The 60,948-nt window shown below is 43.3% G+C and overlaps 1 long non-coding RNA gene across 1 annotated transcript; it reads right to left on the reverse strand.

The window, feature by feature from the left end:
• Window positions 1-15,096: 15,096 nt before the first annotated feature.
• LOC135983788 (uncharacterized) lies at window positions 15,097-57,394 on the reverse strand. The gene is made up of 2 exons (XR_010601598.1): window positions 57,095-57,394; window positions 15,097-15,722 (listed from the first exon to the last, which is right to left on the reverse strand). It is a non-coding gene; the product is annotated as an uncharacterized LOC135983788 (long non-coding RNA).
• Window positions 57,395-60,948: the final 3,554 nt, after the last annotated feature.

Here is a 60,948-nt window from a genome sequence, read left to right on the forward strand (position 1 = left end):
AGTTTAGTCATGATTTAGGACTATAACACTTCAGAGTAGAATGTTTTACTCTATTCACAACATCTACTGTGTAGCTCATTAGTGTGGCCTTTAAATGGGAGAAATCATTGCCATGTCCAAGAGTAACTAAAATAAAATAAAATAAAAATAAAAAGCAGCGCTCACTGACTTGACCAATAATAAGGAATGCAGTATTTCATCAAATCACACCTTTTATAGGACATTCTCTGGGAATATGCCTAAGTAAAAAACAGAGGGCTGATTCTCCCACCCTTACTCATGTTCAGTAGTGCCTTACTTTGTGAATAATCTGATTTAAATCAAACAGTCCCACTGAAATTTAGTTTAAAATCTGTTTTACTGGAAACCCCATAGAGCTAATCCAGTGCTCACTGAAATCAGTGGCAAAGCTCCCATTGGCTTTAATGGTGCAGGATCAGGCCCATAAGAACTAGCTGTAAGCCAGGCTAGACACGTGTTCAATGCCAGAGACCTACTTCCCTCCCTGATACCACAGAAGTTAGTCTGGATCACGCTTCCATGCTGAATGTGACATAGAAGATGTAATATATTACATAACCCTTGACATAAAATATAGTCTTCTCAAAACAGACATCTCATAAGATTACAAAAAAGGCAAATTTTGCTAAATTGTTCTAGTTCTAAGCAAGCTGATACTATTACATTAGTCATGTGACATCAAGTACAAATCCTCTGCACCAGACATTAAGTATAGAGTTCTCTGCATATGCCACCAAAAAATGGCTTACAATGCTATGCTGAAATCCAAGGCTCATCTTCTCAGGTATGCATGAGCTCCACTTAGTGCAACTGAAATTATAGGGGGCTAAGTGGGGGGAACACAGCCAAGATAGCTTTCACACCTAGGGCTGCCAGAACCACTTGGCCCGGGGCCTAAGTTAGACCTGACTCAGGAGTGCTAGCTTGTAAAGGCCCCCTCGGGTATGGTTCATTGGTGAGGATTGCTGGAGCTCAGTATAGTCTAGCCACAACTCTAGCCTCCCTGACTTGGCTAGGGGAGGCAAAAGGGCTGAAGGGGGGAAGTCAGTGACACAAAGATTCCATAGCATGGGCCAGGGACTGGCCCAAGTTTGTTGTCATTTTGCAGCATTATATTTGGATTTCCAGGAATACAAACCTTTTGCAATTAATCACACAGGGTATGGCTACATTGCAGCTGGGAGCATGCCTCCCAAACTGGGTAGACAGACAGATGCTTTCTCCACTTAGGCTATTGCACTAAAAATAGCAGCATGGATGTTGTGTCATGGACTAGCCACCTGACCATGGACCTATGGGGGTGGACAGGCTTATACTCGGGTGACTAACCTGTGCTGCAATATCCACAGTAGGAAATGTAGCACACTCGCTTGAATGGAGCTATCACATGTCTGGGAGGCATACTCCCATCTGCAGTGTAGATATAGTCAAAGAGCTAAAATACCATGGTCCTTCCTCAGGATCTAATGTGCAGACTAGCTAAAAAATCTTATACTAGTAGTTTTCTTTATAACTGGATATCAGTGAATTAGCTATCAGAATATGAAGAGTCTGAAATTATGTCTACACTTATGGTGGCACGTACGGTACAGGCTGAAGTGACAGCAGGCTGAGTTCACACTTGTCATTGTGGTGTGTAGCTACTCTGGCAGCAAGGATACAGCAGGGAAAGGCTCTGGCAGCAAAGAAAGGCTCCCACAGCAAAAAGCTGCAGCAGTTTTTCCCCACTGCCAGAGCTTTTTCCTGCTTTTTCCAGCCTTTTGCTGTGGTGAGGCAAGGCAGTGGGATGCTTCACTGCTAAAAAATAGATGTGTAGATGTGGGAATGTAATGGGGCAGCTGCCCCACTCCGATAGGCAGGGGTTAAAAGCAGCCAAGCTAAGCTGATTGGGGAAGCAGCCACAGCTGTGACCAGCTCAATTAGGGCCCAGCTGGCCCTGATAAGAGGGCTGTGGGCCAGAAGCTGGGAGAGTCTTTCTCTTTGGTGACAGAAGGACCTAGCTGCCTGAAGGAGCAAGGGTACCTGAGTAGAGCAGGGCTGGGGAAAGGCAAGAGGAGCTGGGGAGCTCCAGCCTGGCAAATCCCCAGGCTATGGGCCTTGCTAAAGGCCAAAGCCAGTATAGGGGTTGAGGAGGTGCGTGCAGCCCAGGCTAAGACAGAGGCCGCTGGTCCGACCCCCTTGCCAGTGATGAGTGGCCTTTACAGACTGCAGTTTGCCCCGGTGAGAGGGGGCTAGATGATGACTGGTAGTAGCCACTGAGGCAAGGTGGGTTTAGAGGGTTGGGGGTTCCCCTGGGAGGGGAGACCCAGTGTGTGGGGATACTGCAGTGGGCAGAACCCCAGGGCAAGGGGCACTGGGGTCTGGGAGGGACAGGGGGGCCATAAGGCAGGCGAGACACTGGCCTGCAGAGGGTGCTCCAAGCTGGAATCAAGCTAATTCCCAGAATAACCAGCAGAAGACACCTCGCTACAGGGAGGCACTGCTTGAGAGTGTAGAGAACCATGTAGGGTATATACCCTGGGGTTCAGGCAAGGCACTCTACTCAACTAAGCTGCATCTCACCATCTACTCAATGTCTTACCGTCTACTGCTATTTATACTTGTGCCAGCTGGGCATGCAATGTCTGAACTCTGGATGCTGCCTGAAGTGCAGAATCGATTGAAGATCTGTCAGTACTTAAAATGCTACAGTGGCCACTGTCAGAAGACAGGATACTGGGCTAGATGGACCTTTGGTCTGACCCAGTATGGCCATTCTTATGTTCTTATGCTGCACAAACCACTAGCAATATACCTATGAAGGTTGGAATTCTACTTTCAAGGGCATCTACTGATACTAGGAGAACTCCCCTGGTTTTTTGTTCCTTTGAAAGAAAATAAATTCAACTATTTATTTGGATATTATTTTGTGTTTTCCTTTTATACTATGTCATAAATATGGAAAAGAATTAAGACAGACCACCACACCCCCTCCCTCCAAATTCCAAAAAATGCTTTTTCTTATACAAGAATTCCTGATGGGAAATCTTTTATTTTGTTTCACATTAGATAATAAAATATTTTAAAAGTTTTTTTTAAAGTTCCATCAAAAGCAATCATTTCCCCTGACAACAGTAACACTAGACAATCCATAGTATAAAATATCTCCCAACTCCTGTCAGCAGAACAAACCCCAAAGGCCCCATGATGAACAAGTTATGAAAACCTTTTACACTTGCTTTTATATATTATTAGATGCAGAATGGAATCTGAAGTAATTTGCTTGGTGGCCTTTTCTTATACCTACTGTCAGTCATCGATAAGAGACATAAAAAATTAGATGATGTCGACAGTCTGAGTTCACCTACAGATAGCCTATTCTGAACTATCTGAAAAAGGCTCTTTCATTGTTTCTTGTTTTTCATTTTTCTTAGTGTATTTTGCTGTTGTGGAATAAAATATCTGCTTGGTAGAGGCACAAATGTGAGGCCAGATGGTTGTCCTTTGGGTGTGTCTAGCTTCAGTCTGTTATTAAATCTTTTAATAATTAAATACAAAAGGCAATAATGAAATAATATTTAGGGTATGGCTTAACCTGACAAAAGAGAAGTGCAGAAATAAAGATTCCCACTCAGTCCTTAACTCACTTAATTTTCATAGAATCGTAGGACTGGAAGGGACCTCAAGAGGTCATCTAGTCCAGTCCCCTGCACTCCTGGCAGGACTAAGTATTATCTAGACCAATTATCCAATGATGGAGATTCCGCAACCTCTTCCACTGCTTAATCACCCTGGTGGTTTACTTTTTCCTAACATCCAATTTCCTTCTGTTTGTCCATGTAGATCAGACCTTAAAGGTCAGATTTTGGGCGTGGGGGGAAGATGTAAATATAAAGCTACTTCTATACTTTTGAGTTTACACAGTTACTTGTCTCTGTACTACTAAAAAAAGTACTTAGTACTCACACCATGTCCATATATGGCTCTGGCCTCTGCAAGGGGCGGAGCTGCGATTTAAAAGGGCCTGGGGTGGGGTACCAGGGCCAGTGTGGTGTGGTGCCAGGGCTGGCTTCAGACATATATTAACAGAGCAAGAGGGAATATTTCTAGGGAGTGTGAGGGTGTATTGTACTTAACCAGCCTTGGATTCCGGTTCCTGCTGCTGGTCAGGGTGCTCCTCAGCAGGGTTCCTCAGCCATGTGTGCTCGGTAAAGGTACAGAATAACGTGCTCCTCTTCCTTCAATTCACCCAGGTTGTCCTCTGGGACTTCCTCAGAGGTCCCTGCTGCCTTTTCACTCTGCCCCTCATCAGTGTCCCACCGTATGATGAGACTGGCAGGGTCACGGAGGGGGTGTGACTGAATTCAGGTTCAGCCCTGGTGAGCACTTGGTTCAGCTTCTCGTAGCAGAGGCATGTGCTAGGTTCCCTTCCAGAGCAACTGAGCTCTTCAGCCTTTGGTGGTAGAGCCTGAGGTGCTTCATGTACTCTCAGCACTGGGATGGAATCCAGTGACTGCCCACCTCCTCCAGCCTCCGTGAAATCTTCTGGTGCAGGTATGTTCCTGATGGTGCACACAAAGTCATGGAGGATGGCGTACTCTGGCCACACATTCATTAGCACCAGGTGTGCTCCAGAGACCAGGTGGCAGCTCTTGGCACATGCTTCATGATCGCTGTTGCTGATCAATACAGTTCATAGGAGAATTGAAAGTGCTCAGCGCAGGTTACTAGAATCATTTGCAGTGGAGGGTCAGGGACCTTCATACCTTTGGATAGGGGCACAGGCATCAAAGGGAGAAATGCATTGTGGAAATGACCTGGAGGACTGTCAATACCCCTGACCTGATACATGTCTTCTGCCCCATCCCACACTGCACTGAAGAATAGGTACGGAGCTATGCCACAGCAGCAGCACGTCCAGACCCTATCACTCATATGTCCTAGTTTTCATGCACTAGACTGTCCTTCAGGACTGTGCTTCCAAAGTTGATGGTGGTGGGGGTTGTGGCACAACAACATACCTGTAACCATGAACACTTGCAAGTCTAAACACACATTGATTTCACCCACAAAGCATACCCACAAACATGCAAACTGGTAGCTGTGGATGCAAGTACACCTTTGTGCACAGAAAATGGATAAATGCCTGTTCAGGTATCCATTTGCCCCTGCAGTGATGTCTGTTACATGCACAATTATCTATTGTATTTTCACATGGATAATGAACTGATGCAACTTAGGTGTCTGTTTTAATTATATTGTTTGCTTATATTGTTTAGATTACATCAGGAGTCTAAATATCACTCTTCCACCCATATCAGGTAAAGTTGAAGTGTCCCTTAGGCCCTACAAAATAAGAATGGAAACATTCAAAAGTGTTGACAAGTTTCATGGAAAATGTCAGTGAACAAGGCAGGATTCCTGTGTAAATAAAAGCTTAGTCCTACCACGAGTACAGGGGACTGGACTAGATGACCCCTCGAGGTCCCTTCCAGTCCTATGATTCTATGTAATCAAAGACTATCGAAATGCATGTGCACAAGGAGGTAGAGTGAGGGTTTCAAAACATTACCTTTCCTGGCTTTTGAATGCCAATGTTCTCTCAACTTGTATCGAATTTCCTTGCTTTGACAGCACGGTGGAGTTGTACCACCCGAGGGTTGGCCATTGTGCTCAAAGAGTCATGAGCTGCCCAATGTGCCTAGGGAGTGTGCAGGCTGCAGCCTGATTTACAATGGTGCAGCCTGAGATTTCCACATTGCCCTGGGCCATGTTGGCTGGCACAGAACAGCATGGGAGGGAATAGGACAAGGGCTCTGCCTCCCCACATCCCTTCTGGGGCATTGGGAAACATGGCAGTGGCAATCTTTGTGATCTCCAGAGACTATATGAATAATGGACACACAATATTTCACATTAGGCCAGAGTACTGATGTGTAGAACTGCTTGACTGGTAACTGGGAAATAGACCTGTCCTCTAGCTTGCTGGCTATACAGTAATTTGTTACCAAATGCAATTTTTTCTCAGGAAAAAAAAAGTGATACAATTTGGATCTTGACACCTTATGAGGGCTTACAGGAATTATATATCTGATCAGGAGAGCTAACATGTTCTGACATGTTGACACAAGTGTCCAACAAAGCATATTTCTTGCAGAATTTAGAAGCTAGTCACATACTTGGTATTTTTTCTTGAACTATCCGTGAAGAGCTGATAAATATATAAGTCTTTCTGCACACCTCTCCTTGAGAGTTTCCCTGACATACATCCCTCCATGGGCTGAGCTTCTAATCCAGATCACTGACTCAGAGCTGCTATAAAATAATTACAATTTTGTGCAATTGTGCAGGCTGCAGTCGTATTTAAGAATTGCTTAGTTTAGGTTCTAGATATTTACTAGCATTTCTCAGATATTCAGGACAGCAGAATGCTACAAGTAACTTAACGCTTTTTAACATTGACTTTTCTTTCAATGCCAGTTGTCCTGAACTTTGTAATAACACACTTTTTTCTCCAGCAAGTTCAGATTATTACAACAGGTTTCGATGCTTTCAAAAACTATTCTGCCACTTGTAATTTCATCATCTGGAATGTGAAGGGTCATCCAAATGAGAAAGCAAAATGATGTATCATTAAAATCAAATACCTGGCTTTTTGTTTTCTGATAAACCTTAGCTAAGGTTTCCAGCCATCACAAAATGTTTATATCCTCAGATCAAATATAAGCACCTAGCATCTTTCATTGACAGCAATATCAAGTAACACTTCACTTTCTAGATAATTAGGGGTAATTAAAGAAAGACATTGGATTATTCCAAAGGCCATTCCCTCAGTGTGCTGTATAACTCTCAGTGCCATTTAACACAACTGGTAATGTAACTGAGGGTTTGTCTACACTTGAAACACTATAGCTGCACAGCTGCAGTGCTACCGTGTAGACACTATCTACCCCAACAGGAGGGGGTTCTCCAGTCATTGCAGGTAATCCGATTTCCCCAAGAGGTGATAGCTAGGTCAATGGAAGAATTCTTTCATCAACCCAGTGCTGTCTATACAGGGGTTAAGTCAGCTTAACTACATCGCTCAGGGGTGTGGATTTTTCACAACCATGAGTGATATAGCTGGGCCAACCTAACTTTTTAGAGTAGACCAGGCCTAAGATATTTCCCTAAGTAATAAGAGAAATCTGAAATCTAGCCAGTAGAAATGAAAGTTTTCAAAGCATTATTAAATATCTGAAATGCTATCCTAGGCAATGTTTTTAGGAGCTACAGGCTCTTCAGAATTTTTCTACAGAAAGACCAGGAAATGAAAGGAGAAAAATCCAAAGAGATTCCTTGATTCCTCAGCTTTGTTAAAATAACTGTCTAATAAGAACAGCAATCGACTAACCAGAAAAGCTTCAGAGGTTCAGTTTGGTTCACACATGCACCCAGAAGTTTGGATGCAATAGCTGAACTGTATCCAAATCATCTGGAAATTAGGGCTGAAAAACTGGGATGGAAAACATGAGAGAAAATTTTTTCTCATGAGATTCCAGAACTTCCTGCTTTTGCTCTCTCACAGGATTTTGGCATTTCTATCCCTTGGCCCAAATGGACATGGAAGTGCAGAGACACACAAAGTTGAAATTAAGTAGTAAATAAAAGTGATTGAATATTCTGGAACCTCATGAAGGTTTGGATTCAGTTCAAGTTTTGAGGGAAGATTTGGATCGGTTCATCTTCTAGCTGAGGTGATTTTTTCATCCCTGTCCTAAAAACGTGTGTAGTCTCAGGAGAACCATATAGAGATATTCTATCATCTCCCAGATGTATGATGCAATACTCAAATTGATTTTGTTGTCATCAAATTATATTGCTAGTACAGATGCAAAGTCTTATTCAATATCAGGTCTTTCTTGGCATTAGAGCCTTCCAAGTATCTCCCTCCCATTGAATATCTGTGTTTCAGATTAATTTTCCCCTGGATGTATTAGCTTGCAATTTTTCCAAGTCGAATCACTTTTTATTACTTCATATTAGCCCATATTGCTAACCTTGCTCGGTCCCATTGTATCAGACCAAGAAGATGTCAGTAAATTGGAGTGGATTCAGAAAAAAATCCACATATATTAAAGCAGTGGAGGGAGTGATTGTCAGGGGGTTGGTTGAGTGCGCTGGGATAACAGTGCTACCTAATGGTGACTCTCCAGGATATAATGCCTAATGGTTAGAGTCCAAAGGCTGCTTTACCTAGGGGCTGGTCTACACTGGAGGGGGGGGGATCAATCTAAGATACGCAACTTCAGCTACGTGAATAGCGTAGCTGAAGTCGAAGTATCTTAGATCGATTTACCTGGGTCCACACAGCGTGGGATCGACAGCCACGGCTCCCCCATCAACTCCGCTACCGCCGCTTGCTCCGGTGGAGTTCTGGAATTGACGGGGAGCGCGTTCGGGGATCAATATATTGATCCCCGATAAATCAATCGCCATATTGGCGGGTAGTCTGGACATACCCCTAGTCGCAATTTCCCAGGGTAGTGTTGTCCCCTGGTGAGAGTCCAAAGGCCGCTCTGCCTAGCGCCTACAGTTCAGGAGTAGCGTTGCCTGGTAGAAACAGTCCCAAGGCTGCTTCATCTAGTGGCTACAGTTCAGAGATAGTGTCACTTAGTGGCAAGAGTCCCAAAGCCACTCTTTCTAGTGCCTACAGTGTGGGGGTAGTGTCACTTTCGGGTGAGAGTGGGGAGGGGAGGGGAACTCAGGCCCACCGTACTCCACTGGGTTCCAATCCAGGGCCCTTCAATGGACTCTGACAGAGTTCAGGTCCCAATACCCCCAAGCGAGTTCTATGGGCCACTTCCTACCCTTGCTCCAGTCCCTCCAGCATCATCTCCACAGTTGGACGCGGGGGTCCCTCTCTGCTTCATCTCCAGAGGCTCCAGCTGGCATCAGTTAGTGGTCCCCTTCAGTTCCTGTGGTTGATTGGCTTCCTGCATTGTGGCAAGGAGGCTCGTCCCCAGCAACTTGGAGTCCCAGCAGCTTCCTGATAGGAGCATGCTGCAGCCAACTGCTCCATGGTGAGCATACCCAGCAGGGGTGAGAGGATGTGGCCTCTTGGGCACAGAGCAGTTTGTTAACCCTTGCCTCTCCAGTGCCGGCTTGGTACACCCTGTCCCGGTGATCTTTTAGGAAAAAGTATAAATATGTCTAGCTCATGTAAAAAACTAAGGGGTATAAGAATTACCTATATATTTTGCCATGATGTAAACATCAAGAAAGGAGAATTGTTCAGAGTGGTCCAAAGAGGTGTATATGTCCTCACCAGGGATAATGAGATAATATTGAGAAAAAGGAAATTTGAGATGAGTATCAGGAAGAATTTCCTATCAGTAACATCTATTCTGCAGTAGAATTAACAAGCTGACCTTGTCCACTTTTATTTTATTTGAATCTGTCTCACTATATAATCTAGCTATCCATTCTCCATACACCTCAGTATCACTAATATGCCAAAACTGTAGAGGGTTTTCTATTGTTGAGCATAGAGTTAAAAATGTATAGATTTACATTCCTTAAGGGGAAAAAAAAAAAAGCCTGTTCACAATTTTTTTCCAAAATGGCAATCATTCTAAACAAGATGGCTGGCCAGAAAATGACTATCAGTTCTGTTTGATTTTAAGTGCCCAACTGATGCACTATTGGCAAGTAGAATTAATGGTTAAATTTTGACTTGGCTGCCATCTTACATAAGGGCAGTGCATAGTTGTCCTGCTCCCAGAGCAAACCAGAAATGAAACCGTAACTGATTAACACAGTCTGCTTCCTGGTTCCCCTTTGTTTGGGTTCCAAAAGTGGAGAGAGGATAGAACCAGGGGATGTCTGCAGTCTGTGATATCTGCTCCCCCCAACTCAGCAGTGGTTCTCAGCAGAAGTTAGAGCTCACTGCATCAATACTAATCTCAATGTAAGTTTTGCAGAGCCATGAGTGCAATGACAACCTAAGGAGCCTCTGAGACCTGGATGCTGTTTGGAAACATCACATCTACTCACATGGATGGCCCAGGTGTACATACATTTCCCAGGATCTACAGGGTGTTGCACCTCCTGCCAGTTCCACATAGGGAAGGTTGGAGTGAGGGGATTTGACGTGGGAATAAATGGAAAATCCATGAGCCAAAGCTCAGAGTCTCCTGTTCCCTGTACTGCTTTAGTCCATGCAGCAGATGATTTGACCGAATAGGCTGATGTGTTCATCTGGTACCGACAGCAACAAAAGATCAGAAATAAATATATATATATTTGTAATTTCAAATAATTACTAAGGAAAAGGCATAGCTTTTAAAAGGAGATCATTAAAATGAAAAATAAAAACAATATGATGCTTACAGCATTTGAGAGAAGATGGAGTACTTATTTAATAAGCCTGAAAACACAATAGCCTATATAAAATGCATAAAAATGTAAATCAAGTGGGTACATTAATCACAGACAACACAATAAATGGACCCAAAAACTGAACATTTATTTAAATGACCTAAAGTAAAGAACACTGTGAAAAGTTTTGGTTGGGTTTTTTTTTTTCTTTCTTTAGCCAGTAGCACAAAGGGTGGACAGATATTAGAGAATAACAGCACTTACTTGGCCCTTTATTTTTATTTTTTTTACTGTGATGGAGAAGTCGGGGGGTCTGATAGCAGGATGCTTATCTTCTTAAAAGGGTAATTGTAAATCCATTTTATTTGAGATGGCTAATCTGTTTTCATTGTGTCAGTATTGGCAAGTCAGATAACTACCAGGCTCTTGTTCCTCAGCCATCAGATGGTAAATTAGGAGCTGGAACATAGCCAGACTTTGCGGAGTAGAGGAGACAAGTGTAAAGAAGTCCTGTAACAAAATGTACACTTTCTAGGACATACCTTAGACCCTGATTAGTGTTATCAGAAATGGCTCAGGTAAGACCATGTGATGAACATAGATCTATAAAACTAAACAGGAAATGAATGAAATGAAGAACAAATTTCATATATAATGGCATAATACCCCAATGTTATGGGCAGAGCCATTCAGAAGATTGAAATTCTGTTTCATGAAGGATTTCAAGATTTCACAATTTGGCTTTCTTTAGAAATGGAATGAAACCTGAAAATTTCAAAATTCCCTAAGTAGGAACAATTTTAAAAAATGTTTTGGATTGATCAAAATGTTTCATTTCAGTTTGAACTTTTTACAAATTTACTATTATAACATGTAATATAAAACAACACACATTTTAAAATGAAAAGTCATTTTAAAAAATGAAAAATCAAAATGTGTCATTCCAAATATGTCAAAGTGGGACACTTCAACACTGTTGGAGCTTTTTAAATAGCTTTTCTACTAAACAAAACTTCAGCAAAATTGACACCCTTTAACGAAGTTTTTTTTATTTTGATGGAAATACATTTTCTAAAAGAAAATGGTTGTCAACTTTTTTCCCCCAATGAGGGGTAGTTATGGCTAGGTTGTGACAGAATGGCACTGGCCTCCATTAAGGACACTGTGGAACGGCACTCCCCCACCCACCCATTAGGATTATGTCTGAGGATCCAGGTTATGGCCCCTTTTCAGTCCTCTGTTCACAGATGTAAAAGTGTCATCCAAAGTGAAATTGGCAGAGGGAGTTGAGGAGCAGGAAAACGGAAGAGAATAGTGAAGAAGCCAGGACAATGAAGATCAGGGCACAAAACAACAGTATAAATCAAAGAGAGAGACCATCTGACCAGGCTAAACTATACATAAAATAAAATGTACTATGTAAGAAATGGTAGGTTTAAAATAAGATCTGAAAAATGAATTTTAAAATAATTTGTAACCTCTTTGCTTCTAAATAATTAGAGTTTTTGAACAAAAAGTGTGGGGAAATAAATCTGGATCACAGTATTCATTATGCAGCAGCCTTTGAAAAATTTAAGACACTTTACAGTTGACCTTCCAGACTGCGCCTCAGATAATTCTTGCTCTAGTGTTAGGCTCAGTGTTTAGTGTCCTGGTAAAATGTTAATTGTTTTGTATTTATTTATCATTCAGAAAGTTAAGATTATTTTTTAAAATATGTACACAAAGTAATTGATTGAGGACAAGATTTTCAAAAATTGGAGCCTAGAATTAGGTCCTACATCCATATTTAGGTATCTAACTAAGTGGCCTGATTTTCTAAAGTGAAACCTCCTAGTAATGCCTACAAATATTTAGTAGGAAACTGTTGGGTATTCAGCACTTTTGAAAAATCAGGCCATTTATTTAGACACCTGAAAATGGCTTGAGGAGCCTTACTCTAGCTGCTGCTGCTTTTTTTTTTTTTTTTTTTTTTTTAAATCTTGGCATTAACCTTCCCCCCCTCCCTTGCTCAATGGCAACCAGGTAGTATGGAGATGACAGTCTCATAAGATAGATCGATCTAATCTGGCAAGTACTCTCTAGGAACAACATTCATGCAAGGCCTGGAGACTTGGGCTTAGAATCTTGGCAAAGCTTCATTTTTGGCTTTAAAGCTAAATGCCAGAAATACCTGTTGAAACCAGAAGCTTTAACTTTGAAACATGCAGAATTGCACTTATAGCAACACAAATAGCTCTTTTGAACAACTTTTCCAGATCTACTAAAAATATGAGAACCATGTGGGAAGGATTTTGTACTTCAGAAGGATAGATTGGTAGCTGAAGCTAAATCTGTAAACTCCAAGTTCAGATTTTCTCCTTCGACCCATTTTGATAGGTCAGATTCCCATATTTGGTACCTTTTTTATTTGAAAGATTAATACTGTTTCAAAACTAGGAACCCAATTCCTCTACTTTGTATTGAGTCATCCTCATTCAGTATGGGGTTCTGTTGGAATTAGTGGAGGCATTTGAGGAGTTTGTTACTACTAATCAGTGTCACAGAATTGAGCCCTAACATAGCAGTCATAGAATGTCACCCTCTGCCTGGAGAACTGTTTCAATCTTCAGAACCAGTTCAGCAGCAGTGTGAACAAACAGTGCTGTAAGTTACATGTTGTTGGTAGTAGTATAGTGTTAAGTGAGCATATAAAATAAGTGTGTGTTCTACATGTTGAGGGAACAAAAGCGAGGGGTAAGGACAAAAAACAACCACCACTCTTACAGGAGAGTGTAAGATAAAAGACTCAGGATCTGCTGTCAGAAGCATCTGGAGGCCGGAGAAGTGGATTAGCCAAGTCCACTTCTGCTCCATCATAGAACCAAAACTCTGGGAGGACAAAACCCCAACGGTCCTTTCAGGTCATTGCTACCTTCAGAAAGGTGAGAAATTTAGGCCATGTCTACACTACAAAGTTTTGTTGATGCAAGTTACTAACCGTCGGATTGTATGCGGATGTATATCACTTGTGCATGTGCATGCTTGGCTCCCTGCATCAGTGCTGAGCGTACTCACTAGAAGTGCTTGTATCAATGCACAGTGAGGTGCATCATAGCTGGTATCCTAGTGTGCAACCTGCTACTATTCAGTGCACTGTCCTTTGGGTAGTTTTTGCAATGCTTGATGGGCAGAAATGACTTGAGCAGTAGTGACTGATGCAAGGGGGTAAACGTTCCATAATGCAATGTTCTCCATCACATAATATAACCCCGTAATTTTTGTACCCATTTTCAATTTCCCACAAACTGGCATGGGACTTGTCGCTGTCCGCCTTCTCTGATAGAAGCGTGGAGCCATTACAGTTATGCACTATTGTCATGAGGATTGCAAGCACAGGAAGCACTATCCTCTATTTGCAAAGCCGCAAGAACAACCATGGGGAACATGATGGTTTCATGGTAGTCAGTTTGCTGTGGGATGTAGTGAGAACAAATCAAGGTTATTGGTGGCTTTCACAGAGCAGCTGCAGATGGTGGAATGCCACTTCTGCACCCGAGAAATGAGCATTGACTGGTGGGATCACATTGTAATGCAGCTTTGCGATGATGTGCAGCTGAAAGTTCTGCAGCCACTGCTCAAGGCCAAATACCTGTATCTGTGTACCTAGCTTGCCCCAGTCCTCCAACAAGGGGACCCTAAATTGAGAGCTTCACTGACGGTGAAGAAGTGAGTGGCCATTGCACTTCTGGAAACATGCAATGCTGGATTGCTACTGATCAGTAGGAGTCATTTTGGAGTGGAAAAAATCCACTGTGGGGGCCATTGTCATGTGCAGGGTCATTAATCATCTCCTGCTACACAGGACTGTGACTCTCAGCAATGGGAAGGACATCATGGATGAATTTCCAGCAATGGTGATCCCAAACTGTGGTGGAGCAATAGCCACTTGGCCCCAGAGCACCTTGCCCCAGAGTACATCAAAGGAAAGGGCTATTTTTCTATTGTTATGCAAGCGCTGGTGGATCACTGATATCAATGTTAGCTGGTCAGGAAAGGTGCATAACGCTTGCATCTTTAAGAACACAGGACTGTTAAAAGAAGGCTACAAGCAGGGACCTTCTTCCCAACCAGCAGATTACCACTGGCAATGTTGAAATGCTAATAGTGAGTCTGAGAGATGACCTTACTCCCCTGGCTCATGAAACTGTATGCTGGCCACCTTGACAGCAGCAAGGAAAGATTCAGCTACAGAAAAGTTGAATGTGCTTTTGATAGATTGAAAGGGAGCTGGCGCTGTTTACTCACCAGATTGGATCGCAGTGCAAAAAATAACCCAACGGCTATGGCTGCCTGTTGGATGCTGCATAATATTTGTGCCAAGGGGGCAAAGTTGCCACAGGGGTGGAGGTAGAGCGGCTGTCTGCTGAGTGTGAACAGCCACATACAAGCACTATCAGAGAAGCTCAAGGAGCAGCGAGGCTTAGAAAGAGCACTTTAACAGCAAGCCACAGTAATGTGTTGTGGTGTACTGTGCTCAACCTGGGGTGGCAGTTTGAGGGCCTGTTAGAAACTGCGTGGTGCTTGCTGCACATCTGTGCGTATATCAATGACAGCATACCTATGGGTTTGCTGTACATTTATGACTATTACAGTGTTTGGCATTGAGCCAATGAGTTATGAGTGTACAAGACCACTACTTTCACTGCCAGCAGGCATTATATACCATGTGTTGTAAACTAATAAAGATGAATAACTTTAGAAACAAAAGAGTTTTATTCACTTATGAAAACAGCTGCAAAAAATAATCTGAAGACCTTAAAAATACATTTCAACATTAAAAACATTTAGGAACCTTAATAAATAAATCAGAGGAAGGAAGATTGATGTTCATTGTAGCTACAGATACATCAACCATAGCTCTCACAGGTCAGTGTAGCTGAAGCTGTAGTTGTCCATGCTTTCCCCTGGTGTGGAGCAGTAAAGTAGGCATGCTGGCCTGGTGGCCATGAGGAATGCTGAGGGGGATTTAGAGAAGGACTATGCTGCAGTTCTCCACAGACTGCAATGGGAGTCAAGCCCAGGACTGTTGAAACTGGAGATCCACAAGAGTCTGCAGCATCTGCATTTGCTGTTGGAGAAGCCCCCTTATGTCCCGGTGGATTCCCCTCTGCCTCTCCTTAGTTTTCCTCCTGTCCTCTCTTTCCTTCTTTATACAGATTGCAGTATCCACCCTCCAGGCCTTCTGTTCAAGGTCGGATGCAGTACTGGCTTGCAGGATCTCAAAGAGCATGTCCTCCTGCATCTTCTTCTTTCACCTCCTTATCTGGGTCAGTCATTTGGGTATGTTGAGGGAGTCCCCCTCAAGGCCACAATGGCCTCAGCTACAGATAAAACACAAAAAGATAAAGCACGTTGTCAGCATAGTAGGAATGGAAAGCAAAACTTAAGGTTCAGAACCTCCCTTCTCTTGCTCCTCTGAAGTGTATAACAAGACATGCTTATTGACACTTTGCTTGTGCCCAGTGCCACTCTTAGCTCAAGCCCTGGTAGGTATGACCCTTCCCAGGGGTGAGTGAAACAAAGAGGAGAATTGCTCAGTTGCAGGACACCATGAGTACAGGGCACTATCACTGAATACTGGCACCATTTTCCACAGCTGGTGGTGGTTTTAGCTGATATCTCCCTCCTGAGATAACAAAAGCAGAGTGGGCACAGCTGTTGTTGGTCTCCTGAAGCCACTCAGGCCCATATGTTGCTAATTTGTTTACTGTAATTGTGCCTGCAGAAGTTATCACTGCCTGGTGTGGGAAAGCATCCTGTCGCAGAGGAATAAATAAGGCTGCCATCCCTAAAAAAATCTTCGGGACAGGATTGCGATGTACCTGCATGAAGTTTCATTGAGAACCTCTCGGGAGGATTCAAAGGATAGCCCTTTGTATACCAACAAACTTCTTCACATGCCCCCACCCCACCTAACTCTAGAGAGGAATGAAAACAGATAGCAACTCTACATCTCTTGGCTGTACCACTTCTTCTAGCATGAGTAAATTAATGAAAAGTCAAAAGCTGTGTCCTGCTAATTTTGGGGGTCCATCCCTATGTAACCCTTCTTCCAGTCAGAGTTAGCAGTGCTTTTAAAAGGGGGGAGGGCAGATTTCAGTCTAGGTGACCCCTGGGCAGTGGAGTTCACAACTGTGACCAGACCAGTCAGTGTTGAGCATTGTGGGACAGGTGCTGGAGGACTGTGCGGGTTAATACAGGTAATGCAGTGTGTACACTCATACTGCATCAATCTTCATACATTGAACTTGGCTCAATGCTGCTTGGGGAGGTGGTGTTACTTTGATGGCCTAATGGGGCACTTACATCTGTGGGAGACAAATTTAAGTGTAGACACATTCACAACTAGGTCAACCCAGGGTGGTTTACATGGACCAAATTTGTAGTGTAGACCAGGCCTGATTACTAGCACCAGCAGCTTCCAGGGACAACAGGGAAAACAACTGTGTCAGGAATCAATAATGGAAATGGAATTTGTGTACTGTTCGTTAGGAGACTGACTTGAAAGAGTGGTGTGAGACCTAGGGGACAAACTAGAAAAGGTTATGACATTACAGCAATAATAACTATTGTTAAGTTTACCTATTAGACACTAGGAAACTAATGTCATATCCTCCCCAGGAGTAACTCTACTGACTTCAATTTGTGTCAGAGAGGCAGCATGGTCTAGTGGTTAGGGTTCTAGCCTGGTTCTTGGGTTATCCAGCCTCATTTTCATGCTCCACTAAAGATGCCCAGTGTACCATGGGAAAAATAGTTCCCTACTTCACGGGGGTGTTGCAAGGATAAATACATTAAAGATTGTGACATGCTCAGACAGGCCAAGATTTAGGGGTAGGTGACCTAGACAATCATTGGGGGTACAAGGATCGGGAGGAACCAGGTTTGGGGTGCTGCTGTAAGGTATTCAAAAATTTAACAAATGGCGGGGGGGGAGGGGTGCGCCAGACGCTCCTCACATGATGTACCATTTGGTCTAGGGCCAGCCCTCTGCTCAGATACTACAGTATGGGGGTGGAGGGAGGGAAGGGAGGGATATAAGTACCTAAGAGAGAGAAATTTCATTTGAGTTCCACCAAGGGATGAATTTTGTCCCTAACATTTCTTGCAAATTCAAGTTGCAAATCCTATTCTATTTGCTCAAAGTACAGGCACTAAGCAGACTAAAAAGTAGTGGGCACTGAACAGATGGATTGAATTAAGAGCAGGTTCAAAGCCAAGTTCAGTCATGTCTGTGAATTGTGAAAAGAAGTATTCATCTCAAATGGCTTTCCTATTTCTTTTTTCCACTCTCTTTCTCTCGTCCCTATTTTCTTTCTTGTTTTACAATAAAAATCAATATTTTTACTTAGCTACAAGACACTCTGTCTTGTTCTTAGGAAAGTAAAAACAAGAAGCTAATAATAACTGCATTTATTCAGAGAAAAATAGTGGTTTGGAAAGTCTGCAAGAAAAAATACAAGTAACGTTTATTTCCAAGCATGCTATAAATCGGTAAAAAGCCTGTATGTATATTCTGTATATACTAACCCAAAATAGCACCATCATCTTAAACCTTTGTCACTTGGCTAATCCACAGTTGTGGGATGCTATGGGAACAAGCTACTTCTCAACAGGTTGGGTGTCAATTGTGTTATATATGCCTGGAGCCCAAGACACTGTCATCTCCAGTTCTGTTCTTCTGACTGGACATCTCTCATTCATTAATGCATCTCATGAACTAAAAACCAGCAAGAGAAGTTGGGTCACTTCATGGTCTCTGGTGAAGGGCCGGGAGGGAGTAGGAAAGAGGTGGGTGGTGGTTGGGGAGGAAGTGTCAATTGGCCCTTGTGAGGTAGGGTTTTTTCCCCTTGGGAAGGGGAAAGAGCATTCAGGGTGTGAGAGGATTAGAAGGGTGAGGTATTCATTTTGTTGAGAGGAGACAGAAAGATCTGCACAGAGGAAAGGACAAAGCATCAGTTGGGCATGTGAGGGAGGGAGAAGCAGCTAAGGAAAGCTATCTTGAGTTTTTGGGTGTTCTAAGGGTTAACAATTAAGGTGACACCTTCAAATCTAACAGCCTGATAACATGTTTCAAGCATGTGTATCATGTACACTTGAAAAAATATGTTCATAAAAATTTCTGTTAGTTCTTTGAAAAAGAGCTCTCCCCATTCTTAGTGAATCAGAGAGAAATTCAGTGATGGACACTCACTGCAGGACAAGTGTCTCTTCTTCATTCTTTTTCAGACTGAAGGAATAATTAAATTTTATCCCTTTCCTTTCAAATGAAAAAGCTCTTAAACGGAATCCAAATGGGCAAAAAAAGTTTGACACACTGGTATTATGACATACTAATGTGGTTTCACATAGTATTGGGTAGTCATGGATTATGGGTGTCTGTAAGTTGTCATGTTACTCTCCTTGTATTATTTGAAAATCTTCACCAGCTTCTAAATCGTGTGTATACTGCTGTTGGTTGCCTACAACTATAACACAAACATCAAATTGTTCTTGTTTCTTTTAGACCTGAAATACTAGGGAGAAGGGAAAATTTCCAGTGAAAATAGACTGCTTGTGCATTGGAACACTGGTCACCCTCATTAATCTAGCTATTGCTATATGCAAGGATTTTGAATTCATGCCATGCTGGAAATGTCAGGCTTGAAATCATTTCCTTTGGTGCCCTGATGTACCTACAGTGCCAGCTGTAGTTTTTGCCTTTTACTTTGAGACTATGGTTGCAAACCATGTTACAAGGAATAAGGTCAGAAACTATGAAACCGTGTTATGTGTTGGCAGACACAGGCTCCAACAGGAATACCTTATAATAACTCTGATGCTAGGCCGTAGTGATAACAAGCCAGATGGGGGTTTTATAATTAGGCTAGATTCAACTAGGTAGATATAGGAATTTTCATCAAACTAGCCTGCACTGTAGAATTAATGTGACTCCTCCTGCCTCTGACATTTTCTTAACAGTGAGCAATGGTTCCAGGGTTATGAAGTAACTGCAAGATCTTAGAAGCCCACAAAGGTATTATTTATGTAAACAGTGCTGTATTTTTAGTTATTATGGCTCACAGTTCCATAGTTAAAATCCAGTTTTGCACTTAAAGCAGGGATTTAGCCACTTTATGTTGAAGAATACAGAGTATCCTTCCCAAAATTATAGCATTTACTCTTTGGGCCCAGGATTAAATTTGATTATTAGTTTATGAGTTAAAATTAATTAAAACATTGGTCTTGTCAGACCGTTTCTTTCTCCTGCATGAACAATATACACACTTCAAACTTTCCTTACACTTAAAACTCACTGAAATCTTAAGCATATATTTGTTTAGTGTTAATGTTCATTTCTCCTCTCCCTCACCCTCCTCCCCAGTTATTCTTCATAATTGAAACAGTCTTCATCCAGAATTGATTAATAACTTTTGCAAGATGGCCAATCCCAAGAGTTCAAAAAAATTATGATATTAACTTAAAATAATTAGATTTTTAAAAATAATAAAGTTGGGTTCTCTTTATTTGCCTTCTGGCTTTGGAACATTTAGGATTCACGTTTTCAAGTTTTTCTCTACAATCATGAAGGCTTACAGATGAAAGCTTTGCTTCTCAAGTACTCACCTTAAAAACATCTAATATCACATATGAGACTCACAATACAAATCACAAAAGTTGCTGCAGAACAGCCTTCTCTCAAAATGGCAGCCGTTTTCATTGTTTTCAATGGGACTGAGTTCATAAATTGCACCCAGTTAGGGGATCTTCTCAAAATGACCACTTATCTCCCATTATTTTCAAGAGGGCCTAAAACGATGCCTGCTGCCTTCCCTCTCATTAGAGACGATGGGAAGCAGTGGTTATTTTGAAAGAGGCCATCTTAACTGAGGGCAGGTCTCGTCTCAGTCTCATTGAGAACAATAGGAGATGGCTGTCATTTGAAAGAGGGCCAGTGTGTTTCTTTGAAGCAGGTACTTACGAACAAGCTTCTGCTGAGAAATAAACTTTCAGTTATGAAAATAATGGCAGAAATTCCTATGATTTCTAAATATTTCTTTTTAGAAGCTGTTCTTTGCACCAGATCTACTCAACAGGGAAGGCAGGAGGGGGGAAAGTAGGTGGGCGGATTGTGTGTAAGGTAATCTGGGGTGCAGGAGGAAGGGAGTATTTGGAGGGCAAGTGATGCGGGGTAGATAAAATATGTCCCCGTTGCTTTGTGCTAATGTGGTGATTCATTTTGATGGTCCAATATACTTTTGGCCAGTTGCTTTGTGCTGGTTCAGAGTGGCATAAAGCAGCCATAACATATCAATGAATCTGGCATAAAAGATACATTCTTTCAAAAAATGCTTTAAAGTTGATACTTCATATCTTTAAGTCATTAGAAATATTACATGGTAACATTCTTTTGGGGGTTCTTGTTTGCTTCATGTATGCAAGTTATACCTTACAAATAAGCACAAGGAAATTTTCAGACAAACTATATTAGGATGGAGTTAAAATTGAGCATATGTATTTGTAATTTAGGGTGAAGTACATTACAAGGATGTTGCAATTATCCCTAAATCAAGTGTTACAAACTCAGGAAATTCAGAGTTGAACAAATTCAAAATTACATGGTTAAAGTAAACACATGGTGCCTCTACAGGGCAGCCACTGATCACAGAATCATAAAAATGTAGGACTGGAAGGGACCTAGATGAGTCATCTAGTCCAGTCCCTTGCACTGAGGCAGATCTAAATATTATCTAGACCATTCCTGACTGGTGTTTGTCGTTGGAGGTTTTTAAGAATGGTTTATACAGAGATTCCATAACCTCACTAGGAGATTTGTTCCAGTGCTTAACAACCCTTAGAGTTAGGATGTTTTACCTAATGTCTAACATAAATCTCCCTTGCTGCAATTTGAGCCAATTACCTCTTGTCCCATCCTCAGTGGTTAAGGAGAACAATTTATCACCCTTCTCTTTATAACAACCTTTTACATACTTGAAGACTGTTATGTCCCCCCTAGTCTTCTCTTCCCCAGATTAAACAAACCCACTTTTTAAAATCTTTCCTCATAGGTCATGTTTTCTAGACTCAGTCATTGCTGTTGCTCTCCTGTGCACTTTCTCCAATTTGTCTACCTCTTTCCCACAGTATGGTGCCCAGAACTGGACACAATACTTCAGTTGAGCCCTTACCAGCACTGAGTAGAGTGGAAGAATTACTTCTTGCTTATAACACTCATCATAATACATCCCACAATGATATTCGTTGTTTTGGTTTTTTTGTAACAGTATTATATTGTTGACTCATATTTAGTTTGGGATCCATTATATCCCCAGATCCTTTTCTATAATACTCCATCCTAGGCAGTCATTTCCAATTTTTTATTTGTGCAATTGATTATTCCTTCCTAAATGTACTACTTTGCATTTGTCCTTATTGAACTGCATTCTATTTATTTCAGGTCATTTCTACAATTTATCATCAAGATCACTTTGAATTTTAATCCTGTTCTCCAAAGCGCTTGCAACCCCTCCCAGTTTGGTATTATCCACAAACTTTATAAATGTACTCTCTATGCCATTATCCACATCATTTATGAAGCTGTTGGATAGAACTGTACCAAGGACAGACTCCTGTATGACCCAACTCGATATGCTCTTTAAGCTTGATTATGAACCATTGATAACTACTCTTTGAGTGTGCTTTTCCAACCATCAGAGGGGTAGCCGTGTTAGTCTGGATCTGTAAAAGCAGCAAAGAGTCCTGTGGCACCTTATAGACTAATAGACATATTCGTGCAAAAGCTCATGCTCCAATACGTCTGTTAGTCTTCAAGGTGCCACAGGACTCTTTGCTGCTTTTACTTTTCCAACCAACTTGTTCATCCACCTTTTAGTAGGTTCATCTAGGCTATATTTCTCTAGTTTGTTTAAAAGAAGGTCACGTGAGACAGTTTAAAAAATCGTACTAAAGTCAAGATATATCACATCTCCTGCTTCCCCCATATCACAAGACTTGTTGCCCTGTCAAAGAAGGATATTACGTTGGTTTGATATAATTTGTTCTTGACAAATCCATGTTGACTGTTACTTATTGTCTTCTAGGTGCTTACCCTATCCTTGGTCTTCCTCTTGCTTCTCATGTAATTAAATATATAATTTAATACTATTTCTACATTTGTTATAAGATTTGACCAAACATTCCTAATGTTAGTACATTTCCAAATGATGCATGTGAAATTGCCACACTATTTCCATATAGCCAATATACCTCATTGTGCAACAGACTACATTGAATAAGACTGCAGGAATCCAGTACGTTATTTTTGTATTGTTTTTCCTTAGATTATACAAACAAAGCTACACTATCTATTTCAAACACATCATACTGTTGGCCATACTTTCAAGCCCACTGTTGGCTGATAATGGCAAAAAATAAATTAACAGAAATATGTAGACAGGATATACCAGTAATTACTATTAAAAACATAAAAAATGTTATTAAATAAACCACAGCGATGGAGCAAAAGTAGTTTCCCCAATAGATTTGTAGATTTAAAAAAACAAACAAACAAAAAAAAACAACCAAAGACCCTACCAAAAATGCAACAGGACACCTCACACATAATCTCCCCCCTCCCCCCCCCGCCAACCCACCCCGGGAAAGGGTGAGAAAAGGAATGAACCACACATGTGACTATCCACACATTAGTCACATAGCTTAATGCACTACTGAAGGTGCTCAGATACTACGGTAATGAGATGATATAAGAACCTATTTAGAATACAATAAAACCAAGCTTCCATTTTCAGGTCCTATTTTAGCCTCCTATAACTTTAGCTGGGAAATTTAGCTTGGCATCACTCATTTAACTGAATAATCTGATAACCCCATCTGATTCCATTTACTTACAAAATGGTATCTGTTTACTTGAATAAAAGAGGACACAGAGTTCTCTTGCCTTCTTATTTAACTTTAGGTGGAAGAGCGACCTTCCCCTGCAAAGATAGAACCTGTACATCACAATTACACTACTCACTGCTTCATCCCTAGAAATATTTTTAATGGGGGAGTGGAGGGAATTGGTTTGACAATATGAATTTTCCCTATTGGTGGGAAGCAACCACACTACAGGATCAGCACAGAGCAAATAGATTTCTTTCCCCTCATCAAAAAGTACTTATTTTATATTATACACACACCCACCCACACACACACACACCCACACACACTACTCTATTGAGTGGATTTTCCAACACAGTCTTATACTATCCTTAGGAAGTAAAGAGCAATCATTTTACAGTGCAATTATTACTGTTAATAAAAACACAGTGAGAAAGTACAATGTGATAAATATTTTAAACTCACTGTATTTCCTGCAGGGTATTGAGCATTACATTATTTATAGGATATATGTTCTAGAAAAAACAAACATCTAAATTACGGCTGGGAAAATCCCAAAGTCATTTAGTGTGCTGAGAGGTTTTCTTTTTACTGTATTGCTTGAAAATGTACTAGAGTTCCTTTCTCGAAACTCTTGTAATGAACACCTGCTTCCAAGATTCCACAAGATATATTTTAACTTTGCAGCTGCCAGACAACCTGAATAGGTGACTATCAACATGTGGGTAAAATTCTACCTTACCCTGTTTGAGAGCAGCAATACAGCTGAGTCAGGATGCTTGACTACATTGGGGAGAATTCTCCAGTAATTCTAACCAGCTTTAAAACTACAAGTTCATCCACTACTAAATCAGTCTTAAAATCAGGGAACCAAAGTCTAGATCAGGATTAGTGTAGGGACCAGGCCATGGGCCATCTGGCCTAGTGCTCAGAAGCCAGGAACCAAAGCCAGAGATGGAGTGAATCAGCATTGTGCCACTAGGGCTGGAGTCGGGGTACTATTGGTTCGAGACTGGAGTCAGAGTCAGACAGCTCTGCCAATGGTCAAGCTGGAGTCAGGAATCAGGGAACAGTGCCAGGGATCAAGCTGCAGTCAGAGTCAGATAGCAGTATCAAGGGTCAAGCAGGAGTCAGGGAACAATGCCAGGGTCAAGCCAGCATCAGGAATCAAGGTCCAGTAGAGCAGCAGCTCAGAAGTTCACTCAGTTGCTCAGACAATTCCTGTGCCTCCTTCTGGCTTAAATAGTTTATCTGGGCCTACCAATGGGGCTTTGCGGGCAGAATCTCTTGTGGACCAGAGTTGCACCAGTCCCTTTGCCTGCTGGTTCCAGAGGACTGTTGAGTGGTGGTTGTAGTTTGGGTAATGCCTGGGGAGTTATGATCCCTCCCAATTAGGCAGCCAGAACTGTTCCTACAGAACCAGTTACAAAAACAGACAGCAGAATCTAAGCCATTGGGCAACTTACATGGCTCAGTCAACATTACAGGTCCTTTTCCCCTCACACTTTGCTTGATTAAAAAAAGAGGCCTGTGTCAGCAATGTTCCCTCATTGAGGACCATTAAAACTAATTGTCTAACCAAAGGAACTACACTAAACTTTGAGCTCAATTTAACCCAAGAATTAGAATAAAGGAAAACTCCTGGCTTCCAAAGAAATATATTACAAGGCACCTTCCTATTTTTAAGAAAGGAAAAAAAGTGATCCAGGGAACTACAGGCCTATTAGTTTAACATATGCAAGGTCTTGGAAAAAATTTTGAATGAGAAAGTAGTTAAGGACATTGAGGTAATTGGGACAAAATACAACACGGTTTTACAAAAAGTAGATCATGCCAAACCAACCTGATCTTCTCTGAGAAGGTAACAGATTTTTTAGACAAAAAAAATTAGTGGATCTAATTTACCTCGATTTCAGTAAGGCATTTGATACGGTTCCTCTGGGGAATTATTAGCTAAATTGGAAAAGATGGGAATCAGTATGAAAATGGAAAGGTGAATAAGGAACTGGTTAAAAGGGAGATGATAATGGGTCGTATTGAAAGGTGAACTGTCAGGCTGGAGGAAGGTTACTAGTGGAGTTCCTCAGGGATCGGTTTTGGAACCAATCTTATTTAATCTTTTTATTACTGACTGGCACAAAAACTGAGAATGTGCTAATAAAGTTTGTGGATGACACAAAGCTGGGAGGTATTACCAATACAGGGAAGGAAAGGGATATCATACAGGAAGATCTAGATGACCTTGTAAACTGGAGTAATAGTACTAGGATGAAATTTAATAGTGAAAAATGCAAGGTCATGCATTTAGGGATTAACAACAAGATTTTTTGTTATAAACTGGGGACGCACCAGTTGGAAGTAACAGAGGAGGAGAAGGACCTCAGAGTATTGGTTGATCACAGGATGACTATGAGCTGCCAATGTGATATGGCTGTGAAAAAAGCTAATGCAGTCTTGGGATGCATCAGGCAAGGTATTTCCAGTAGAGATAAGGAGGTGTTAGTACCATTATACAAGGCACTGGTGAGACCTCATTTGGAATACTGTGTGCATTTCTGGTCTCCCATGTTTAAGAAGGATGAATTCAAACTGGAACAGGTACAGAGAAGGGCTACTGGGATGATCCAAGGAATGGAAAACCTATCTTATGAAAGAAGACTCAAAGAGCTTGGCTTGTTTAGCCTAACCAAAAGAAGGCTGAGGGGAGATACGATTGCTCTCTATAAATATATCGGAGGGATAAATACCAGGGAGGGAGAGGAATTATTTAAGCTCAGTACCAATGTGGACACAAGAACAAATGAATATAAACTGGCCACCAGGAAGTTTAGACTTGAAATTAGATGAAGGTTTCTAACAATCAGAGGAGTGAAGTTTTGGAACAGCCTTCCAAGGGGAGCAGTGGGGGCAAAAGACATATCTGGCTTCACGACTAAGCTTGATAAGTTTATGGAGGGGATGGTATGATGGGATAGCCTAATTTTGGCAATTAATTGATCTTTGACTATTAGTGGTAAATATGCCCAATGGCCTGTGATGGGATGTTAGATGGGGTGGGATCTGAGTTACTACAGAGAATTCTTTCCTGGGTGTCTGGCTGGTGAGTCTTGCCCATATGCTCAGGGTTTAGCTGATCGCCATATTTGGGGTCTGGAAGGAACTTTCCTCCAGGGCAGATTGGCAGACGCCTTGGAGGTTTTTCGCCTTCCTCTGCAGTGTGGGGCACAGGTCACTTGCTGGAGGATTCTCTGCACCTTGAAGTCTTTAAACCACGATTTGAGGACTTCAGTGGCTCAGACATAGGTTAGGTGTTTGATACAGGAGTGGGTGGGTGAGATTCTGTGGCCTGCGTTGTGCAGGAGGTCAGACTAGACTATCATAATGGTCCCTTCCGACCTTAAAATCTATGATTCGTAATAATTAAGATAACACTCCCTTCCTAAATTAAACAATAAACCAGTAATAGTAAACAATCCAGGCTGAAAACCAAAACACAGTTTAGTGCTGCTCAGTACAATTAACAATCTCTGCTCAAGAGATGGGGAAATGCAAAAGTGCTACAGGAACAGCTTTCACTTGATTTCATTTATTTGTTTATTTATTTATGATTATTTTACAGAATCCTAAAGCATGGTAGTTGCTTTGCAGTATAAACAGGTCATGGTCTTGCAGTCTTAATCTAGTAACAAAATCACCCTCCACAATTTATTTCATTCCGTGTAAAACTATTACGTCAGTGGAATCATGGCCTCTGCATTAGCTTGTGTGGTAGATACTTTTTGTTGTGTAGGCAAGTGCCATGAAATGAAATGGAAACCTTCTATTCAGGAGCACCAGACACATTTCAAATTGTAATAGATCAGTTGTTATTTTCTTTTGGATATACAAAAAAAAAAAATCAGTATTACTATTATTTGTATTACAATAGAGCTGGCCTTAGAGACCAAGAGATCAGACCTCTGTTGCACTAGGCACGCTACCTATATTGTAAGAGACAGGCCCCGACACAAAGAGTTTATAATCTAAACAGATAAGTCAGACAAAGGGTTGGAGAGATGAAGTATCATTATCCACATCTTGCAAATGAAGAAACAAACAAGTTAAGGGACTTGCCCAACAAGTTCACACAGCAAGTCACAGCCACAGCTGTGGTCCTAGCCACTGACAGGTAGTGCATTCTCATCTGAATGCAAGCTCCTTGGGGCCAAGGCTGTGAGCCAGGTTCTGCAGCTGCGTTTTGGAGCCCACTGCATTGCATATGTGGCATAAAGGGGCTGTAATGTATCTGCATTGCTCAGATAGCAGAAAGAACTGTAATCCATCTGCTTAGATAATTATGAGGCCCTCGTTACTGTAGTAGCTGAGCAACTGAATCATTAACGGATATTATTCTTACTTTGAACACCAGGAATCTGTCACTCATCTGGAAATGAGTCCCAGTCTATTACCCTAGCCCCTACAACTTTCCCACCCCTCTAATCCAACTGTAAATGCCTACAAGAAAACAGGGGAACTCCCTGCTGGTGTATCTGCATCACAGCTGTGCCATGTCTCCATCTTCTACTCTCTCAACACAGTAGGATTGTTGTAGAGGGGAAGGGGGCACGTCAGAGTGCTACTTCACTAGGGTAATCCTTCAGTAGAGTAGGATTCATTAAAGACTTTGTTAGTGGCACTAGTTAGAGCTGTCGACAAGCAGCTCTCTGTCAAAGAAGCAGAGGGCTGGCCCCATCAGGAAACCAGAACCAGCTCCCTGATTGCTCCTCCCCCAACCCCACCACTGCCCTGAGCAGATCTTTGGTGAAGAGGAGAATCACTGTGTGTTCTGTTCGGTTCTGAGCATGTTACTGGGGCCTAATAAACCACTGACGAGCTGGGCTCAAATGTAAATGAATGTGTCAGTCTCATTTATGCACATCAGAGAATGTCCATATAGCTCAGTACAATTCGCTACCTATGCTAAAAAAAAAAAAAAAAAAAAAAAAAAAAAAAAAAATTGCCCAGGATCTACAAGGTGACCTGCAATAGAGAAATTTGTACAAAACCTGCCTACATGGTACCTAGTATTAGCCAATGCCATATTTCTGTGTACTAAGGGCTAAATCCTCTTGCAACTGAAGTCAACGGGAGTTTTGCTACTGACTTCAGAAGGAACAGTATGTCCCAATAGGCATTTACAGATATGGAACAATAAAATAAAAGAACAAAACCACTAGCCCACTAAGGACTAATAAGTAAGTGCCAAGCATCCAAAATAATTTTAAAAGAAGCCATTTTAGTTAAGCATGAAAAAACGTTTGAAAGTATGACAATATTATTTTTGATAGCTCTAGAAATAGAAGCAGCATAGCCAATTGAACTCCTTTGTTATTCAGACAAAAAGTTCATCTGGACTACCAAACTACAGAAGAGGTTTCAGTGACATGGCCATAAAATTTAATCTCCCTAAGACCTCCTGAATCTGAGTTGTTTTTCCTTGGCATTTGTATTTAAACTCTTTCCAGTATGGGCATGAAATAAGCAGATGCAAGTTCATCCACTACTATAATTTCTGATTCTACCATTAATAAGGTATTTAAGCTGCTCCCTGTAGCGCAATAGCTTTGAATAATCTGAGTTTTTAAGAAAAATAAAACCTACTACTATGCAGTATCCATGCAAAATGTTTGCCAAGACATAGGAATCATTTCAAAGTTCTTAAATTAACCACCTTTTACTTTGTTATAATCACTCTATGTGTATTGTATCTGCTATGTACCCATTTTCAAGGAGTTTTTATAGTGAATGGAGCAAAGTTATTCTTCCTATCACTGTGATGTCTGTAGGATGGCTGTCCTTGGTAAGCTCTCTAATGGGACAAAACAACAACAAAAAAAGGCCATCTGCCTTCGACAGCCCTTCTGATGACAGTTCTGGTAAAGTATGTTGTTACCATTAGCAGCCAGCTGGCCACTTGCATCATTATGTGTTACAAATGCTTCACAGCAAGACAATGTAACATAAAATGACATAAAAAAAAAATCACAGGATGCTCATACTCTCAAAAGCACCAATATAGAATATTGTTGGCTGTGGTTCTCAAGCCAGTTTGTCCAGGTTCGTATTTGCTCATGAGTCTTCATAATCCTAAATTTGGAGAGATTTCTTCTTTTCCAAAATGTAATGGTTCATTTCATGTATAGAAGGACTGTGATGAAGAAAAGAATGGTCTAGCAGGACTTTACATTTTGGCTTTAAATACAAATCAAAAGGACTAGTACTCTTAAATCCTGGCTCTCTGTTTCAGAGTTTCCTGTTTCTTTGTGCATCTTAGCTCCCTCTGTTTCCATGTCGCTGTTATAAAAAGAGGCAATATTGAATTAATAGATGTTATGAACCTGTGCATAGCAAAGGAGAAGAGACCCTTAAAAACTAACGGCTAAGGGACACTGTCTTAGACCTCCTAGTTATTACAAACATAAAGCAAAGAAAAGGAAATATTGTATATGTGTATTTAGTTTTCCTAGTCATCTCCTTGGGACACCACCAGACAAAACTAATAGAAATAGCAAAGAAATCCATGCCAAATTGTGATTTTTACATTAGTCTGAACATTATCAGCTAAGCAGGAAACAGTGAAGACCTGGGAATTTCCATAGGAAAATTTCAGGTATAGAAGGAAACCAAAGGAAAGTGTAAGCAAGAAAATAGGGTAGAGGGTGTTGATTTGGAAGAAAAAAATTCAGTAAATCTTTTGTTAACTTTGTTACCTTGCTAACATTTCATCTTACATTCTAGGTTAGACAAGGCCTTGACTGCTAATGGTGCTTGCCATAGTTCAAATCCTTTGATAAGGGGAACATATCATCCACATTAAAACAGGCAATTGTGCATCTTGCACTAACGAAACTATTATCAATCCTAGAGAAACGTCCCTTCCCTAAGCAAACGTATCAAGAATACAGCAAAATCCAGCTTCCAAAACCTCCTGTAAATTGCAATTGGAAGTGAATATTTTTGTCCCAAGAGCTATCTGAACAACCAATAGCACTGAAGACTGTGGTCCAATTTAACAATCTGAGGACAAACATCTGAGGAAAAACTCCCATTGACTTCAGCAGGACCAGGATTTGGCTTGAGCAAAATTCCCTTTGAAAACAACTGACTCACAACTGCAGCAACGAACTTTAAGAAAATGAAGCTCAGTAAAAACAGCCCCTCAAAAGTAGATTTTTTTCCCCAAGGAAGTTGTGGTGGAGCACAGGGAATTAACAGGTATGTCTGCATTCTGATCACTCCAACACCAATTAACTTGCCTCTCCCCTACCTGGAGAAAGCTGATTGGGGTAATCAGGCAGGTGGGCTGGGTAAGCTAACCAGCCAATTAGCCCATCAGCTTAAGACTGATAAAGAGGCACAGGAAAGAAGTGCAATGGACAGGAGAATAGGGCTGGCTGAGCAAGCGGCGGGGATAATGTAAATAGTACAGTTGCATGCAGGGCCAGCTCCAGGCACCAGCGCAGCAAGCTGGTGCTTGGAGCGGCCAATGGAAAGGGGCGGCACATCTGGCTCTTCGGCGGCAATTCAGCGGCGGGTCCTTCCGTCCCTCTCGGAGGGAAGGACCTGCCGCCGAATTGCCGCCAAAGGATGAAGTGGTGGCAATAGAGCGCCTGCCTAAGTGCCGCTGATCACGGCTTTTTTTTTTTTTTTCCCGCCGCTTGGGGCGGCAAAAACGCTGGAGCCGGCCCTGGTTGCATGGGACTGTAAAAAAGTGTTGGTGGAGGGATCCCAAATAACTAGCATGGTGAATACTCTACTAGCAGAGTCTGAAATAGTTTCTGTGGTGCAAAGGAGGCAGGAGCGGAGTGCATCCTGCTACAGAGAGCTAAGTGAGAAATGGTTTAAAATTCTTTTGGAAAAGGATGAAAGTGAAGTTTGGAAACAGATATTCCCTTAGAGCTATGAATCTGCTACACAAAGGGGAAAGGAAAAGGATGTTCAAGGATCTAAAGAGGATAATGCAACTATTACTATCAAAACTATTAGGAAGAGTAATGAGAGTCCGTTTTGTTCCAGAAATAAGAAGCTGTGAAGGGGAAGCAAAGAGAGATTTTTCTTAATAATCCAAAGGATTTTTCTGAATTAAAAGGACATTTAAATAGAACTGAAATGGGAGATGTCCCCAGTAGTCTGGCCTAGCTGCAGTCCTGTTTTGAATATGTGGCTAACCATCAGTTTCTGAGCAGTACCACTTTTGAACAGAGGTGACTGACTACCCAACCAGTCAAACTACCCCATGAGTGTCCGATGAATACCTGATTCATTAGTAAATACATTGATGTTGATATACCCACCACATTGCTGTTCTTTCCGAACAGAAGCTATGTACCTTGAGGAGCAATATCACTTCATTAGTTATTACTATTATAATTATTATTTCAACATTAATCTCATTCAATCAGCAGAGTAGCAGCACATCGCCATGGAGTAATCAATTTTACAAGTCATCATCATTTTTTTCTTTTCAGAAGCATCCCTCAGTGGGGTAGGTGCTTTTCAAACATAAAAGTAGCACATTCCCTGTTCTTTTACATTCAAACAATATCTATGGCTATCTCTGCGAGTAATGGCAGATGTAATGATGCTGGCTACTCACTGAAAAAATAGCTTGGCTAGGCAGAGATCTACTTTTATTGTTATTTTTGTTATGTTGTTTATCCCGTGCTGTCATTGCTAGTGGACATAGGAAGAAAAAAGTAAGAGATCAGAAACCGCCGATAATAAAGAAAATAAGAACACAACATGTCAAGGAAATATCTGAAGATCCAGACTCCTCTTGGAAAATATCCAAAAATATATTTAAAGGGGCACAGAAAAATACTCTAAGTGGGAGTCACAAAAGCCTTTCAAATAAAAGAATTTTAGAAATACTATGATATTATGGCAGACTGTTTTACATTTTTATTACTAGTATAATTTGTAAGGAATGCTCTCCCCGGGATGCCCCCAAACAGCAAATTCCCCTGAGAAACATTCAGCATGAGATATTGGACATTACCAGATCACAAACCTGGACTCTCCACCATGTATTCACTGAGGCTCCATTGTAACTTTCTGAATGACCTTTTCAATTGAAAGTTCACCAGGCATCTATGCTGGAAGCTGGCCTTTCGGGATTCCCTTTGCATGAAGCAGAAAGCAAATGTATGGTTGGCTTGCAATGCAGATGGAAGGTGGAACTGTTCTGGTTCCATGGAAGTGCTGGAACTACAATCATCTCTGGCCCTTGCCTGGGCTGCACAGGGTAGTGACAGGTAGCACAGTAGGCTCCTTGTGCTAGGGTCAGGGACAGTTTGGCCCATACTCACTATCTGACAAAATCTGTATTATGTTCACAACTATAAATAACCATTTATTGTTTGTATTACAGTATTAGTGCCAAGAGGCCGCAACTGAAATAGAGGCCCCATTGTGCTAGATGTATACACATACATACACACAGTAAGAAACAGTCCCTGCCCCAAGGAGCTTATAATCATAACACAGGCAGTTTAAGAATTTACAGCCAGTTTAGACACAATCTGAATAGTCATACTTCTTGTCTATGGCTGAACCAGAGCCATAACTAGGCATTTTAGCACCCAGGGCAAGCAAGCATATTTGCATCCCCTACCAGAGGCATGGGGAGGCATGTGGGGTCACATCCCCGCTCCCCAGATTTTTTGGTTGTGCCCCCACAACCCAGATAGGCCAGGTGGCCCACTGAGGTGAATCAGGGGATGGAGGTGGTGCTCCCTCCCCAAACCCCACTGTGCAGGGCTAGTCCCACCAAGCCCCACTGCCCGGCATCATCAGCCTGAGCCACCCACATGGCTTTGCCCCCTGGGCAACTGCCCTGCTCACCCTACCCTGGGAATGGCCCTGGCTTGAACCAAAGAACCCAGATCTCTGTCCTGAGGTTCAGTGCAGCCTGTTAACTACAAGAATGTTATCCTTCTCCATTTATCTCCATCACCTCTTATTTCTATTTTTGCATTTCTGATATTCCTCCTAAATACACATCTTAACTGACACGAAAATAGGTTTTGCTCATCTGATAGGTTTTCCCCAAAATCTCATGACTATGGGATGGCAGAACAAGTTCCTGACTCCCATTCAGCTTTCTCATTACACTTCCTAGATTTTTTAAGTTTCATAGGAAATCAAAGGCTGTGAACACATGAGTTGCAAGCAGGGCTGTGTTTTTTATTCACAGGGTTTATTATCATTATCATCACTATAGCACATCTTTCAGAAAGATATCACATTCTGATTTGAAGATGTCAAATGATAGAGAACCCACCCCAATCTTTAGGTGAGTTGTTCCAATGGTTAATTATCCTCATTGTTAAACATTTGTAGTCTGAATTTATCTAGTTTCTGCTTCCACCACTGGACTTCATTATGGCTTCTGTCTCCTGGATTAAAGAGACCACTACTATCAGAAATCTTTTCCCCATGTATGTACATATATTTCAAGACCAACTCACCCTCTTTTGGATAATCTAAATAGATTGTCCTTCTTGAGTCTCACACTGTAGTAAGGAAGATTTTCTAAACCTTGAGTCATTCTCATGGCTTTTTCCCCCCAAACCCTTTTCAATTAGTCAGCAAGCTTTTTGAAAAGTGGACACTAAAACTGGGACACAGTATTCCAGTATTGGTCTTACTAATACCATATACAGAGGTAATACCACCTCCCCACTTCTATTTGATATTTCCCTATTTATTCATCCAGCACCACACTAAGAATTCATGTTCACATGGTTATCCACCAGGGTCACTAAGGCTAGGTCTACACTACCCGCCTGACTCAGCGGGTAGAAATCGATCTCTCAGGGATCGAATTATCGCGTCTTGTCGGGACGCGACAATCGATCCCCGAGTCGACGCACTTACTCCACCAGCGGAGGTAGGAGTAAGCGCCGTCGACGGGGAGCCACGGAGGTCGATTTTGCCGCCGTCCTCACAGCGGGGTAAGTCGGCTCCGATACGTTGAATTCAGCTATGCTATTCGCGTATCTTAAATCGATCCCCGCCCCTCTGTAGTGAAGACCTGCCCTAAGTCTTTAAGAGTCTTTGGTTTCTAGAATACAGTCCCCTATTCTGCCAGTCTGACCTAAATTGTTTGTTCCTTGTTGTATGACCTTGAATTTAACTGTACTAAAATGCATGTTGTTCACATGAGGTCAGATAACCAAGTGATCCAGATGGCTGTAAAATTGACTTGTCCTTACCATTATTTACCACCCCACAATTTTAGTGACATCTGCAAATTGTAGTAGCAATAATGTTATATTTTCTTACAGATTGTTGATACAGATATTGAATAGCAGGCACTAAGAACATTTCCGAGTGGGTCCACATAATAAGTAAGACCACTATTGGATAATAATTCCTCATTTTACACTTACTTTTCTGAGATCTATCAGTTAGCCACTAGGCATCGATCCATCACAATCCTGGCACATCTATAATTAGTACAGCTTTCAAGAGAAGAAATAGATCACTTCACTATTAGGGCCACATACATTAAGGCAGAGTCACTGAAATGGATGCATTGTGTCAAAAGAATGCCCTTAGCTGGATATGTGCACTTTATGACAGGATAAAAATAGAGTTAAGATTTTATTCTAATTGTGCTGAGTTTCTACATAGATGGAACAATTATTTCTGAAAGACAAACAAACTCTGCAAAGCATACCATAGGGTAAATACCACTACTGATAGAACGCATTTCATATTCCCATTGGGAGAGGATGATTTTTCCTACCAATAGGGAGGCAAATGTGATTCCAAATCACTCAAACGCCTTTTTCAGAATTAACTGAAATCAGGTTAATCCTTCCAACTAGATTAGCTGAAGGTGAGAGAATATGGCCCGGGAGGAGAAAAGGAGAGAAGGGCAAGATAGGGGAAATCAGCCAAATGGAGGGGTGGAAAAAATAATAGAGGTGGAGAATCAGCCATGAAAGAAAGTATGCTGAAGGAGAATAAATGGTGGGAGAACAATGAGCCATGGGATCTTAGTGGGAACCATATGGGGGCTAGGAGGAGTGATAGAGACAGAAGGAAGCAATATTTTTACAAGCATGGTTTTCCAAAAATAGCAGGGCATTTGGGAGCTGCCGGATCGTTTCCTGTGTATTCCGCACATTTTAAGTTATTTTTCTCTGTCTTTGTCTCTCACTTTCAAAGAAAATATTACCTACAATTCACCAGAATGAAAACATCCCCATCCTCTAGCCTTTGGAAAGCTCTCCCTGTCAAATTTCTTCATACGTTGACAATGATGAATCCATTCCAAGCCATACCTTATTCTATTCAGATTCCTACACCGCCTGTGTTGCCATGACATTTCAGCACCTCCCGTTCCCAGAAGCCATGTCAAGGAATTGTTAATGGCAAATACCGCTTTTATGTGACCACTTATGGTAAATAGGTACAAATCCAGCTGGATGATCAGTGAGCACAGGAACTACCCTGGACAGGTTGACAACATTGGCATTGCTGACAAAAAAGTATCTAGCTATTATATATTTACATGTGTGTTTATTTTGATTTAACTATGAACTAAACATGATGTCTATCCCAGCCTCTAACACATCATTAACATCACAATTAAATCTCAGCAGTACAAAAATAAATTATTTCAACGGGAATTCGGCCAGCCACCTGCAGGATACCCTCAGCTCTCTCAAACTGGTGTCTTTTGCAGGCTGCCTGAAAGGTCACCAGATTCAGGCTACTTCGAGGCCAAGGTGAGGAGCAAGTTCCAGAGTCTCAGAGCTCTCACAAAGAATGCCCTGTGAGACACTTCCACTCTTTTATAATGAGGGGTAATCAGCTTCAACACTCTTGGGGTCTATCTACACTGCAATGTAAGCTTGGGCTCAGACTCAGGCTTGAGTCCCAACCCCTGTCTGTTTACCCCCAAATCTCTCATACTCGGCCCTGGATCCAGGGTCCTAGGACCCCACAGGAGTGGAGGGTTCAAGCCTGAGTCAAGCTGGGATCCAGGGTTCAAGCCCTATTGCTTTGCAGCGTGGATGTAGCCTCTCTGAGTTGGGTCCTGGGAGTCCACCAATGGTATCCCACAATCACATGGGCCAACTTCCTTTGTCCTCTCTAGCCCAAGAATCGCCAATCAACTCCAGGAAAGTTGATTGGAAGCAAACCCCCTTGTTGTAGTGCAACAGGTCAGCAGTTCAGCATTTAACGCTTCCATTGTTTTCTGACTGCCGAGCTGCAAACACACCATCAGAGAGCTTTCTGCATTTGTAGCGGAGACTGACTGGAAGAAGTCCTTTGCAAAGTGTGCTGCTTCAATGCCACAGGAGCAGAGCGAGGTTTTGATTAATCTCTGGTACAAGCCCAGCAAAACTGTGGACTTCAGTAATACTAATAGGAATGACCATGCATACCAGCAAATAGCAGAGAAGGTGGCAGCATTGGAAATCTGTCAGACTAGTGCAGGGAGCAGATTAAGTGGCTCAGACTAAGAGCAAGTACTGGAAAACCAGAGACCAGAACCAAATCTCGGGCAACTCATCAACATCAGACCTATTTTATGAGGAGTGTGACCCAGTGTTTGGTACTGTGCTAAGTACAAAGCCAACGGTAGTGCACAATGACCTGGTCAGCAAATGTTCTGGACCCACTGCTGGTCATCCAGGTCTGCATGATGAGGTAGTCCCACCAGTCTGTGCTTGTGGCTTTGCACCAGAAGCGCTGGTCTACTAGTAGGAGTGAGCAGCTGTACCGAGTGTCATAAGCTGTATCAGCCAATTCGAGTCTGTCATGTCTGTGTCCTCCTGTTCCCATGCTATCTCCTGCTCCATCATAAGTTCTGTCTGGTGCCTTTGGTGGTTCATAAAATGTCACCAAAATGTCCACCATTGTCTTGTGAAAGTTCTGCCCGTTTCCTGAAACAGGAGTAAAAGTGCAGGTGAGATAAGCTCTTCAAATGGTGATTCTTCCATATTGCTGGCTCCAGGTGCTGGGAGCCTGAAATGACTGCTCGGCATGATGTGTTGGCAGGTTGTCCAAACTTCCTGTAACATTCAGGGTGAACAGTTATGTTTTCCCACACTGCACCATGGTCAAAGGGCTAGAGCAGCCATATTACGGGAGGGTGTGAGGAAGTCTGGGATATGGTCTGTTTGGGGATCCACACTACAGCACGCAGACCTAAGTCAAAGTGCTGGGTTCAAGCCTGATTCAGAAAATCCTGATTTAGAAAATCAGTGTAGATGCTCCAACCCAATATTAGCTGACTCGAGCCGCTAACCCTGGGCTTATATTGCAGTGTAGGCATGCCCTTGCTGAATGAAGCTGTGCCAACATGGCATGGGAGAAAGGTAGTCCCATCTCAGGCCATATGGTATGTATAAAGTATATAAATTAATAGGTTTAAATGTATTATTTTTATTTTATAAGTTCACACTTCTTTCAATGGTACCTTGTCTCTTTCTGCTATACTCTCCTTGAATTGCAATGTAAAGTGAGCTCTCTATTATGCAGCATAGCATAAATCAGTAATGGAATTATCACAGAGCATATAATGGGATACTGAACTGAGGTACTTCAAGGAACATGCCCAGTGTCTGTCATGATGAGAGATCAAACAATGGCAAATTGAGGTCTCTCTCTCTCTATTCCCTCCCCCGCCCCATTCACACACACACACAAAAAAGCCCCAAGTTTTGGCAGATTAATTCAAATAGTGGCTGAAATATTGGAAAAATAGTGAAATATCACCTGGGGAATTCTAGCTTTTGTAAGTACATTTCCTGATTATGTATTAGGATTTTAACTCACTGAGAACGAAGTTCTGCTTTATTGCTACATTTAACATTACCAGATAAAAGAACCTCAATGATAAATATTCCTGAGCCTGTTTGTGTGTAGCTTCAAGGAAATGGAATAATTTGTCACAGTATGGGATGCTTCAGCAAGATTTGACGGCTTTTATATCAATTTTCTAAATAATCTGATTAAATCCGTAGTCTGTATTCATTGCGATATTTAATGGCATGTCTTGGTCAAAGCTGAATGCCACCTGTGAAAATTGTTATTAGGATTTGTGTTTCATTCTGGGTGGAAAATCTTGAAGTGTATTAGGTTATGCACTAATTAAATGAATAATCATTATTTCAAATGCATAGCTAATGGACAATGATAATCAAATAATTTGATATGTGTGTATGTTGTTATAACTATGAAGAGTGTGACAGACGCAGACCAGTGGGGTACTGGAGTCTGGTAGAGGGCAAATATACTGGTCACTGGATGAGTAGTTTTCTGTTCCCTGAGTGACCAGAGCAGGGGCTGCACTAGAGTAATCAGGAACCTGCTAGAACCAGTTAAGGCAGGCAGGCTAATCAGGGCACCTGGGTTTTAAAAGGAGCTCCCTTCAGTTTGTGCTGCGAGTGTGAGGAGCTGGGAGCAAGAGGCACAAGGAGCTGAGAGTGAGAGGGTGTGCTGCTGGAGGACTGAGGAGCACAAACATTATCAGACACCAGGAGGAAGGTCCTGTGGTGAGAATAAGGAAGGTGTTTGGAGGAGGCCATGGGGAAGTAGCCCAGGGAGTTGTAGCTGTCATGCAGCTGTTACAGGAGGCACTATAGACAGCTGCAGTCCATAGGGCCCTGGGCTGGAACCTGGAGTAGAGGGCAGGCCCAGGTTCCCCCCAAACCTCCCAATTGACCTGGACTGTGGGTTCTTCCAGGGGGGAAGGTCTCTGGGCTGTTCCCCAACCCACATGGTGAATCTCTGAGGCAAGAAAATCCGGCAATAAGCACAGGACCCACAAAGATAGAGAAGGAACTTTGTCACACTGGTGTCAGAAGTGGGATCTTGGGGTGCACAGAGCGGCAGAAGAAGGAGGGTGATTTAAAAAACAAACAAACAAAAACAAAACAAAAAAACAAAAAACAGGGAGAGGGTTTATTTTTTTTTCACCGCAATGGATGACGCAGTGCGGGCACTGATACAAGCTATGGCGAGCCAGCAGGAGGCTACCCGTGTCCAGGCAGCCACCCAACAGGAAGCAGTGCGGCTGCAGCAAGAGACTAATCGCCTGCTGATGGACCAGGCTGCTCAAGATCGAGCTATGTTGCGGAAACTGGTAAACCAGGTAAAGTCCCTTACAGAGCTGAATCGCGGCCACGATGGGACGCGGCTCATACGGGCCAGCCATTGGCTGCAGAAAATGACACAGGAGGATGATGTTGAGGCATACCTTCTGGCCTTTGAGAGGACAGCCCTACGGGAGGCCTGGCCTTGAGATCAGTGGTCTGGCATCCTTGCCCCATTCCTTTGTGGGGAGGCCCAGAAGGCCTACCATGATCTGCCTGAAGAGGCTGTGGCAGACTACCCCCAGCTGAAAGCAGAGATCCTGGCCAGATCTGGGGTAACGACAGCAGTGTTGGCCCAGCAGTATCATAGTTGGTGATACCAGGATGACAAAACCCCGCGGTCCCAATTGTATGACCTCATCCATCTCGCACGAAAGTGGTTGCAAACAGAGTTCCGGAGTCCGGAAGAGATACTAGCGGTTCTGGTCATCGACCAATACATGAGGGGACTACCACCAGACCTTCGTGCCTGGGTAAGCCAGAACAAACCCTCCACCTATGAGGAGGTTGTCGCCCTGGTAGAGAGGCGAAGGACAGCAAGGGAGCTGACCAGACCAGTTAAGGAAGAGGCACCCCGGGTTAAACTAGTAGCACCAAGCCCTAAAGTTCGGGTGACTGGGCCAACAGGAGGGCCCAGGTGGAAAAAGAGAGAGGCTGAAGGCCCATCAGAGGCCACAAAGAGTTGGAGCACTGAGGGAGAAGAGGATCGTGGTGCTAGACTGCCCAAACCAAGAGACCAGGGAACGCCTAGGGCTCCATACAGATGTTATGCCTCCGGGGAGTGGGGACACATAGCTGCACAGTGTCCCAATGCTGAGGAGCCTATGCAGTGTAACCGGGGAACTGGGCAGATCCATGCTCCCTAATCCACCTTGTGGGGGTCTCACTAACCCCACATATGTATACCAGACCAGTGAAACTAAATGGGGTAGGGACCACGGCACTGGTTGATTCGGGGAGTGCTATCACACTTATCTCAGGGAAGCTCATGAAGCGTAGTCAGCTGCTGCAGGCTAAATGTACGGGGATAACATGTGTCCATGGGACATAAGAACATAAGAAAGGCCGTACCGGGTCAGACCAAAGGTCCATCTAGCCCAGTATCCTGTCTACTGACAGTAGCCAATACCAGGTGCCCCAGAGGGAGTGAACCTAACAGGCAATGATCAAGTGATCTCTCTCCTGCCATCCATCTCCATCCTCTGACAGACAGAGGCTAGGGACACCATTCCTTACCCGTCCTGGCTAATAGCCATTAATGGACTTAACCACCATGAATTTATCCAGTTCTCTTTTAAACTCTGTTATAGTCCTAGCCTTCACAACCTTCTCAGGTAAGGAGTTCCACAAGTTGACTGTGCGCTGCGTGAAGAAGAACTTCCTTTTATTTGTTTTAAACCTGCTGCCTATTAATTTCATTTGATGACCCCTAGTTCTTGTATTATGGGAATAAGTAAATAACTTTTCCTTATCCACTTTCTCCACATCGCTCATGATTTTATATACCTCTATCATATCCCCCCTTAGTCTCCTCTTTTCCAAGCTGAAGAGTCCTAGCCTCTTTAATCTCTCCTCATATGGGACCCGTTCCAAACCCTTAATCATTTTAGTTGCCCTTTTCTGAACCTTTTCTAGTGCCAGTATATCTTTTTTGAGATGAGGAGACCACATCTGTATGCAGTATTCGAGATGAGGGCGTACCATCGATTTATATAAGGGCAATAATATATTCTCAGTCTTATTCTCTATCCCCTTTTTAATGATTCCTAACATCCTGTTTGCTTTTTTGACCGCCTCTGCACACTGCGTGGACATTTTCAGAGAACTATCCACGATAACTCCAAGATCTTTTTCCTGACTTGTTGTAGCTAAATTAGCCCCCATCATATTGTATGTATAGTTGGGGTTATTTTTTCCAATGTGCATTACTTTACATTTATCCACATTAAATTTCATTTGCCATTTTGTTGCCCAATCACTTAGTTTTGTGAGATCTTTTTGAAGTTCTTCACAGTCTGCTTTGGTCTTAACTAACTTTAGCAGTTTAGTATCATCTGCAAACTTTGCCACCTCACTGTTTACCCCTTTCTCCAGATCATTTATGAATAAGTTGAATAGGATCAGTCTGAGGACTGACCCTTGGGGAACACCACTAGTTACCCCTCTCCATTCTGAGAATTTACCATTTATTCCTACCCTTTGTTCCCTGTCTTTTAACTAGTTCTCAATCCATGAAAGGACCTGCCCTTTTATCCCACGGCAGCTTAATTTACATAAGAGCCTTTGGTGAGGGACGTTGTCAAAGGCTTTTTGGAAATCTAAGTACACTATGTCCACTGGATCCCCCTTGTCCACATATGTTGACCCCTTCAAAGAATTCTAATAGATTAGTAAGACACGATTTCCCTTTACAGAAACCATGTTGACTATTGCTCAACAGTTTGTTTTTCTATGTGTCTGACAATTTTATTTTTAACTATTGTTTCGACTAATTTGCCCGATACAGACGTTAGACTTACCGGTCTGTAATTGCCGGGATCACCTCTAGAGCCCTTTTTAAATATTGGCGTTACATTAGCTAACTTCCAGTCATTGGGTACAGAAGCTGATTTAAACTAACAAACCTTAGTTAACAGTTCCGCAACTTCACATTTGAGTTCTTTCAGAATTCTTGGGTGAATGCCATCTGGTCCCGGTGACTTGTTAATGTTAAGTTTATCAATTAATTCCAAAACCTCCTCTAGTGACACTTCAATCTGTGACAGTTCCTCAGATTTGTCACCTACAAAAGCCAGCTCAGGTTTGGGAATCTCCCTAACATCCTCAGCCGTGAAGACTGAAGCAAAGAATCCATTTAGTTTCTCCGCAATGACTTGATTGTCTTTAAGCGCTCCTTTTGTATCTCGATCATCAAGGGGCCCCACTGGTTGTTTAGCAGGCTTCCTGCTTCTGATGTACTTAAAAAACATTTTGTTATTACCTTTGGAGTTTTTGGCTAGCTGTTCTTCAAACTCCTCTTTTGGCTTTTCTTATTACATTCTTGCACTTAATTTGGCAGCGTTTATGCTCCTTTCTATTTGCCTCACTAGGATTTGACTTCCACTTTTAAAAGGAAGTCTTTTTATCTCTCACTGCTTCTTTTACATGGTTGTTAAGTGACGGTGGCTCTTTTTTAGTTCTTTTACTGTGTTTCTTAATTTGGGGTATACATTGAAGTTGGGCCCCTATTATGGTGTCTTTAAAAAGCGCCCATGCAGCTTGCAGGGATTTCACTTGAGTCACTGTACCTTTTAACGTCTGTTTAACTAACCTCATCATTTTTGCATTGTTCCATTTTCTGAAATTAAATGCCACAGTGTTGGGTTGTTGAGGTGTTCTTCCCACCACAGGAATGTTAAATGTTATTATATTATGGTCATTATTTCCAAGCAGTCCTGTTATAGTTACCTCTTGGACCAGATCCTGCGCTCCACTCAGGACTATATCAAGAATTGCCTCTCCCCTTGTGGGTTCCTGTACCAGCTGCTCCAAGAAGCAGTCATTTAAAGTATCAAGAAATTTTGTCTCTGCATTTCGTCCTGAGGTGACATGTACCCAGTCAATATGGGGATAATTGAAATCCCCCACTATTATTGAGTTCTTAATTTTGATAGCCTCTCTAATTTCCCTTAGCATTTCATCATCGCTATCACCATCCTGGTCAGGTGGTCGATTATAGATCCCTAATTTTATATTCTTATTAGAGCATGAAATTTCTATCCATAGAGATTCTATGGAACATGCGGATTTGCTTAAGATTTTTACTTCATTTGATTGTACATTTTCTTTCACATATAGTGCCACTCCCCCCACTGCACGACCTGTTCTGTCCTTCTGATATATTTTGTACCCCGGAATGATTGTGTCCCATTGTCAAGGCTGGATCCCCACTTTGAACTTTAGGGTACAAATGTAGGGGCCTGCATGAAAACTTCTAAGCTTAACTACCAGCTTAGCTCTGGTTCTGCTGCCACCATTTCAATGGATTCCATTCCTGGGAAACCTTGAAAAACCTTCACCAATTCCCTGGTGAATACAGATCCAAACCCCTTGGATCTTAAAACAAGGAGAAATTAACCATTCCCTTCCTTCCTCCCACCAACTCCTGGTGAATACAGATCCAACCCCCTTGGATCTAAAACAAGGAGAAATTAACCATTCCCCTCCTTCCTCCCACCAACTCCTGGTGAATCAAGATCCAAACCCCTTGGATCTTGAACAAGGAAAAATCAATCAGGTTCTAAAAAAGAAGGCTTTTAATTAAAGAAAAAGGTAAAAATCATCTCTGTAAAATCAGTATGGAAATTAACCTTACAGGGTAATCAAACTTAAAGAGCTCAGAGGACTCCCCTCTAGTCTCAGGTTCAAAGTACAGCAAACAAAGATAAACACTCTAGTAAAAGGTACATTTACAAGTTGAGAAAAACAAAGGAAAACTAACACGCCTTGCCTGGCTATTTACTTACAAGTTTGAAATAAGAGAGACTTGTTTAGAAAGATGTGGAGAACCTGGATTGATGTCTGGTCCCTCTCAGTCCCGAGAACGAACACACTCCCAAACAAAGAACACAAACAAAAGCCTTCCCCCCCCAAGATTTGAAAGTATCTTGTCCCCTTATTGGTCCTTTAGGTCAGATGCCAGCCAGGTTATCTGAACTTCTTAACCCTTTACAGGAAAAAGGATTTTGGAGTCTCTGGCCAGGAGGGATTTTATAGTACTGTACACAGGACAGCTGTTACCCTTCCCTTTATAGTTATGACACCCATTGATTGCTCTCGGTCCATCAGGTTTCTGTGATGCCTATTATATCAATATCCTCCTTTATCACAAGGCACTCTAGTTCACCCATCTTATTATTTAGACTTCTAGCATTTGTGTACAAGCACTTTAAAAACTTGTCACTGTTTGTTTGTCTGCCCTTTTCTGATGTATCAGATTCTTTTTTAAGTGAATGTTTATCATCTGATCTGGCCCCTACTTTATCCTCTTCCATCCTCGGCTCCTGACTATAACCTGGAGATTCTCGATCATTAGACTCTCCCCAAGAGAAGTCTCTGTCCGAGCCACAAGCTCCTCTGCAGCAGTCGGCTTTCCCCCATCTCCTAGTTCAAAAACTGCTCTACAACCTTTTTAATGTTTAGTGCCAGTAGTCTGGTTCCACTTTGGTTTAGGTGGAGCCCATCCTTCCTGTATAGGCTCCCCCCATTCCAGAAGTTTCCCCAGTTCCTAATGAATGTAAACCCCTCCTCTCTACACCATCGTCTCATCCACGCATTGAGACTCTGAAGCTCTGCCTGCCTACCTGGCCCTGCACGTGGAACTGGAGGCATTTCTGAGAATGCCACCATAGAGGTCCTGGATTTCAGTCTCTTCCCTAACAGCCTAAATTTGGCCTCCAGGACATGTCTCCTACCCTTCCCTATGTCATTGTTACCTAAATGTACCACGACCACCGGCTCCTCCCCAGCAGTACACATAAGTCTGTCTAGATGCCTCGAAAGATCCGCAACCTTCGCACCAGGCAGGCAAGTCACCATACGGTTCTCCCGGTCATCATAAACCCAGCTATCTACATTTCTAATGATCGAATCTCCCAATACTAATACCTGCCTTTTCCTAGCAACTGGAGTTCCCTCTCCCGGAGAGGTAACCTCAGTGCGAGAGGCAACCCCAGCACCGTCTGGACGGAGGGTCCCAACTATGGGAAGGTTTCCCTCTGCTCCCGTTGACTGCTCTGCTTCCCTGGGCCTTTCATCCTCCTCAACAGCACAGGGGCTGTCTGACCGGAGGTGGGACAATTCTACAGTGTCCCGGAAAGCCTCATCAACATACCTCTCTGCCTCCCTTAGCTCCTCCAGTTCCGCCACCCTTGCCTCCAGAGTCCGTTCGTGGTCTCTGAAGGCCAGGAGCTCCTTGCACCGAATGCACACATATGCCACCCGCCCACGGAGCAGGTAATCATACATGCTACACTCAGTGCAATAAACTGGATAGCCCCCACTCTGCAGCTGGGCTTCTGCCTGCATTTTCTCCTAGTTAATGAAGGGGCTGTTTAAAGCAAGAAGTTTTGAATGTAGTTTGGGCTATAGGTTTTAAGGGGAATAAAGGGTGTAAGATAGAACCGGCAAGGGACCCGCGCTCCCTTCCAAACTCCCTTGCGAAACTCCCTGTTAGCAGCCTCTGGTCGCAAAACCTCCCTAGTCGCTTGTGCGCTGCTTTATAAAGCCCTGGCCTGGGTGAATGCCCCGCCCACTGATTAAGGCTCAGCCAATTACCAGAGGCTTCTAGCCTTCAGACCTTCCTTTGAAGCTCACAGCTTCCAACTGCCAGCCACAGCACATGGTCCTTCAAACAACAAAACAGACTGACAAACACAAGCTCAGCACACAGCAAGTGACCCCCAAACACAAACAAACAGTTGGGGATAGTTAGTTACTACCCCACCATCCCAGTAAAAAAATCAAGATCCAAGGGAACACTACTGAGGTAGCAACAGGTGTAGTCCCTAAACTCCCATACCCGGTGCTCATAGGGAGGGACTTCCCAGGGTTTGGAAACTTACTCTCAGTAGGGGGATTGGAGAAAGATGGGGACCCCAAAATTGGTGAGGCATCCACAGCAGACTATCAACCCCCAATTTTCTCTGAAATATCCCCAGATTTGTTCTCCACTCCCAGACAGGGTAGAAAGATAAAAAGGGAAAGAAGGGCAGCTAAGGCCTTGGGAACCCGAATACTGACCCAAAGCCAGAGGGTCGCTCTTGTAGGTAGGTGGACCCGAGCAGCTCAAAAGGAGGCCACACAGGAGGGAGAAGCACCTGAGTCTGACCCACACCCTAATGCTTCTGAACCAGTAGAGGCAACAGAGACTGGGCCCCTAGATCTTGGGCAGATTAGCCCCGGGAGAGGAAATTTTGGACAGGACCAGGCAGAAGACCCAAGGTATGACAACATTAGGAAGGAGGTGACTGAAATAGATGGGGTCCCCGTGGAAGGGAAAACCCAGGGACCAGGACCCTACTTCATAATGAAGAAGGATCTCTTATACCAGGTTGCACCGGTACAGGGGCAGAAGGTACAGCAGATCCTAGTACCTCAAAAACACCAGAACGCTGTATTAAGTCTTGCTTATAGTCATCTTTTTGGGGGGCATTTGGGGGTAGAGAAGACCCTGGCATGAGTCCTACGACGGTTTTTCTGGCCCGGAGTACATGAAGAAGTGCAGAGGTACTGTGCCTCCTGCCCGGAGTGTCAGCTGCACAGTCCCCGTCCCCACTTGAGGGCACCTTTAGTACCCCTTCCCATCATAGAAGTCCCCTTTGAGCGAATAGCCATGGACCTAGTGGGACCCCTGGAGAAGACGGCTCGGGGCCCACCAATATATACTTGTTGTTTTGGACTATGCTACTCGCTACCCAGAAGCCATCCCCCTGCGGAACGCGGCCTCTAAAACTATAGCCAAAGAGCTGGTGGGAATCTTTGCCCGAATGGGGCTACCGAAGGAGATATTAACCGACCAAGGAACCCCATTTATGTCAAAGCTAATGAAGGACCTCTGTACGTTGCTCCATATACATACCCTGAGAACTTCGGTCTACCATCCGCAGACTGATGGGTTGGTAGAAAGGTTTAACTGAACCCTCAAAGCTATGATAAGGAAGGTGGTAAGTCAGGACAGGAAGGATTGGGACACCCTACTACCCTACCTTATGTTCGCTATCCGGGAGGTACCTCAGGCCTCAACTGGGTTTTCCCCCTTCGAGTTATTATATGGGCGTCACCCCCGTGGCATACTAGATATCGCCAAAGAGATCTGGGAAGAGGAACCCAATGAGGGGAGAAATACAATAGAGCATGTAATGCATATGCGAGACCGGATAGCCCGGGTTACCCCTATTGTACGGGAACATTTGGAGAAGGCACAGGAGGCCCAGCGAACCCATTACAATCGCCAGGCAAAAGTGCGACCGTTCCAACCAGGGGATCGGGTTATGGTGTTTTTACCCACGGCAGAAAGCAAGCTTCTGGCCCAATGGCAGGGGCCCTATGAGGTGGTTGAACCCGTGGGGGAAGTAACCCTACAAGGTGCAGCAGCCAGGACGCAGAAAACAAGAACAGATTTATCACGTTAACCTTCTGAAAGCCTGGCATGCACAAGAGGCATGCACAGTGGTCCAAAAAGACCTAACCCAGGAAAACAAACCTTCCAAACAGGTGAGAGTGTCTCCCGATTTAACCCCAGACCAGAAGAATGAGGTGTCTGAGATGATCTTCTGGAACCAAGATGTGTTCTCGATAAAACCGGGTCAAACAACTGAGACACATCACCACATCGTCACGAACCATGGGGCCAGAGTAACAATGAGGCCCGATAGGTTGCCAGCGGCAAAAAGGGAGGAAATAAAAGCAGAAGTACAAAAAATGCTGGAGTTGGGGATCATCGAAGAATCCCACAGTGAGTGGTCCAGCCCAATTGTGCTGGTGCCCAAACCTGATGGCACCACAAGATTTTGCAACGACTTCCGGCGACTAAACGAAGTATCCCAGTTCGACACGTACCCCATACCTCACATAGATGAACTAGTGGACCGTCTGGGTAATGCCCGGTACTTGACTACCCTAGACTTGACAAAGGGGTACTGCAGATTCCCCTTGCAGAAGACGCAAAGGAAAAGACTGTTCTCTACACCAGAGGGTCTTTTTCAATATACTGTCCTCCCTTTTGGACTACATGGGGCCCCAGCTACCTTCCAGCGCCTCATGGACACGCTATTACGCCCGCATAACAGTTATGCTGCTGCCTACTTGGACGATGTGGTCATTCACACCCCAGACTGGGAAACCCACCTGGAGAAGGTGGAGGCAGTCCTCGATACCTTCAGGCGAGCTGGCCTTACAGCAAACCCTGCCAAATGCACTGTAGGGTTTACGGAGGCCAAATATCTTGGCTACATTGTGGGAAAAGGTCTGGTAGAACTCCAAGTGAACAAGTTAGAGGCCATCCAAAATCGGCCCCGACCAAGTCGCAAGAAACAAGTCTGGACTTTGTTCCTAGGTGTGGTGGGGTATTACCGACGATTTATCCCCCACTTTGCCACAAGGGCAAGCCCCCTGACAGACCTAGTGAAAGCCCGTGGACCTGATCTGGTGAGATGGTCTGACGCAGCAGAGGAAGCATTCACAGACCTACGGACTGCCCTCTGCAATACCCGTACTGATAGCCCCTGATTTCACCAAGGAGTTTATCCTGCAGACGGATGCATTGGAAGTAGGGTTGGGGTCGGGGAGGAGGAACACCCAATTCTATACCTCAGTCAGAAACTCCTTCCAAGGGAACAAAAATATGCAGTGGTGGAGAGAGAATGCCTCGCTGTAAAATGGGCCATGGAAACATTGTGCTATTACCTGCTCGGGCGCAGATTTGTCCTCGTGACCGACCATGCCCCTCTTCAATGGATGCAGCGGAACAAGGAGAAGAACACAAGGGTGACCAGATGGTTCTTATCCTTCCAACCTTTCCAGTTCCGTGTGCAACACAGAGCAGGGAGCCATCATGGCAACGCCGATGGCTTGTCACGTGTGCACTGTCTGGTGTCCCAAGGTGCCCAACCCCTTGGCATTGAGCAGGGGGGAGGGATATGTGACAGACCCAGACCAGTGGGGTACAGGAGTCTGGTAGAGGGCAAATATACTGGTCACTGGATGAGTAGTTTTCTGAGTGACCAGAGCAGGGGCTGCACTAGAGTAATCAGCGCAGGACCCACCAGGATAGAGGAGGAACTTTGTCACAAGAGCTAAAGACAGTTTTTCTAGAATATGTCATTTTCAAGGCAATGAATGCCAGAGTGGAAATGAAAGTTTCACCAACAAAACAGATACTACTACTACTATTAATTAATAAAAAGAAATATAAAGGGACAATTCATCAAAAACGAAACTGTTGGCGGGAAAGGGTCAGTCTTAATGAATTTCTTATTTAAACAAAAGATTAGAGGAAAAGTTTTGAAGTTGTCTAAATGTCCCATTTTTGAATTTTTGAAACAAAATATTCTGTTTTTTTTTTTTCAATTTGAATGACTGTTTCAAAATTTAAACTAATGATATTACACAATTTTAAAAACATTTTTAAAAGGCTGAAATTGAAAAAGTGATTCAAAATTATCTAAACAAAAATGTTTTGACTGACATGATTTTTTGGGGGGGGGTTCACAATTTTATTTTTTGAGATTTCGATTGTTTGTCCTGGTTCAGGATGGGAACTCTTTCTGAAATCTCAAACATTTTCCTGGCATGGGAAAACTATTTCCCACCCAGCTTTGACATAGAGCAAATTAGAGACAAGAAGGGTACTTCCACAACAATTGCACTCCAGCCATCCCCAAGGGGCTGTTAATAGCCAGCACAGTGCAGAAACAGGATAGTGGATTAGATGGTCTGAGCCAGCGTGGTAATTCCTATATGACTATTAATTAGAGCAGCCGTGAGACTGCTCCAGCGTCTAGCAGTACGAGAACTTTTGTGGATTTTTTAAAACATTGGCATCTTCCACCAGGAAAGCTGTTCTCTGGGGCCCAAAATATATTGTCCACTCCTGCAACTCACTTCCGTTGAAGCCAATGGTTGTACTCAAAGACTTCCCATAAGTATCCAATAAGCTCCAGGGGCAGTTACAGTGTAATAACATACTTGTGTGATCAAATTCTGTCTTGAATTAAACCCTAAGCAACCCAACTGAAATTACAGGCCCAGGTCCTTAGCTGATGTCTAATTCAACAGATCACATTACAACGTTTCCCCTCCTATTTGCATGCCTGTACCAGACAGAAAATCCCCCAAATACTTTAGGGAAACTCACTGTGCTCCTTTCCTAATTTAACATGAATAGAAGTGTATGATGGTTTTCAATTTGTGAGCCTTGGTTTATTAAATAAGGATAGTGACATAATACAAAGGTTCTCAGACAACAGTTATAAAACAAATTTATAATGAAAACAATCCTGTTCACAGAACATCTGCACCTGTAATTGATGTTCTGGAGAATACAACCTGAGGAAACAAAAGTTAAACAGTATCATTGTTTTTCCAAGGAAAAGTGATAGCAGCCCTTTTCTGAGATTGTTGAAGGCAATAGAAACACCTCCAATACACAGTGAGAATGAAGAGAGGCAGGTTTGGGCATTCTGCTTTCAATAGTAATAATATTTAACACTTTTCTGGTACAAAATCATTAACTTTTTTAACCCTTGCAATACCAAGATAAGTATTATCATCCCCATTTTACAGTTGGTAAAATTGAAGCAGAGAGAATTGCTCCAGGCCTCAGAGTAAGAACCTGTCGTAGCCTGAATTAGAACCTTTTCACAGACTAGTGCTCTGAATCAATGTGCTATGCTATATCACATTAAGAGAAGAATGATAATAAAATATAAATTCCACAGTTGATAAGTCTTAGGCCTTAATATGTACTCTGTAGTTTGTCTGTGCTTTTTTCAATGGGAGATTTTTTACTTTATGTCCATTCTCACAAGAAATGGGAAATCAAAGAAAATTCAGCCATATAATCTAGAGATTTATAATCATAATGTTAATATTTATTTCTTTAACTAGGCTTTGGGGGGGGGGAGCAAAATTCTAACTTAATTTTCTCCATTTCTGGCGTCACTGAGTTGCTGCTGTGCTTAGCTCTAATATTCATGGGGCTTATTTTGATATGATCCTGTATCAGGTAACTGCCTCAAAGCAAATTGTAAAGGAAAGAAACCCTGAAACTTCCTGCAAAGAACCAATCTGTTAACATCTTAAACAGCTGCTGTGCTGTACTGGGTGTACTTACGTGGCCCACATACAGCATGCACAACGTGGAAGATTTCATTGAAAAGAAAAGCCTCCCAAACACAAGACAAATGTAATGGATGCCGTCAGTCTTTCTTGGGCCTGAAAACAGCCTGGAACAATGACTCAGAGTGGTGAATTCCTCCTCAGTTGGGTGATAACTAGAGCTACTTAGAAATTTTCTGACGGAACATTTTACTCCTGGAAAGTGCTGATTCATAAAACCAAAATGTTCAATAAGAACGTGTTGATGTTGATGGAACAAGGCAGATTTCTGACAGAAGCCTGACTGCCTGCTAGCTCACCTACCTCCCTGGTTCCTCAGCAGCTCACCTGGCAGCTGATGAGGATCTGACCCAGGGCTCCCCAGCTCCTGGGCAACCTATCTGAAGCCCTTGGACCCTCAGCTCTCAGGTAGATTGCCGGGCAAGCTGCCATAGAGTTCAGGCTCCCAGCCCTACAATGGCCTGTCTGCCAGCAAGCTAGCCCTGGAGTTTTAGAAAAATTCCATTTCATTTTTCCCATAATGGAATTTTTTGAAAAATTTCCCATTCCACCAGAAATTTTGCATTTCCTTTTTTCCTGAACCAGAATGAGAATTTTTTTTTTGGAAATGTGAAATTCCCCATAGGGTGGAAATTCTAGTTCCCACCGAGCTCTAGTGCTCACCCTGACGTGTAATGACAACACTTTAATAGATGCATTAACGGTACTGCTGGTTGGCAGATCAAATGGGTGAGGAGGAGGGAGTGAAGTCCACAGAGTTGGGACTTGCTGCAGCAAAGAATATGCAGATAGATGAATAGAGGAGACAAACAGGGAAGGGAGAGAGCAACACAGAAATGAGTATGTAGAAGGAAGAGATACAAAGAGGCAGAAATACTGATGATCCTAAAGGGCATAGTTTTCTAGAATTGATTGAATTTTTTCAATTTTTCAAAAAATTGCATCATTTAAAAAAAATAATCAGTAAATTTTGTTGAGATTTCCCTTCTCCCATTATACAGAGCTGGTAGAAATTTTGTATTAAAAAAAAATCAAAATCTGGAATAAAAAGTCAAGATATTTGAAAAATATTCACTTTGCTTTTTACTTGTTTATTCAATCAATACTCCCGAGGGCATTCTGCACCAAAAAATTAAAAATTCTGAGCACAATATTTTAAAGTTCTGCAAAATTATGCAAGTTTTATTTGTCAATAAATAAATGCAGAGGCTCCAGCATGGCAGTGGGGAGCACAGGAATGTGGTGATCACCTTGGAGCCTCCCTACCCCCACCCCTGGGACAAAGGCTCAGCGGTGAGGCTGCATCTGACCCTGACACAGCACAAGGCCTGGGCCTGCCCCAGAAACACCCTGGCCTCTGCCCCTCTGCACCAGGCAGGCTCAACCAGGCAGGATCCAAGTGTGAAGGGACTCAGTGTGGGGGGGATCCAGGTGTGGGGGTGAAAGGGTTCTGTGTGGGAAAATCTGGGTGCAGATCTGGATGCACAGAGGCTCACTGTGGGGGGCTCTAGGGGCAATGGGACTCTGCAGGGGCTTTCCAGTGAAGGTGGTTGGAGCTCAGCAGAGGGGTCTGGGTGTGGGGGTCTCAGCAGGGGTGTCTGGGTGCTGGCGGAGTGGGGCTTGGTGTGGTAGGGGGCTGGGTGCAGTTAGCTGGGGGATCAGTGGGTGTCTGGATGTGGGGGATCAGGGTGGTTCAGGGGGTGGGGCTCATCAGGGTGAGGGTTTGAGCTCAGGGAGCTCAGTGGGGGTAGTCTGGGGTGCAGGGGTGGGGGTCTGGAGGCAGGGAACTCTAGATGCAGGGGTTGAGGTTCAATGGGGTGGGGTTTAGGTATGGAGTGCTAGGGGGATTCTGGGTGTATGGGGTGAGGCTTGGCAGGGATGTCTGGGTATGGAAGGTCCAGATGCATGGGGGTTGGAAGGATGGGGGAGCAGTTCCCCTCCCCTTGCAGTTGAGGAGTGATGGGGACAGGAAGCAGGAGAGGATGCTGAGCTTCCTGCAGCTGGGTGAGGTTTCTGGGGGCGGGTCTGATACAGCCCCAGCCACTCCTTGCAGGGGAAGACTAGCAGGCGGGACTAGCAGCTGATCCCCGCTCAGGGTAGGAGCCACTGGCTGGGGTATCCCCAGTGCTGCAGTGATCCACCTCTCTGCCAGCTGCTCCAGGTCCCTTAAATGATTTACTTGTGCTGCTAGGGAGTGGTGTGTGATTGCTCTTGCAGCTTCCCTTTGCTTTCATCAGAAAGTCATTTTTCTGCGGGGAAGCAAAGAAATCTGCAGGGGGATATGAATTCTGCACATGCGCAGTGGCGCAGATTCCCCAAGGAGTAAATCAACTCTAATGACTTTACCAGAGTCATTTTGCTGCATGCAAAAATAACATACTGAATAAATAAATAAAAAACTAAAAGTTTCGTTCCTGCACAAAGGCTATAACCTTAATAGTTTGCGCAAGCTGCATCTTGATATCTGTGGGAATTCTGATGTGGACTGAAGTTATTATAAAGTGTTAAATTTATACACTGACTCATAGGCCATGAGTAAAAATGTAATTCTGTCCTCTCAGAAGAATAAGTTGACACCTCTGACAAAGAAAAGCAGGTGCAGCCAGTCTTTTAAACGTCTAAGTGACATTGTCTGTGCCTACAAATTGTGAATACATAAAAGGTCATATTGTAGAAATCTGACCTTATGTAGTCTCTGGGCTGAAGTCTGAGCTCACTTATACCCTGTGGAACCCCTGGTCTGCCCATTGGCGTGAAACAGCTCCGCATCTGATCAGCAGAAAGACTGCCCTCCCACCCCACCCCCAGTGAATTGCTGGTTTCAGCCTCTTGTGATGTCTTAATCCTAGTTTTCCAGATGTCTCCAGAGTTCCAGGGAGAAAACAAGTAGATTTAAAATAAACAAACAAACATTCAGGTTTTCTTCAAACATCACAAAGCAGGGGGGCGGGAAAAGATACAACCCTATTTTTTCTTTTGCTGGTCAAGAAATTCTTTGAAATATTTTTATTCCATGTCTTTTGGTACATTCCAAGTTATTTTTACATTTGCAGAGCTCTGTGCACAACCAAGCATTGAATATCATGCAGTTATGGCATTATTCTGAACCAGTAAATGAATTTGGCCAGTACATTTCATGATACTGGGAGCGCTCTCTCTCTTAGGCAGAAGTTTAAGAATGGGCCAGACCCTCAGCCTGCATAAATGGACATGGCTTGAATGACTTCAAAGGAGATGCAAACATTTACACCAGCTGAGGATCTGGCCCGGTGTTCTTAATATTTTCTTTAAAAGCTTTGCAGAGAGAGTTTCTGTACTTCTCAAAGAATGTGACTCTGTTCCCTTGACTTGGCTTAATGTTACACATATGTTTTCTCACTTAAACTTTGCCTCACTTGGCTCTGTTTTTTTATGTTGCCTTTGAAACCATTTCTAATGGAAAAATGCAGCTGTTAGCAAGATTTCCTAAAATGTACATGGAACTAATTTTCCAGGCATTTCTCTCAAGAACTCTGATGTATCTAAAGAAGATATTATGCCAAAGGATTTTTAATGTAACCAAATGAAAAACAAAAGGACTGAGAGAAATCAGCCACTTGTAAGGCCAACATGAAGGAAAAATGGACTCCTAGCAGTTCACGTTTACATGTTTGCAATAAATTTATCATGTCTGAGATTCAGTCAGAAACAAAATTATTTTGCATTAGATCAGTGATTTTTGCAGTCTGTGAATTTAAATGAACTGCAAAAGTGCATATTAATGGGAAAGAACATTGTTTTCATATGCAGCCTATCAGAGTTGGGTTTTCTTATAGACACAACATGATTAAAACTATTGGACCCAGAGTATATGAAATCACTAATGTGCAGTAACCAATCATTATACGTGTAGGGCTATAAAGATACAGGGCCAGTCCCTCAGCTGGTATACATTGGCTCCATAGAAGGCAAAGATGTTATGTAGATTTATACCAGCTGATGATCTGGCCCACAAAATGGTGCCACCTCAGACACAGGTAAAGATTTATTTTCTTCATTCTTCCTGTCACACTCAAGTGATCCACAAAGCAGACAGACCCCTGTACTGACAGAGTCTCACTGAAGCCAGGGGGCATTGGCCTGTACAGAGCAGCTTGCAGAATTGGGGCCTTTTTTTTTTTTTTTAATTATTATTACACATGGCCAGATTCTAATACCCTTACTCATACTGAGTAACACCTTACTTCATAAGTAGTCCCATGAATTTCAGTAAAACTATTCACGGAGTAGCAGTGTCAAAATCTGGACATTAATTAACAAGAGAGATGTCACAATCCAGAATCTATAGGAGAAACAAAGGAATGTTCAAGTTATCCCCTTCAAGGAGGCAGTGTGATCTAATTAAGGCCCAGGACTGGGTTCAGGTTGAAAGAGCTTGGTTCTGTTCTTTATTCTGAACTGACTCGCTGTGTCACCTTGGGAAAGCCCCTTAAAGTTTCTAACACTGTCAATATTGTGCAGAGTAATTTACAGCTGTGAAAAGTAAATACAAATGACTCTGAAAAGCTACCATAACCTAACGGTAGACTCTTACACTTATGTTTGGACTATGGTAAATGACTACCCAAAATGCAAAGCTGTGGAGACGCATACCCTCTGTGCCCAGTTTTCACTATCAGTATAATCAAAAAGTACTTATATGGCTCCCATCACTGTAATACCTGAGCACCTTACAACTTTAACGTATTTATCCTCACAATGCCCCCGTGAGGTAGGGCAGTGCTATCATTGCCATTTCACAGATGGTAAACGGAGGCACAGAAAGGCTAATTTACTTGCCTAGGGTCCCACAGGAAGTCTGTGGTAGAGCAGGAAATAGAATCAGGGCTAGTTGGATCTCCAATGAGTGCCCTAATCATGGGGTTTTCTCTTTCTCTCTACTACGCCTACCTTGGGGATGCCATGATGGTTGATCAGTTAGGGAAGAGATCCTGATGCCATTTTGCAATGACAAAACTCTCATTGACTTCTATGAAGGTGGGATTTATCCCTGTGGGAAAATCATGTGGTCTGTTAGAAGCAGGAGTAACACCGCTGAAGTTAAAGGAGTTACACCCACTTACACCAGGACAGGTTTTGGCTATAACAGTTTTTCAAGTCCTTTTAGATACTTGGATGCCTAGATAGAGTAAAAATCCTATATAGGACTGTCAAGGCTGAATCCCCACTCTGTCACCCCGAGAGCAGAAGGTGGGGGCCCACAAGGATTTTAAAAATTAATACTTGCAACTCCAGGCTTGTATTAAACTCCCAAGGTTACAGCTTTTCTCTGACCTTGGCTTGGTAAACACTGCCACTACCCAAATGCAATGAAGCCCCCTTTGAGCCCACGAAGGAGCACTTGGGAATTCCTTCCTGTGGGGTGCCCTCAAGCCCTTTCACACACACACCCTCAGGGAAGAGCTGAGAAAGAAAACAAAGGAAATTAGCTGTGGCCACCAGCTAATCAAACAACATGCACAAACCTCTTAGGACACCAAAAATCCAATCCTGTTCTTAAAAAACATAAATTTTATTAAAAACAAAAAGGGAAAAAAAACATCTGGAACTTAAGCTTTTGGCTAGATCTTAAAAGAAACCATTACAAAACATAAGCACCCAAAACAGCTTTCTTGGGGGTCCAGCTTAAAGGTTACAAGCAAACAAAGCATCTCAGGTTAGCACAGAGGAGATCCACGAGCCTTAAAAAATAAACAGAAATAAACTTGATCACATCTAGCTAAATAGTCTGATCTACTTACACATTTGGAGTTCAGATAAGTGGTTCTAGGCATGATCTGATGATTTATGATCATACCTGGCTTAAAGCTGCTTATAGCATGGCTGCTCTATCCCTCCAGCCCAGAGAGACAACAGACAAAGGGAAAGTTTCTTTCCCCCATTTTAAAAAGTTGTAGTCTTTCCATTGGCTCTTTTGGTCAGGTGCCCACTCCTTTTCTTTTACCTATGGGCTTGTTAACCCTTTACAGGTAAAGCAAGCAGAGAACAGCTACCAAGAGGGATTTTACAGCTAACTGGCTGTCTGGGTGTCCATCAAAGGGAGCTATCCCCCACTTTATTTATCACAAGGACAGATACTATAAGTGTGTATTATTAATAATAAAACAGTACTCTTGGTAATAATGATGGTTATTTCCAGAAAAATATACAAATAAAATGTATGCAAAATATATTTAACAGTAAACAATTCTAGTTACATAAATTAACAAATGAAGAAGACAGGAGCCAGATAATATTTACTGGAACATATTGTCATATGCTTATAATATTTTCCTTATCATATGCTATTAAATGCATTCTTTCCAAATGGCAAAAGTTGCAGTACAATACACAGTAATTAAAACTACCAACCGTCCCCAGGCGTTAACCCAGACCCTGAATCAGGGGAAGGATCAGTTGGTAAGTGTTTTAAACATGTAAACATTTATTTTGAACAGAACAGGAATATTAATAATGGGTTTTTCATGATTTGTTTGCCCTAGGCGCTTAACGTTTTAGTCCTTACAAGTGCAACTACTGCAAAAGAATCTAACAATGTCTGGTTTATCATGATTAGTTTGCCCTAGGTGCTCTACCTTTTAGTCCTTGCCAGTGCAGCTACTGGAAAAGAAGGTCTATATGTCCGGGGACAGAGCTGAAATCTTCATGGGACATCTCCACGAAGTTCTCCTGGAGGTAATTGGAAAGCCTTTGCATGAGGTTCCTGGGGAGAGCGGCCTTATTGTGTCCTCCGTGGTAGGAAACTTTTCCTCGCCAGGCTATCATCAAGTACTCTGGGATCATTGCCTTGCAGAGCATGGCGGCATACGGCCCTGGTTTTTGCTGGCTTTCACGCAGCATGCGTTCTTTCTCGGTCTCAGAAATTCTCAGCAGAGTGATGTTGCTCATGGTGACCTGCTTAGAATTAGGGGAATGTTACTATTGGGACTGCTTGCCTGTTCCTTTACAGAACTGTCACCGGCAGTTTACCGCCACGCGGTGGAGGCGGGAGAGGGGCAGCATACAGGGATCTTTCCCAGGGACAGCCGCGAGGGGGTGGAACAGGGGCAGAGTTCATGCTTGCCGGATTGCCGGCAGCAGGAACTGCCCAACGATAGGAGCATTGCTTTGAACGTGAAAGGAAGGCACTGCTCTAATTTAAGTTTTAAGCATCCAAAAGTCTACGGCTTACCATGTCAGCCTGCTACCTGAATTCCGCTGTCCTGCCCCGCTTGTCTGATCTCCACTGCAAGACCCCAGGCACTGAATGCGAAGGCCGAAAATTCGACCTTGTCCTGAGTGCGCATGTGATAGGTGCTGTGCATGGTCTTGTTCACAGAGAAAGACTATGTTCATTGTTCACAAAAAATTACCTTTGTGAGGAATTCACTCCCTTTTTCCCATCCCACAGCTGCGACTGTCTCCCGACCTACCCTGGCATCCCCCTCGCAGAGGCTGGCGCAGATTAGGCGGAGAAAGAAAAGGACACGGGACGACATGTTCTCAGAACTTATGGGCTGCTCCCGAGCCGATGTGGCCCAGCAGACCCAGTGGAGGGAGAACATGTCGCAATACCAGCAAGCACACAGCGAACGGGAGGACAGGTGGCGGCAGGAAGACCAGCAGGCGACTCAAACGCTGCTTGGACTAATGAGGGAGCAAACGGACACGCTCCGGCGCCTTGTGGATGTTCTGCAGGACCGGAAGCAGGAGGACAGAGCCCCGCTGCAGTCTCTCTCTAACCGCCCTCCCCCACCACAAACTCCCATACCCTCTTCACCCAAAGCCCCAGGAAGGAGGGGTGGCAGGGGCCGTGAAAACTGTCACTCCACCCCTGCAGACTGCTCAAGTACCAGAAGGCTCTCATTCCCCAAAATTGGAAAAGTCCTTTCCTTCCCGCCTCACCCAAGCCCCCGTCCTAGTTTCATTCCCTAACTGTGTAGTTGCTAATAAAAGATACATTTCTGTTAATTACTGTTTCCATCATGTTCTTTTAGGGGAGAGTGTGTTTGAAAGGGGGGAAGGGAGTTGGTAATTGGAGAGGACAGTCACCTTTATGAGGGTACAGACACGGGTGCAGGTTCAGCAGAAGGTCACACACACATTGCAGTCACTAGGCACCCTGGTCAGTCTGGGAGGTGGTTTTCATGTTCTGTGTGTGAGGGGCCATGTGACTTTGTGGCGGGGGAGGGCGGATAGAGATCTTATGCTGCGGTCCTTATCCTGGATCACAGAGCCACGCAGCAGGGGATCTGTAACCGTCCTCCCCCGCCACAAAGTCACATAGCCCCCACACACAGAGTTCCGAAAAGGAGGGGTGGCAGGCTCCGTTGAAACAACCAGTCCACCACTGCAGACCTCTCTAGGAGCAGGAGCCTGTCATTCCTCGAGTTTAGAAGCGTTCTTTCCATCACTACGCCCGCTCCCCACCACAGTCTGAGTCCCAGTTTCAACACTTTATCACGAAATCCGTAATAAAGAAAATGGTGTTCATTAACAAAGTTCCATTTATTTTATTTTTAAACGTGTGTTGGAAGGGGGGGATGGGGTGAACGGGGTATGTAGCTGGAGAGGATAGTCAACAGTAAGTGGGTAAAGAAACGGGGGCAGGTTCAGCTTCTCTTTAAACAAATTTAATAGTCAGAGGTTACCCTGCTCACTGAGGAACCTAGCTTTCAAAGCCTCCCGGATGCACAGCGCGTCCCGCTGGGCTCTTCTAATCGCACGGCTGTCTGGCTGGGCGTAATCAGCAGCCAGGCTATTCGCCTCAACCTCCCACCCCGCCATAAAGGTCTCCCCCCTTGCTCTCACAGAGATTGTGGAGCACACTGCAAGCTGCAATAACAATGGGGGATATTGGTTTCGCTGAGATCAGAGCAAGTCAGTAAGCTTCTCCATCTCCCCTTGAGACATCCAAAAGCACACTCCACCACCATTCTGCACTTGCTCAGATGGTAGTTGAAGAGTTCTTTTTCAGAGTCCAGGGCGCCTGTATAGGGCTTCATGAGCCAGGGCATTAGCAGGTAGGCTGGGTCCCGAGGATCACTATAGGCATCTCCACATCCCCAAGAGTTATTTTCTGGTCCGGGAAGTAAATACCTTGTTGCAGCCGTCTAAACAGACCAGAGTTCCTGAAAACACGAGCGTCATGAACCTTGCCCGGCCATCCTACGTTGATGTTTGTAAAACGTCCCCTGTGGTCCACCAGTGCTTGCAGCACCATTGAAAAGTAGCCCTTTCGGTTAATGTACTGGCTGGCCTGGTGGTCTGGTCCCAGGATAGGTGAATGTGACTTCCATCGATAGCCCCACCGCAGTTTGGGAATCCCATCACAGCGAAGCCATCTATGATGACCTAGACGTTTCCAAGGGTCACTACCTTTGACAGCAGTAGCTCAACGATTGTGTTGGCTACTTGCAATCATAGCAACCCCTACGGTAGATTTGCCGACGCCAAAGTGATTCGCAACTGACCGGTAGCTGTCTGGCGTCGCAAGCTTCCAGAGGGCTATGGCCACTCGTTTCTGGACAGTTAGGGCTGCTCGCATCTGGGTGTCCTTGCACTTCAGGGCAGGGGAGAGCAACTCACAAAGTTTCAGGAAAGTTCCCTTCCGCAT

Source organism: Chrysemys picta, chromosome 1 (assembly GCF_011386835.1).
Source record: "Chrysemys picta bellii isolate R12L10 chromosome 1, ASM1138683v2, whole genome shotgun sequence".
Taxonomy (NCBI): domain Eukaryota; kingdom Metazoa; phylum Chordata; order Testudines; family Emydidae; genus Chrysemys; species Chrysemys picta.